The 72,089-nt window shown below is 31.6% G+C and overlaps 3 protein-coding genes and 1 long non-coding RNA gene across 11 annotated transcripts in view; 3 read left to right on the top strand and 1 right to left on the bottom strand.

Annotated features, from left to right (window-relative positions):
- Positions 1–2,257: 2,257 nt before the first annotated feature.
- Positions 2,258–7,420, bottom strand: LOC114184309. Of its 7 annotated transcripts, XR_003604579.1 has the most exons (9): positions 7,187–7,420; positions 6,513–6,597; positions 5,934–6,040; positions 5,643–5,825; positions 5,278–5,465; positions 4,819–4,888; positions 4,505–4,585; positions 2,552–2,618; positions 2,258–2,466 (listed from the first exon to the last, which is right to left on the bottom strand). It is a non-coding gene; the product is annotated as an uncharacterized LOC114184309 (long non-coding RNA). The 7 variants fall into 7 exon arrangements; XR_003604581.1 differs by lacking the exon at positions 2,552–2,618 and having other exon boundaries at positions 6,493–6,597; XR_003604583.1 differs by lacking the exon at positions 2,552–2,618 and having other exon boundaries at positions 5,643–5,852.
- Positions 7,421–23,574: 16,154 nt separating this feature from the next.
- On the top strand, positions 23,575–26,643 carry LOC114184648 (probable leucine-rich repeat receptor-like serine/threonine-protein kinase At3g14840). The gene is made up of 8 exons (XM_028071964.1): positions 23,575–23,766; positions 23,965–24,160; positions 24,266–24,385; positions 24,940–25,058; positions 25,177–25,387; positions 25,491–25,667; positions 25,852–26,036; positions 26,248–26,643. The coding sequence occupies exons 1-8, from the start codon at positions 23,590–23,592 to the stop codon at positions 26,641–26,643; spliced, it is 1,581 nt and encodes a 526-aa protein (XP_027927765.1). The 5' UTR covers positions 23,575–23,589.
- Positions 26,644–38,308: 11,665 nt separating this feature from the next.
- LOC114184306 (probable leucine-rich repeat receptor-like serine/threonine-protein kinase At3g14840) lies at positions 38,309–50,885 on the top strand. 2 transcript variants are annotated; one of them, XM_028071603.1, is made up of 24 exons: positions 38,310–38,682; positions 39,034–39,208; positions 41,004–41,075; positions 41,176–41,244; positions 41,643–41,714; positions 41,807–41,878; positions 43,701–43,772; positions 43,893–43,964; positions 44,043–44,114; positions 44,199–44,270; positions 44,398–44,469; positions 45,143–45,214; positions 46,130–46,192; positions 46,329–46,394; positions 46,482–46,520; positions 46,618–46,658; positions 47,733–48,106; positions 48,187–48,382; positions 48,476–48,622; positions 49,038–49,156; positions 49,244–49,454; positions 49,565–49,802; positions 49,968–50,118; positions 50,309–50,884. In XM_028071603.1, exons 1-24 carry the CDS (start codon positions 38,592–38,594, stop codon positions 50,699–50,701), a joined length of 3,021 nt encoding a protein of 1,006 aa, XP_027927404.1. In that variant the 5' UTR covers positions 38,310–38,591; the 3' UTR covers positions 50,702–50,884. The 2 variants fall into 2 exon arrangements, with proteins under 2 accessions (XP_027927403.1, XP_027927404.1); XM_028071602.1 differs by having other exon boundaries at positions 38,309–38,682; positions 43,893–44,114; positions 50,309–50,885.
- An 18,477-nt stretch (positions 50,886–69,362) lies between these two features.
- Positions 69,363–72,089, top strand: part of LOC114183654 (protein trichome birefringence-like 41) — a 4,642-nt gene continuing 1,915 nt past the window's right edge. Inside the window, exons 1-2 of the mRNA XM_028070742.1 lie at positions 69,363–69,783; positions 71,425–71,596. Of these exons, the coding sequence (XP_027926543.1) occupies positions 69,536–69,783; positions 71,425–71,596 (420 nt within the window). The 5' untranslated portion in view covers positions 69,363–69,535. The remainder of the gene's footprint in view (positions 69,784–71,424; positions 71,597–72,089) is intronic.

Raw genomic sequence — 72,089 nt, 5'->3', positions numbered from 1 at the left:
CCCATGTATCTCTTTCCGTATTTCTACGCTACTTTCTATGTTGTATTCGTATTCAGCTCTCCTTTGACATCGTGGTGTACCCGAGTTTGTCGGGGTTGTGTTAAACACCCCAGGACTACGCTACTGTACTTATATTGTGTGACGTTTTCCTTTAATTTCGCTTAATAATTAAATGGGACGTTACAGTGGTTTAAGTGGGCCAATTCCTTCTGAAATTTCATTTCTGCTCAACTTAAAGGATTTGTAAGTACAATGTCTCATAAAGTAATCATGATTTTAATAATGTCAAATCATTTTCTTATTTTCATCAAAATATTGAATGCAGGAGAATTACTGACTTGATTAATGGATCAGATTCTACTTTCCCACAAATTAATAATTTAAAAGTTTGAAGACACTGTGAGTTAATTAGTTCTCATTGCTTCTTCTTTTTTGTTTCCCAATGCCATATGAGATTGATTTAAATTAAGGTGTACACAATTTTTGTTAACCTATTTTTGCTGCAAACTTCACAAATTTGATATTCCTTTGTAGGATACTAAGAAACTGCAAAATTAATGACGAATTACCTTTAGATCTTTGGAACATGACGAGCATTGATAGTCTGAACACCTTGTGAGTGTTTATTCATTCAATCTATTTCCAATCTGAACTCTTCAATGTAGTTTTCTAGTATTGATTTATATGTTAAAATAGTAGCTATTTATTTGAAATAATCTGTCAAAGTAATGGAAACGAATAGTTGAGCTAAATAGCTCCGATATTTTATTATTTCTTTTGTTTAGCATTTTCTTAACTTGTTTTGGGTGATTTTCTTTCAGAGACCTAAGCTTTAACAAATTAAGCGGAGAGATTCCAGAGACATTTGAAAACCTATTAACAAAACCCACACACGTGTAAGTTATTTTTATTTGTTGTTTGGTGTGAAAAAATATATTTTTTATTTATTTTATGTGGTTATATATAATTTTTGTAATGATCATATTCTTCTGATGTTTCTTAATTATTTTATTGTTTTAAAACCTAATAAATATTTATATTATTTTTCCTAAAACACTATTCAAAAACTTTATTTTACTGTTTAAATCTAAGCAACTTTTGAGATTCAAAAACAAAATCAGAAAAACTATAATGAAATGTAATATCATAAGCAAATTTGAAATTTATTGGATGACAATACTTCAAATGTGTTTTGTTCATTGGTTTGGCATTTATGTTATTAGCCAGCATGTTTCATCTATATTTCAAAAGTCATCCCTCCAAATTTAGACATTTGTTTATGTGTGTGATACTATTCAATTAGTAAATTCAATATATAGATCAATTTAAAAATTAATTATTTTAGTAGATAAAATTTTGATAACTTTAGAGTTAAATTTAAAAATTAATTATATTTTTTTTCATAATAATGACTATTTTAGTAACCAATAATTTTAAATTTTATAAATTAGTATCAAAATTGATCACTATAATTTTTTAATCATAATAATAACTATTTCAGTAACCAATAATTTTAATTTTTATAAATTGGTATTTAAATTGATCACTATAATGACTATTTTTTTTTCACTAAAATTGATTACCATAAAAGATTTTTTTTATAGTGCACTACAAGAAAAAATATTTTTAACAGAGGTTTATTTTTACATTACCCAGGGTTAAAACCTCTACTAAGTTCTTTACCCGGGGTTTCGATTTCCCCCGCTAAACCATCCCTGAAGAATGTGTTAGCCGGAGTTTTTACAAACCTAAGGAAACACCAATCAATAACGGAGGTTTATTATCCTCTTGTATTTAACATAGGTTTTAAAACCTCAATTAAGTTTTGTGGGTTTAAAACCCCCAATTAATTACCATGAATTTTGAAACCTCCGTAAAATATTGTGAATTTTGAAACCTCCATAAAATACTATGGGTTTTAGAACCTCCATAAAATAACATAGGTTTCAAAACCCCCATAAAATACCATGGGTTTCAAAACCCCCTAAAATACCCTAGGCTTCAAAACCTCCGTAAAATACTATAGGTTTCAAAACCTCCGTAAAATACTATAGGTTTCAAAACCTCCGTAAAGTACCATAGATTTTTAAATTATTATTATTATATTTTTTTACTCATTTATTATTTATGTATTCATATATATTTTTTCAATCACAATTATTTACATTTATTCTATTTTTTTAATTTATATTTAATGAAATTATACCTAAATAGATATAAACTCATCAAATTGACAAATTATTTATAGATGACTAAATGTATATCAAAGTATAACAAATATACGAATTCAAATTCAAATTCAACTACAATATTAGTCAACAAAAACTATCATGAAGTACTGCAATGGTTCTCAAACATAAAATGATTCAATTAACTTCCACATTATATTATATTCTTCAACTATCACATATGATTTTGCTTATGTCCAGAACTTGTACTAGTTGGCACACTTCCTTGATCAGAAACCTACAATATAAATGTGAATCATAATTACAAATGTAAACTCTGAAAAATAAAAGAAGTTGTTGCCATAGTTGTTGTCTATACTCACTCCATTTTATGTTAAGTGATTTGAATATATATGTCACATGAGCATCAGATTCCACTAGAAACTTAGCCTTCAAAATTATTACACAAATAGTTTAACAACAATTGACATATAACAAGAATCAAAATATATAAAAGAAATTATATATATCACTTTGTTGATAAACTCCTTTTTGAAGGTGTTTTAATAGCTCTTTTTCAATAGACTAAATAATGTTGAAAAGCATAGCTCTTTCTCAATAGACTAAATAATGTTGAAAAGCACCAATGAGTATGTAGCATCTGGAGCATGAAAAAAAATAGTCAGATTCAAGTATATAAGGATTCTAGCTTTTTAGCACTTGCTTGATGCACAACACTGTCAAAGCACGAATACTCTTGAGTATTTTTGACAGCCAATTGTTATGCTAGCTCTTAGTAATGCACATAGAAAACTACTCAACAATAAACAAAGTAAAAGCTCTCATCTAAGATGATGAGGCAGATTGGTAAAGCAAAACAGCTCCTCACTTTAACAAAATGTATCCCTTATGTCCAAATTTCTATAACAAAATAATCACAAATTCAAAGTTGCTATTTTTTAAACTATAATAATTTCCTACATGCAAGCCCTATCCTAAAGAAGAAAAGCAAGGCTTCCATAGATGGTTCAGTAATGTCTTTAATTGAAAAGAAATGAAGGAACTCATTGCATTTCAACAAATTGGCACAAAAATAGCATTCACCCATGTTTACTTATCCATAGGAAGGCCTCCTCTTTGACCACTAATAACCAAATGAACCATTAAAAAATAGATTATAAAAGCTGATACAACTACACAAAAGTGTGTATTCTCATAATGTATAAAATATCAGCCAGAGAGGATCCGGTGAAACTAGCGACAATTCTAGTTCAGTGTATTTGGTTTTAAAACATCTTTTTCTTTTTGTGACTTGTTGATTATAATTTAAACTTGTAGCTTCTGTTAGTGGTTCTTAGTACTGCACGATATAAATGCATGCTATTATGTATATGATTCCTGTGGAACAAAGGTTTTAAGCACTTGTTCCATCAGAAGCTTTACCTCAGATCTTTCCTGGGATTAATAGAAAAAATAGCATATTGTAATTTTTGGCATGTAATACTCGTGGATATTAATATCAATCTAGCAAACAGTAAAAAAGAATTGGTGTATGGGTCTAGCACCTGCTAGATTATATTATTTGTTCTTGTAAGAAGCAAAAACTGCTTAACCTGCATACCTAAGGTTATTAGCAAAGTTTTAAGAATGGTTTTAGTTACTCTAACTAGACAAGGTGTGGGATCTTAGATGAATGACCAATCTTCTGGGTAACGCCTAGGACTCAGAAAGAAAAAAATGACAACTTAGTTCATCAAATATAGAATTAAGACTAGTGGTTAGAATATGGTGCATGCAACATATCTATTTCATTTCTCAAAAAGAAGCTCTAAAATAGGGAAAACAACCAAGTAATAACCCTAAATTATCTAATATAGAGCAAACAACCAAATCAATCTAGTGAGAAAAAGAGGCTAGTCCACATATGAAAGAAGAATTGATAGATGGATTTGAGCACTGAGAAAAAGCCAGTACAAAACTACTAATTTCTAAAATGATCATTCCAAAACCATAACTCTAAAGTTTAAGCAATATCCTAAGTCTTAAAACATGCACCCCTACCTTGGATATATCCTAAAGAATCTATATATATATATATATATATATATATATATATATATATATATATATATATATATATATATATATATATATATAAATTGTGGCCACAAAGGAATGTTATCCTGGATTCTGGAAATTTAAATTTTAGGAGATAGCACCACCAAATATGAATAATATTACTTACCAGTGATGAAACAAAAATGTTACCTAGATTTATAGGAACTGCTTGGATTTGAAAATAGTGTAAGAAAGTTAGTGTCAAAAGCAACACTTACATCACTTAAAGCAGGTTGAGGAGGTTGCTTGGTTGCCTGATATGAATCCCAACATGGGTCTCACATGGTTAGAAGAAAGACCTGAGGGGCACGCATTATGCAGCAAGATAAGTGATTAGCCTGTCAGTAGAAAATAACTATAACAAAGATATGTACAATTTTAAACTAAATCTAATTTTAAGAAGACCTGTTACAGAAATACATTGATTATAGATAACATTAATCAAAAGAAACTTTAAAACCAGAGGCAGAAGTCTTAATATCATTCTGCCTTTCGAGACAGACCAGGGGAGCTAAGGGAAAGGAAAAAGAACCTTGCACTTGTCATACAGTTGTTGGGAATATTCATGAGGTGGCTTCTGAGTGAACATATTGTATATGGTCCTGCAATATAAAGAAAAATAATTTCTAAAAGAAATTTTCCAAACAACTCTCAAGCAAGACAAATTTACTTACACACATAAAACACTCAGTGCAGTTTTTGAATTATCTTCTTTAAAGTAAAAAACTCCTAATGTAAAGAATCCTAACACAAATTTAAAAAACAAAATCAACTATTCTTTTCCAAAAACCAACTCCCAAACTCGTACATAGGACTGAACATGAAAACAAAAAAAGCATCACAGAAATAGATACGTGTAGAGCGTCGTATAGATAAAAGTTAATCTATTTATTATGCTTCAAGTCAGCAAGAATACATGCTATACTATGCTTCAAACAAGTAATAATATATGTAATGTAACAGATAAATGGATCGCAAAAGAAATTTACACCTGGTCACTGGCATTAGGACCATCTGTATTGAAGAGGATAGGCATGCAACGCTTATCATCATATCCTCATTCATCAAGCTTGAATTTTGGAAGTGGGCAATGAGTGTTGCTTTCCCTTGTATGCGAGCATATGCAAGTGATGCCACTTTCTGACTGTTGAATTTCTTCCACTGCTTTCCATTGAACACCTACCAGAGTTGCATCATATGATTTAGTCAATTGGTGCAGGGTGTGTGTGTGTGAATGTAATGTGATTATAAGTTTAACACCAGTTCATTTTCTTCTTAGTGAATTTGATAACAATTTAAATTCTTGGTATTAGAGAAGAAAAAAATTGATAAAGCTAATCTAAAAAAGAGAAATACCTCTTCTTCCCCAAAAGAATGTCTTCTGCAAGGACTAGGATGGTTAGAAAATCTATTTGAGTATGATGGTTTAGTGGAGACCAAAATTAACTTAGTCAAGCGTTGAATTCTTCCTAATAAAGCAACTTTAGCATCTTCTTCTTACTCCAATCTTGATTGCAACTTGAATTGACCCTCTTCTAGCTTTATACATCACACAAGAATTGGTAACTATTTAAATTCAGAATGTTGAATTTCGTAGAATAACAACGTAATCATATGAAGGAAGTTTAGTTCAAAATAAAGGCTTACAGATATACGTCCATGACCACTAAGAGAAGACTGAAGAAGTCTAGTCAATTTGGAGTCCCTGTAAGGTATATATGACTAGCTTTGCCTTCAATCAATTTTGAAATAACCTGCACAACAAAATTAATCACACTTCACAAAGCTATAAATAATTGCACATTTAGGAAAACCATATGTATGTACAGGTTTTCGATGACAAACATGTACTGAGTAAACATGTTGAAAGGATGAGTGACAAAACAAGCCATGGAGGTTGATATTGCTCTAGTATCATGTTGAAAAGAGAGAAACTAAGAAGGAATGTAATGAATTTTAAATTAAATTGTCACATTTTGGTGGATTCAATATTTAAACAGCTGGCGGATTTAACTTAAATTCTGGTATTTTTCTATCCCATTTCAGTACATTTTAGGCTAGTTCATGATTGACAATAATAAATGAATAACTAGACAGAAAAAAAATCCAACAACAAAGAACATTATGCAAAGTTTGGTGAAAAAACACATCTCAAATAAAACAAAGAGAATCTGATAGGACCAGCTAACATATTTTAAGATCTCACAGTTCTGAGAGTTAGAATACTTTTATTGATGTAAGATCCTTCTCTCCTTCTCATGCCAATTGTTTCAGTCCTTGAGCTCTCAGAACCTGCCAGATCGATGAGGTTCTGCATATATAAGTAAAATATATTTTTCAAAAGAAAAGTAAGTTACAATAGCAAATTGTAAAGCATGAATAATAAAAAAGTTAAATGTTGCAGTATAACATTTGTGCAATGAGAAGGAATTGGAAAATATTTTTTAAAACACAATTCAATAATTATCAATTGAGACAGTCCTACTATTTCTCCTTCACTATTTTCACTACATGGACTACTCTCTACAGACTGTCACACATGCAAAAGTTAAAACAGTAAAATTATCTCTTCATAAAAATAACTCTTAACATATGAAGGAAAAGAAAATGTCAAGAATAAGGAGCATTATAAAAAAGCCTTAGAATTCGGATGAAAGATGGTCATCAAGAGTTGCTACAATCTTCCCCCAACTTAAACCTAAACTGTTCTGACACAGGCAAATTCCAAAATCATCCACAGATTTTTCCAATTCTATTTCAGAAAACACAACAATCCATATTGAAAATCCGAATTCTGAAATCCGCGGATAATGAAGCGAATAAACAACGTGGTAGCGCCTAGGGAAAAAGAGAAGAAGGAAATCAAGGGAGTGAGGTTGAGAGAAGAAAAGACGTGTTACCGTAGAAAGACGAGAAACCGTGAAAGAGAAGCGAAATCCTAGAAACCGGAAGCGGCGAGCTACGGCGGTGAGGCGCCTTCATCAGCAACGACACTTCTCTCCTTCGTTGAGTGCTTTATTAGGGATTAGGAAGAAGAACAAGGAAAGGAAAAAACAACGAATGGGAGAGAAAGAACGAAAAAACATGCGGGAAAAATAGAGTACATTCTATATATTTGTTGGGGTTTTGAATAAACCTACGTTATTTTGATGGGGTTTTAAATAAACCCATGTTATCTGGATGAGGTTTTAAATAAACCTACATTATTTCATTGAGGTTTATAAATAAACCTTTAGAATTTAACAAAACGTTATTAAAACCTCCATTATTTAAAAGTTTTATCAAGGTTATATTAACTTCCATTAAATATCCTCCGTTAAACACAATATTTTTTGTAGTGGTGGAACCACCTTATAATTTATTAGAAGAAAACATTTTTGGATATAGCTCCACTTTGGCATTTTTAACAGCATCTTAGTAACATAATTTGCTTAATTTTCAAGAAAATATATTAATCGTGATTTTAACGAAAGGAAAAAATGGTCATGATGATTAGCTTAGCATTATTTCATATTTGACTACTACATAATTGATCTTTTTTAATTGTTTCTTAGATATCTCACTAAAAACCTACTGAATGGAACACTACCTACGTGGGTAGCTAATGGAGTTAAATCTAGCCAACAGAAATCTCTGTGAGTTCTATTTCAAACCCTAATTTATGCTTTCTTAATTTATGTACTTTGTTAATTAGATTGTGTATTGCATCTTACTATGTGCACACACCAATCAAAATATGTAAATGTCGCTTTTGGATATTTATTAGTTAGGAAAATGATATTTTAACCCACTTTTTTTGACCCACTTTTAACCTATTATTTTAATCACCATTAGATCATCTTTTTTTATTCTTTTTAGTGATGTGATGTGATGATCTAATGGTGATTGAAGTAGTGGGTTAAAAGTGGGTCAAAAAAAGTGGGTTAAAGTATCATTGTCCTTATTAGTTATTCAAACCCTCTGATCTTTAAATATAATTTTATTCCTTTGGTACCATTCAAACCACTTCCTTATGTATTCCAAATGTTCCTCCCATTTACCAATCCATCTTCCAACCTCCACAATTGTTATTTGAAATTTTAAATTGGCATAAATTCTTGCAAATATATGAATAAGAGGAAAATCGCCAACCATCTATCTTCACAAAATTTAATCTTAGTTCCTATCCAATTTTCCAATAAAATATTTTCATGAAACCAATTTCCCTCTTCTCCATTGCTATGTCTTTCTATCTTTCTATGAATCACATCTATCATCATTATTTCCCACCTTTGCAACTTTCAACATATTTTTTCTAGTTATATCAAACAATACACGAGTGCTTGAACAACTATAGAAAAAGTAGAAAGGAAAGTAATCAATTTCCTTGTCTTTGACATTTCATTGGTTTGAATTCCTTAATTGGTTTTTCATTAATAATAATAAAGATTGTTTATTAATAATCACTATTGTTGGTGAAAAACAAATTATACTAGGATTTTCCAAAATTTTCAATATAGAGCATAACTTCGATCCATTCTGAAACGACACATATTAAATTGTATTCAATCTTTAGAATTTAATTGGTAAAACTAAGATTTGGGAATTCAAAGACAATAAAAGTACATTGTAAAAGGATTCTGAATTCACAAGTGAAATTTCAAAAGATTAAAACCTATCAACCCGCATAAACAATCCAAAAATCATATTTCTCTAAGAACTAGATCTATGTTTGACCAAATTTATATGGATTAAATCTAATATAATTCAACCAAATTCATATTCACTTTATCAAATTCATATTCAATACTAATTTGAATTCTAATTTTAGAAATTAAAATTGATATCACCAAAAGAAAAATCTAAATAAAAGAAAAGAACAATCTCAAATAGATGAACAGTAAACACATCACTTGTTGTTTAATATTGATTATGTTAAAACACAACATAAGAATAATAGAACAATATAAAAAGAAAAAATTAGATGGAAAAATAGAAAAACTAAAACTTTGAAATTTATGCAATTGATTTACGTACATTTTTTTAGTAGAATTAGACCTCAAATAAGCTCTAACCTTAACTATAATTTTTCAAAACACTAAACAAAAAGTTTAATTTGAGCTCTAATTAGGTCAAAAAGCCCAATTAAAAAAATGTGCAAATTCAAAGGATTTTGTTTCCATAAAATTTGTCTCAACCTTTAAACATCAAACATCGTAAAAAATAACCTATGTGAGTCCAAATACAACAACCCATATGTTCATTTCAAAGCTTTGAAAATGGGGAATCCATATGTTGCAATAATTCCTTAATTGAAGGAGGGTCAGAATCATCAACATTGTATCGTGTCAGAGTGGAGGGATCCCTTCCATACACTGCCTTAAAGGGGATCATCCTAAAGATGCTATTGTACCAATATTTTGTATAAGCCAGCAATTTGAACCAGTTCTTTGGATTATGAAATGTGAAGCATATAAGATTTTAGAGTTGATAGAAAGGCATTTTTGACCGAGTTTTCTTCAAGAGAACTTATTAGTTGTTACTGACAATGTAGTCCAATCTTTTGTTTGTTCAATCGCAGTTGCAATTGCATCATATTTTTGGAGAAAAGAAATTAAAATTTTCTCAACAATTTTTTTGTCAAGAATATTTTCTCCATAGGCCCTCATCTGACTAACTATTTCCTTTATTCTAGAATAGTAGTCTTTAATGATCTCAAATTCTTTCGATCTTATTAATTCAAACTCACGTCTTAAAGAATAAAGTTTAACATTAAGTACCTCATCATTTCCTTGAAACTCTTCTTGTATTGTGTCCCAGGCTCGCTTTGCACTTGTGACTATAGTGACCAATAATTATTAGTGACTATAGTGACCAATAATTATTAGTGACTATAGTGACCATTTTAGATACCAATTTACAAAACTAAAAATTATTAGTTACTAAAATAGCCACTATTATAAATAAAAAAGTATAATTGGTCACTAAATTGGTCTTTAAAATTAGCTACCATGAAATTATTTGTAAGACTGCCCTTAGATGTTGTAAATGTGAATACCAACATATATCATCAAAGAAAACCAATACTATTTTCTCAGTTGTTGCTGAAATATCTTAATTTAATGGCATAACGACTCATAATGCCTTTGGTGTGTTCTAAGGCTGTTTTCTTCTTGTCTTTTGCCTTCATTCGAATTTGGTGATAGCCAAGTATTGAGCACCATATAATGCATCTAGTAATTCATCCACAATGGCATTGGAAAAAATATACTTAATCAGTGCAGAATCGCCACGTCCCATTTTTTTTTAACTAAAACAATTGGAGAAGAATGATCTCTTTCTCTATATGGTTTTTGTGACTATCACTACAAAAAAAAATGAAATTATCGACGGAATTTTACCGACGGATATATTTTTGTCGGTAAATTTGAATTACCGACGGATTCTTAAATTTTATTTACCGACGGAAAAATCTGTCGATAACACAAATTTTATTTACCTACAGAAAAATCCGTCGGTAAAATTCGTCCATAATTCAAATTTTTTTTACAGACAAATTTACCGACGGACTTTTCCGTCGGTAAAAGAAACGGGAAATGTCCCACCAAAATTTGAATTACCGACGAATTTACCGACGAAAAAATCTGTCAGTAAAAGAAGTGGAAATTTCCCGCCCAAATTTGAATTACCGACGGATTTATCCGTCAATACTTACATAACTCGAAATTCGTCGGTAAAATCCGTCGATAATTAAATTTTTTTTTTCGACGAATTTACCGACGGATAAAAGAAGTGGAAATTTTCCCGCCCAAATCTCACGTTATAAGAAGACGAGAAGAAGAAGAAAAGAAAAAGAAGGAGAAGAAGAAGAAGAAGAAGAAGAAGAGAAAAAGGAGAAAAAGAAGAAAAAGAAGGAGAAAGAGAAGAAGAAGGAGAAGAAAGAGAAGGAGAAGAAGAAGAAGACGAAGAAGAAGAAGAAGAGGAAGAAGGAGAAGAAGAAGAGGAAGAAGAAGAAGAAGAAGAAAGAGGAAAAAGAAGAAGACGACGGTGGCGACGGTAGCGGCGGTGGCAGCGGCGGTGGCAGCGGCGACGACGGTGGCAGCGACGGCGACGACGACCAAGAAAAATAAACGAAAAAAGATTGAAAAAGGGAGGAGGAAGAACATCATTTCTGTCGGCAAAATTTTACCGACAAGCATTTTACTGACGAATTTTTGACCGTCGATAATCCGTTGGTATTGTTGATTTAGCGACGAATTTTGACCATTACCGACGGATTTTGACCGTCGGTAATATCAGTTTTTCTTGTAGTATATGCGTGTACTTTTCTTCATAAATTTTGACTAGAGCCATTGCTTTGGAAACAAATTAAAGGCCTTGTGCATTGACGTTGTGCTTGATTTCGAGTTTTAACCCACTCAAAGAGGATAAGAAAGAAAGAGAAATTTGGAGGACCCAATTCAACAACACCGAATATCCCCTAATTACCTCTTGTAATCACCCCATTTCCCATTTTCTTTCAGGGACCCTTTTTGCCTCACTCTTTCAGGGACCCTTTTTGGCTCACTCTTACGTGTCTCCATTCTTCTCTACTCCTTTGTTAGGTGTCCCTTGCCTCCACCAGCGGACCTTAGTGTTGACAGAGGGGGCCATGCCCCCCCCCCCCCCCCCCCCTTTCTTTATATTTATATAATTTCATCTACATTTTTTAAAATTTAATATTTTAATATATATTATGTATTTATATTCTAATAAATTTTGATATATTAATATTTATAGATGAGGAAAAGTCTTTTTTCATATTTATTTTTCAATTTTATCTTTTATTTATTTTTTAAATAAAAACAATTATTTTATTAATATTATTTTTAAGTGATTATTTATTTAATTTAATCATTTTTATTTGATTATTTTCAAACTTAATCATTATAAATAAAAATTAATTATAGTAAAATAAAATTTATTTATATTTAATTTTATAATTATAATGATATCAATAATTATAATTTTATTATTCTTTATTATCATAAAAAAAGTAAATACAATGTTTTTACTAGTTTATATAAAAATTTTGGAATTACTCTTTTGGTTTCTATTTTCGTTCAAAAATAATAAGTTGGTCCTTGAGGTTTTTTTAGTCTCAATTTGGTCCGATTTTGGAAAAATGATGCAATTTTGTCATTTTTTCATTAAATTTCTTGAATCAAATTAAGGATTTTTCATCAAAATTGAAGTTGTGAATAAGGATGGTTAGTTTTGTTGGTATAATTGACATAATCCTAGTATAAATTTTGGTGAAAAAATTCTTGCTCTACTTTAAGAAATTTAGCGAAAAATATTAAATTATATTAATTTTTAAAAATTCAAAATCAAATTGAGACTAAAAAACATAGACAACCAACTTGATATTTTTAGAAGAAAAAATAAACCAAAAGAGTAATTCAACCAAAATTTGGACACCTTCAACGTATTGACTGAAAATCCGCCACTACTTGCCTCCAACCATCTCTTCCTCTTGGTTCTATACTCCTTCAATCATTTTTGCACTTAGGTCCCTTACACTTTAATACATTCTGAGGTTGCTCAAAAGAAAAAAAAAACATGTGAGATTATAGTTCTATAATAATATTCTAATTATTAATTCACTCAATCGTATCTTTACGCAATATATTTCTTACTTCAATAAGTCATAAAAATATTCACACTATAAATTTGTTTATACTAATTGATTTTGTCATGGATTTTTTAAATCTGTTGAATATATAAACATTGCTTGCTTTAGTTTGAATAAAGTGATATTTTATACCTAGATGCTTTCATCCTGGATTGAAACAATAATTTTTTTTCTCGGGACTCCGATTCGTTTTTTCTTAGTTTCTGAATTCCTTTTTACATGTATTGATAGAGATCTTTCATACAACAATTTTACCTATAAAAACTCCGAAGCATGCCAAGAGACCGAAGGGAAAATGTAAGAACTGAAATATTTTATTTATTTTATTTCTAAATTTATCAAGATATTCATATTAGTATTAATGATATCTTTTATGCTACAGGAACTTGTTTTGGAGCTTCCCAAAGAGCCAAGGGTAATATATAGGAATATATATATTATTCCCTTTTCTTTATGTGTAAAGCTTACTATTTGGGTGTTTAGAAACATTAAAGTTGGTTTGAGATTAAAATCCAGTTCATGTTTAGAAAAAAAAAATGGATTTCTTTTAATAAATCTATTTGAAAGTGGCTTAAGGTTTGTGGTTCAATGTTTCTACTAACCTGTTTTTGGTCTCCTTTTAATATTTCTACAGGGCACCTATTACTTGTCTGCCTGGAGGAAACTGTCCGAGAAGTAAGTATGAGTAATTCTTTCAAACTAAGTTGTTAAACATAGGCGAGAATCATCGCCCTCCAAGCATGTTTTATGGTTTTTTGTCGGCAACGAATATATAATTTATAAATAAATATATGACAATATATGCAAAACACTACACATTATCGAAAAAACATTATAAAGTCAAAGCTATTAATAATATTAGCATTTTAAAAACATTAGGTTCATGCTAACTTCTACAACATAGCCTTTAACAAAAATTAATGCAACTCTATCCTAAGTTACAATCCATAACTCCAACGCAAATTTGTAACTTTTACTAGGAGCTTAAGAGAAAACCATTTATAGCAGAAACATATAGCAATTTTGTTGTTGACAATCTTTGTGACAACGCATTGCAACCATGACCATATAATTCAGCTACTATGTTAGTTCCTCTACACAAAAAACATTCCCAGTCTAATGCTATAGCCATTAACAACATTTGAAACTTGGTTTAGGAGACATAGAGCACCATATGATATGCATTACCTCTACCTTGACTCCTTTCTCCTTTCACAAAAGCCTTTCATTTGAACATGTACATCAAACAACAAATACCATGCATACCACTCTTTTTGCTACTATGCCTAGTATCCCACACTGTGAACAACATGCAATCCTTGATATACTAGGTGACATTGCTTGGTAAACTTAAATGTGGGTTGTTATATTTAATAGTGTTGGTAGAATAAAATGTCTTAGGAAAGAGTAAAGGTCCGAGTGCATCTAGTAATGATTGTGACATGCAATAGAGTTCATTTATTGTGGTCTTGGTAGTAGTTATAGTCTATTGAATGTAGTTAAAGGACCATGTATAAGGGCCTATAAAAGGAACATGTATTGTTCATTGTAAATTACAGCAAGTTTTAATATACAAAAGTGTTTATCCATAAAAACTTGTTTGTCAACTAATTGGCATCAGAGCTTGAGAGCTTGAGTGTCTGATCGCTTTAGAGAGAGTGTTTGATTGTTAGAGAGTTTTGATTGAGATGACCAACTTAGCTAAAAGCATGCTCCTGCCTAAGTTATCAAAAGGTGTCAGCTATGACAACTGGAGTTTGTAGATGAAGACCCTACTTGATTTCAAGAAGTATCAGATGTGATCGAAAATGAGCACCAAGAACTAGAGGATATTGAAGAACAGACGTTTGACCATCTTTCTACGTTGAGAGCAATGCGGATAAAGGACAAAATGACTTTGTACGTGTTGTACTGAGATGTTGATGAGTCCGACATTGAGAAGATAGCAAATGTTAAATCTTCCAAAGAAGCATGAGATATAATGGGAAAGGCATACAAAAGGGGTAATCGTGTCAAGTAAGTCAAGCTTCAAACTCTTAGAAGCGAGCTTGAGAACATGAGGATGAAAGAGGCCAAAGGGGTTGGCGAGTACATCTCTCGTGTGAGATCGTGGTGAATCAACTCAAAAGGTATGAAGAGATGCTGAGCACTTCCCGAGTGGTGGAGAAAATCTTAAGGTCGTTAACTGACGCCTTTAAGAATATTGTTTGTGCAATCATGGAGTCTAAGGACTTGTCGGTGCTCTCGATGGAAGAGCTTGTCGAGTCATTTAAGGCGCATGAGCAACAGAGAAGTAAGAAGAAGGAGGAGTCTCTCGATCAAGCACTTCAAGCAAAGGCAACCATTAAGTAGAAGAAGGTTCCTTATACTCAAAACACTCAAGGTCATGGTGGTAGAGGTAGATGAGGATTTGAAAGAGGTAAAGAGCAAGTCGGTCAACAAAACTAGAATGGCCAAGGACAAGGTATTGGTCGTGGTAGAGGCTGAGGAGGTTGGTCAAGCATCTCAGGAGTTGAGTGCTTTAGATGTGGAAAGTATAGCCATTATGCAAAGGAGTGCAAATCAATGCTATAGTTGCGGTAAGGTCAGACATTTTGCAAAAGATTATCGATCACAAAATGAAAGAGAAGAGACAATCAATCTCGTCGAAGAAGTTGAAGATGAAGTGGTATTATTGATGATGGGATGCAGCTTAGGGGTCGAGCACAAGCAAGTGGAGAATTTGTGCAAAGTTCAAAAGTACATCTAGTAATGATTGTGGCATGCAATATAGTTCATTTATTGTGGTCTTGGTACTAGTCATAATTTATTGAATGTAGTTAAAAGGCCATGTCAAAGAACCTATAAAAGGACCATGTACTGCTCATTGTAAATTACAGTGTCTTAACATATAAAGTTTTTATCCATAAAGACTTGTTTGTTAATAAAGATATCTTTTTGTTTGGCTCATTATGATTCAAATGAGGGGTTAAATGTTCTAGTTCTAGATTGTACACATCCTATCCCTAAGATATTTAAATGGATTTTATGTAGACTATACGACAAAGCCACCCATCCCAACCGAGAAGGAAGCTTTTTGAACTTTATTGGTTACTCATGCCCACTTTTAGTTGTGTCAATCCAAAGATTCCATCCCTTCTTCCCTAGCTATAATCATCCCAGTTTCTACCAGATCTTATCAAGCTTCCCCCAAACACATGCTTTCACCCCTGTTAATCCTGGTCTCTAACTCTCTTGCACCACCCCCACCACTACATTGCATTTCCACTACATATATACCTTTCTGACACTCCACTAACACATCTTTCACTTCACCACCTCCTAGACCTTACCCACCATATATGCACACACTTCGTACATTTATACAACTATATCCTTCACATCGTCACACACTCATAGTGCACCTTAAACTTTTTGGCCCTCTAAATTGCAACTAGCTCTTTTTGATAACTCATAACCTATAGACTGGTATTTCCAAGCAAAAGCAACATTTTCCTTATACCAATTCCCTCCTCAATTACGCCTTTACACCTGTTCATTCTACATGAAAGGAGATGCTTTGAGTTGGTATAAATAGATGCATCACAACTCCCAATTCACAACATGGTAGTCATTCACCATAACTCTTGAGACTAGAGATGGAAAATAAAACCGTCCCCTTGGGTATTTTTCAACTTATCATAACTTTTATATAATTCTGTTAAAAAAATGTATGTCAATAAAAAAAAATTTATGTCTCACATTTGAATATTTTTATTATTTTTTAATATATTTATTTATTATATATTTTTCTTTCACATGAGAATGTTTAATACTTTCAATTTAAGTATTTAATAGCACAAACCTTTCGTTTACTAGGTAATATAAAAAAAATTCTTTACTTATTATTATTAGTTTTTGTTTCATTTGAAAAACTCTTTTGTTTCGCTAAAACAATTTTTGTTATTTCTCAACCATTGAGTATATATGTTAATATTTGAAAAGTTTTCTTACATCTCTGAGATATTTTTCAACTTATCATACCCTTAATTATACATTTGTTTTCCTTTGTGCGATTTCTTTCAATAGTCTCTCAAATTGTTTGTAAACATTTGTTAATTTTTTAATATTTTTATTTGTTGTTTATTTTCATTATGTAGAATACTATTTTGATATATTTTATCTAATTAATTTTTATTTTCTAACTCATTATCAATCATATTGTATTTTTTTCACTATAATTGTTTAAATAATTTTTATTTACTACAATATAAAAATTTAATGTAATTGTCATGAATATTTTTTTATCACTATCCAACATAATTGAAGTTCAAAAGATACAATATCAATGTTAAAATTTTATTATTATGATTATTATTTGTTCTTTGTATCATTTTGATTAAGTAATGTATTATAACTTTTAATAGTTCATAAAAAAGAGATTCATTAGAATTTAAAAGATTGAAATACCTGGGCTGATATTATTAACCGAGCTAACCTTGGTATGGAAGTAATGCATGAAGGCAATGCTCATAATTTCCCTCTAGATCTAGTTGTAATGGAAGCTCCATCTGTTAATGGATAAAATTTTGATCTTGTAAACAACTATTTAAAATATATTTTAATTTGAATATTTGTTTTCCTTTATATTTTTTAAAAAGTAGTTTTAAATTTTATCAACTAGGTTTCATTAATGTTTGCAAATTTAATAAATGTGTTGGTTCTCGTGAAATTTTATTTGGTATTATAATCTAAAATGTAAACAATTATAATTTATTTTAAACTTTTATTATGATTATTATTTGTTCTTTATATCATTTTGATCAAATGATGTATTATAACTTTTATTAGTGTATAAAAAAAAGATGCATTAGAATTTAAAAGATCGAAGTAAACAAACATTTAAAATATATTTTAATTTGAATATTTGTTTTCCTTTTATATTTTTTAAAAAAATATTTTTAAATTTTATCAGCTAGGTTTCATTAATGTTTGTAAATTTAATAAATGTGTTGGTTCTCATGAAATTTTATTTGGTATTATAATCTAAAATGTAAACAATTATAATTTTTTAAAACTTTTATTATGATTATTATTTGTTCTTTGTATCATTTTGATTGAATGATGTATTATAACTTTGGTTAATGTATAAAAAAGAGATTGATTAGAATTTAAAAGATTGAAGTAAACAAACATTTAAAATATATTTTAATTTGAATATTTTTTCCCTTTCATATTTTTAAAAAAAATTTTTTAAATTTTATCAACTATATTTCATTAATATTCGCAAATTTAATAATGGTTTTGGCTTTCATGAAATTTTAATTGGTATTATAATCTAAATTGTAAACAATTATAATTTATTTTAAAGTATTTGATATCGAAGAAACAACCATCCTTCTAATATTGAATATTTGATAATATTATGTTTCCTTTACCATAATTTTTTATTATTTTATAAAAATTAATTAAAATTAATATTGAAGTAGTAGGAAAATGGGTATGGGTATGTGTACGAGATTATACCCGTTATCCGGTGGGGATGGGGATGGGACAAAAGTTTGAAACCCGTTGGATTTGGGTATGAGGATGGGGATGAATTTTTTTTACGAGATGGGTATGGGATAACGAAACTCGTGCCTGCCCCGCCCCGTTGCCATCCCTACTTGAGACATGCTTTGGTCCATCTACCTATGAAATCACCAAGTTGAACTCTTCAAACTACACTAGTATGGATTTGTTGCTCATTATCAAGCAAATTTTAAGAAAATTTGTAATCGCATTTTGGGTTTACTACATGAGGTTATTCTTAATCACTTTCTCTAAAGATGGATCCTTGACATTCACTACAAGTTGGCCATTCACAAACCTATCTCTATCTCCCAAGCAATTGCATTTGCCAAAATTATTAAAGCAAGGCCCAAGGATACTAAAACATGTGTCCCATACTACCAAGCTAAACCAATGAATTTGTCCTACTCAAACACCACCACCCCTACCCCCACTCCAACACCACCACCCTTACCCTTTAGCCCCACATTATAGCCTCCTATACCTTATTCCCTACCACATTTCCTATTAAATGGTTGACAACCTCTTAGCTGCAAGCGTGTCATGCACACGAACTCTGCTACAATTGTGATGAAAAGTTTATCCTTAGCCATAATAAATCTCCTCATACAAAGTTTTTAGTTTTGACGACTGATGATGATTTCGTTGCTAAACCATCACAATCCACTTCGTTAGAACCTAACCCACCTCTCCATTTCCAATTATCCCCCCAAGCCCTCACAAGCCAACATTCCGCTCAAACCTTACGTTTTCAAGGCACCCTCCACAACAACCATTAATTTACTATCTTAATTGACACAAGTAGCTTCCATAACATTTTCAACCTCACCTAGCCTAAGACCAAACTTTCCTTGCCCTTCCTACCCCCATCCAATCTATTTTTAGCCTCCCATAACATAGTGTTTGCCAAACCTTGTGAGTTGCCACCCCCGAGCCCATGACCATCATATTAACCTTTTACCCAACACATCCCTCATAAATGTCCTCCAATCTCTTTCGTTATACATGAAATGCTCCAAAATGGGATAATAAACCTTAGCACCATCCCTTTCTCTTCCCCAATCTTAATCTTATAGTGAAGAAAAGATGGCACATGACTTTTTTGTGTTCATTATGAATCACTCAATTTTGTCATTGTCAAAGATAGATTCCCCATTCCCACCAGTGATAAACTACTAGATGACTTAAGCATAAATACTATTTTCTCAAAGATGGATCTACCATTTGCGCACCACCACACAAAGACAGACACAAAACTTCCTTTAGAACACTGGATGGTCACTATGAGTTCTTAGTCATGCCCTTTGGTCTAACCAACACTCCCTATGCAACCCTTATTTTGATTCTCATGTTCTATGCTTAGATTTCGTTTTAAACCTATTATCTTCTTACTAGTTATTTTTCCAATTTTTCTAGTGTGATGATGTTGTAGCTACAATTAATTACCTATAATGGTGGGAACCACATACTCTTAGGACTTTGAGGATTTCTTGGCCTTACCGCATTTTACAGACCTTTCTTGTTCAAAATTTCACCTTTCTCTCTTCTCACTTATCTATTGCGTTCTAATCACTTTTCGTTTTCTATAAAGGCAACCAAAGCTTTTACGACATTGCAATAACAAATGCCTAAACTTCATACTCTTTTACTAATTTTGACAAACCCTTCGTCTTAGAGACAAATGCTTATAGTGTTACCATTGGTACTCTTTTGAGTCGATATGGTATTCAACTTGTATTCTTCAAAGCTCTTCCCTCTTTGTTTGAGAAATATTTTCCATTGTCGATAAAGAAATAGAGACAATACTTACTAGGACATCAATTTCATATTTATACAAATCATAAGAGCTTGAAGTCACTCTTAACCCAAACTATTCAAGCACCAAAACAACATAAGTGGACAACCAAACTACAACAATTTCAATTTGATATTTTCTACTAAGCTAGATGATCTAACGTCATTGTAGACGCCCTCTCTGCAACTCCAAAGGCGTCATTTTTGTCTCCATCTCTTCATGAATTCCACAATTATTCAACACCCTTTGCCAATTTTATATTTCCACAATAGGGGGTAAAGACTTAGTCTCCAAGACAGAACAATAGAGTTACTTGCAATACCAATTGAAATTTTCTAATAGGTCGTTATATTTTAAGAGATGCCTATTCATATATGACCAAGCAGATGTTTGCTTGCTACTCTTGTTATCTAAGTTCCACTCAATCCTTACCGATGGTCACTTTGGGACTAACCCAATAGTCGTTTGTCTAGCTATCTCATTTTTTCGCCGGCTTATACTGTGACACCAAATGGTTTAAGCAATCTTATGCCATCTTGTGCCCAGTCCAAATAGGTCCTATGACACACTAGCCCACCAAACACAAGGTTTAAAAGCCTAATTGGATGAAGGATTTTTATTTTCATTAGAAATATTTCTTTGAACGTTTATCAACCACCTTTTAGGCTAAAATGTACTACCACTACAAGAAAATCGTGTTTATCGATGGCAGTAATATGTCCGTAATGACACAAATTTGTCGGTAAACTAGTATTATCGACGACCAGAAATCCTTCAGTTAACGCATCGTCGATAACAATTTACCGATGGATGCTTAAGATTCGTCGGTATTTACCGGCGGACTCGTCCTTCGCAAAAACCGTCGGTTATTACCGACAGATCAATCCTTCGGTAATTACCGATGGCCTAACCGTCGAAAACTACATTCTCTATAATGAAATTAGGATAAATGAATGAAGAAAGTTCTTTGATTTTTTTTTCTTCTCTTACTTAGCTCCACTTAGGGTAACAATAGACGTTGCCTAACAACTACATTGTTACATAGGTCTATATTGAACCCTCTAGTTCCAACATTGACGCCTTGCAAAACATTATTTCCCATACCTTGCCTAACTAATCCAATGAGTCTTTTTGCTACTATTAAGAATAGGAAAGACATTAATACAATCCCTTACCCTCAATGTTTATATGGTTTAAATTCTTCTATTGGGCTACAGTTGGCAAGGACTAAGATTGCTGAAGACTTTAAGCACCCTTTAATCAAAGATGTCCCTTTGTCATAAAATTTGAGTTTCTCCGTTATGTAGAGAAAGAACTCTCATCTCACAAAGTTGTATACTTTTTCATAATCAACCTTCAAGGTCATATAAGATCTTTTGTGATGGAGTTCATTCAAGGTCATGCAACTTCAACTAATGGCAATGGGAGTTGATGACGAAAGTTATGGTTGGAAGAAGGCTTTTTATGGAGTAGAAGTAGTGTCAAAGTTTCCAAGACGAGTTGTTCGACCAACATTCAATAAAGTCAAAGTAGAAAGACTATCCCAAAGAGCCAGAAGAACAAGTTTGGGATGCAATTACATGCTTGCTTATTTCTACTATGTTCACTTAGCCAAAATATAATTCCAAATATCCTATACAATTTGACCTAATTACTTTATTTCTACTATATTCAGTTTATTATACCCTAGAGTTGATCGATGTTGAGAGTAACCAATAGTTATTGAGATTAGTGAAGGCTCAGTTTTATTGAATCCTTTGAGCCATAATCCTAGTTGTTGGTCCCTTTGCCTGAGGTCTTTCTTTAGTTTTCTTCTTACTTCCTCCACCACTTTGTTTGCTACTAGTATGCTATCCAAAAATTCCCTCGTATGAAAGCAAATTGTGATATATCTATAACTTTATAGCGACCTTCTTCACTCTTTTTAAAAAAACTTTTGAAATAATATTGTACACCATATTAGCCATTTAACCTTTGATCATATTAGCATATAAATGAAGTGTGGCTACCTTTGGACCAAAATACATGAGAATGAAACTCTTTCATTGCATCCATAATGTTCCTTTTTAAAGTTTCCCGATAACACTTGATGATCTAGCCTTCAACTTTTACAACTTTCACAGTTCCACACTTGAAAATTCCTATTAACATGACATTCTGCTTGATGTTAAAAGATGGAAATGAAATACCCTCCAAATTAATTTTAAGATGTACTTTCCCTTCGAACTTTTTCATAAAGAAAAATATTGCTTTTACTTTAATATTGTAGGTTCTCATACGAAGTATCTTAAAATTCACCCTTTTATTCCGGTCTTAATCTTCCTCCAACTAATAATAGAATGAAAAATTTTGTATTTGAATCTCCTACAATGAACTATTTCATTCTAATAATATATATTCATAATAATAATAATAATAATAATAAAATGTTGTTTTTGAATAATTAATACATAAATACTGCTAAAATTCTTCAAAAAAAAATATTGACTTTGAATGTGTTTAAATGTGTATAATTAATAAAACGACAATTTTCAATTGCCCAGATAAAATTCTAGCATGGTTGATTTAAATCATAAAATTTAGGAATTCCTTACAAAATTTTAGATCATTTTATGTGAATATATTATACAACTCCGCAATCAATGCTAGGAGTTATGAAACTATATGAGAAAATTAAAAAAAGAAACTTTTAACATTTTTCACAAATAAATTTCATTTTTTCCAATTTTTATATTTTGTATCACAATCGTTTTTAATATTTATTATATTAAAATTATCAACAAAGTCGATTATAAGCTAACAAAAAATTTAGAAGATAATAAAATTGAATTAAATATAGAAAAAAGAAGAACAAATAAAACAATAAACGGATGTATAACTAAAAGTATAATTTAACCTATTTTTAGTATGTTGATTAGAATAAAAGAAACTTCTCTATTATCATGAAAATACAATTCACCCTTCTATAAACATAAACTAAGAAATAAGATCTCATTTTCCTAAACACAATCAACACTTTACAATATCATTTAAACTTCACAAATAAATAAAAATTAGTATTGCATTCCTATAAGTCTAACGTTTTTTTTTTCTCTTGTAACAGCCTTTAGCTATTTCCATATAAATTGTGGTGGTGAACAAGTGAATAGTGAAGGTATAGTGTATGATGCTGACTCGGATCCATCAGGGCCAGCAACATCTGAAAAGAACCATGAAAACTGGGCCTCTAGCAATACCGGACATTTCTTGGATGGTGGTAATAATGAAGAAGAATATATCCAGCGAAGTCAAAAAATACACTTTCTATGTCGGATTCTGCATTGTATCAGACTGCACGTGTATCCCCTATTTCTTTGACTTATTATGGAATGTGTCTGGAAAATGGAGACTACACGGTATTGCTGCATTTTGCAGAGATCATGTTCACTGATGATAACACATATCGCAGTCTGGGAAGACGAATATTTGATGTTTATATTCAGGTACTAAATGCTTAATTTAATTATGTTTTGATCATGGCCAACAAAGTAGAATTGGCTAAACCTACAAAAATGTCACAGAACATAAATAGAATTGGCTAGTAGTGCATTTGACTTCACTCATAGAATTATTCAAAGTTTAGACTGTATAAAAACTATAGACGTCAAAATCCATTAATGTTTGGATTCGAACTATTGTAGGGAAAGCTAGAATTGAAGGATTTCAATATTGCAAATGAAGCAGGAGGAGTTGGAAAGAATTTAAAAAGAAAATTTTCAACCACTGTTAGTAATAAGTCTTTAGAGATTCGTTTTTACTGGGCTGGAAAGGGAACAACTGCTATCCCAGAAAAATCAGTATATGGACCTCTTATATCAGCTATATCTGTGACTCGTGGTGAGTTACTTTGTCTTTATCACTTTGTTCTTTCAATTTTACATTTAAGGCATCAAATGGCTTGTATTGCTCTTCCGCAATTATAAGTAAACACTTCCACAACAGATTCAGGTGGCATGGCTATAGCGGTTATAATTGGGATAGCAATTTCTGCAATAGTATTTGTCATCCTTGTTGTATTTGGCTGGAGACTTCATATTCGGAAAAGAAATTCATTGGCAAAAGGTAATTCTCTAAAATAAAGTCACAAACTATAAATGGTCTATATGTTTGTTTTGATTTCAAAATAGATTTTTACATTTCATTTCTCTAAAAATATTTTACGTGGAAATAGTATATGCACAACCATATAAAATGCTTTTATATTGTAGTTATAAAAAAATATTGAATTGTAAGTTTGGTCATTTTGATGATAATTATTTTAAAATTCATAGTAAACATGATTTTCAATTATCTGACAATGTAACAAATATACACTACATAATCACAAAATCCAATCTTTACTGTGTCATTTAGTAGGATAACTTTTTTAATGGATAAAAGATGTTATTTCAATTTGGTATATTTTTTGGTAATTAAAACAAGAGAAAATAATTGTATACTAACAACATAAAATAGTTTTATATCTTCGAATCCCAACCTATTATGTATGACAAATGTATTGACTTTCATAATTATTACCTTAACAAGGGTTTAACAATGATCTATAATGTCAGAACAGTGTATCGTAATTAAACTTTTAAAATAAGAGGCATCTAATTTCAGTATTCTATGGACAGAGTTAAAGCATTTAAATTTGCAAGTGGGTTTGTTTACTATGCGTCAAATCAAAGTTGCAACAAATAACTTTGATATTGCTAACAAGATTGGAGAAGGAGGCTTTGGTCCGGTCTACAAGGTCAATATATTACATAACTTCTCATAACTATTTTGATTCATTTATTGAATTTTATAAATAATCTATTACATAATACAAAAAAGTCACGAAAATTGTGTATTCTTTTCTGTATTTATAGGGTACTTTATCGGATGACACAATAATTGCAGTTAAGATGCTTTCATCAAAGTCTAAGCAAGGGAACCGTGAGTTTATAAATGAAATAGGGTTGATTTCAGCTTTGCAACACCCTTGTCTTGTTAAACTTTACGGTTGTTGTGTTGAGGGAGATCAATTGTTGTTGGTATACGAATATCTGGAAAACAATAGCCTTGCACGCGCTTTATTTAGTAAGTATTTGTTTTCATAATCATCAAATCTACTTCCTTAATTTAATGTAACATATTTTCAATATTTATACGACTAAATGATTTTAATGTCTAATTTATGTAGGACAAGAAGAATCCAGTTTGCAATTGGATTGGCCAACCAGGTATAAGATTTGTGTTGGTATTGCTAGAGGCTTGGCTTTCCTACATGAAGAATCAAGATTAAAAGTTGTTCATAGAGACATAAAGGCTACTAATGTGTTGTTAGACAAAGACTTGAATCCAAAAATATCTGATTTTGGTCTTGCAAAGCTTGACGATGAGGACAATACTCACATAAGCACAAGAATTGCGGGGACTTAGTAAGTGGATTGAAGTTTCCAAATATTTTCTTTTATGTAAATGTCATTTAAGCATTATTTTCTTACATGGTATAATTATTATGATAATTCAAATTACAAGTTTTAAGCATTATTTGATTTAAGAAATTTGGTATGATTATGGATTTCAATTATGCAGTGGGTATATGGCTCCAGAATATGCCATGCATGGTTATTTAACTGATAAAGCAGATGTTTATAGTTTTGGAGTGGTTGCCTTGGAAATTGTAACTGGAAAGAGTAATACCATCTCTCGACCCAAGCAAGAAGCATTAAATCTTTTAGATTGGGTAACTTCTATTTTCTATGGTTGTTTGTGTGAATCCAATTATTTATTGCATAGTATATTTATGTTGTGTTACTTTTCGTGTCCTTCAACTTTTGAATATGATAACTTTACATGTGTTACATTCAACTTGTGACCTCTTATATTTTTTTGTACTTTATCTTTTCCTTTTATTTTATTTTCACATGCTTCGTATGTTGGCTTTTTTTCAATAGGCAAATTTATTGAAAGAGAAAGGGAATCTGATGGAGCTTGTTGACAGAAGGTTAGGTTCAAATTTCGATGAAAAAGAGGTTATGATGATGATAAGAGTGGGTCTTTTGTGCACAAATGCCACTTCAAATCTTAGGCCTACCATGTCATCAGTTCTTAGCATGCTTGAAGGAAAAATTGTGATTCCAGAATTTATTTCAGATCCATCTGAAATAATGGATGAAAAGAAGCTAGAGTCTATGAGACAATATTATTCTCAAATGGAAGAAAATGAGAGCAATGAAACACATACATATCATAGTTCATCAAAAGATGGGCCATGGACTGCTTCATCGTCATCAGCTGTACACCTATATCCTCTCCATATTGATTCTTCTTATTGGGAGAAAAGAAATTAGGAGGTTGTATTTTTGTTCTTTCACAATATTTTTACACCACATTTTTCCTGTTATTATGTGATATTATAAATTATCAGAAGGTTGATTACATTTACTATAATGATTAGTTAACATAATGTGTGATACTCTTTACTATTTATATGGTCATAATAAAAAGCACAACAATAATAACAAGAAAATGGATACATTAATTATCTTTTTTGAATAAGTCAAGAAATGTCTAAAACAAAATGTAAAGTCTAGTATAATAGCAATTTCTTGTACTTCAACATAAATATTATTTCACCTATGCCTACATAGCCAACTCACAATTGTTTGACTTGTGATGTTAAGGTTGCAGTAGATCATGTTAAGTCCAGACGATACAAAGAATTAAGACTAACAACTCTAAGTAGTCTTATTATGTTTGGACGATACAAAGCATCTCATTAAACAAATGCTCTATTTTAGTTTCGATAATAACAATACAATATAATATAATAATGACGATATATGTAGTAATTCAACTAACATTTTTAGTCTTACAAATATAAGACATCAAATTGAGAAACTATTGTTTATCAAATGATAACAAAGAATTAGATGAATACAATTATCTATCGTCTAACGATTATATCTAAAATGTCTTTTAATAGAATTGAGTTAGTTTTGGTTGCTCAAATATTTAAGGTTAAATTACTCTTTTGGTCCCTCTATTTGTCATGAAATTTCAGTTTGGTCCTCAAGTTTCTCGTTGTCTCAATTTGGTCCTCATTTTCTTAAAAATGACTCAATTTGGTCATCACCATTAACTTTGACCAGACTGTGTTAAAGTCAACGCCACGCGTCAATTTCTGGTTTTTTTTTTTTTTTTGAATTTTTTGAATTTTTTTGAATTTTTGAATTTTTTTGAATTTTTTTTAAATTTTTTTATTAGTTTTTACACGTGTCTCTTCACAGTTGTGCCACGTGTCAAAATGACTCAATTTGCTTCCTATATTTGTTTTTAGTTTCAATTTAGTCATAATTTTTGTAAAAATGAAGCAATATTGTCCCTCCTTAGACTGACACTCAATTTAATCTTTGTATACAACTTATGATGATATTCTTAATAAAATTGACGTTTTTATTAAATATTTGTAGAAATATTTTTAAATAAGTTTTTTTTTACTTTTATTATTAAACAAAGTTAAACCCCAAACTTAATTTAAAAAATTAACAATTTTGTCATCATATATAAAGGCATCAAGTGTATGATATTATACAAACTTTGTGAAGATTAAAAATCAAATAACTTGTCACACATAAGTTTAGGAACTAAATTTCAAGTTCAAAACAAAACCAAAGTCTAATGTTTTGTTTAGAATTTAAAGTTAATTTAAAATATTTATAGAAATATTTAATAAAAACGCTAATTTTAATAAGAATATCACCATAAAATTTATAAAAAAATAAATTTAGTGTCAATTTAAGGAAGGACAATACTGCTTCAGTTTTACAAAAATTGGGACTAAATTGAAACTAAAAACAAATATAGGAACTAAATTGAGTCACTTTGACACGTGGCACAACTATGAAGAGACACGTGTAAAAAATAAAAAAAAAATTCAAAAATTCAAAAAAATTCAAAAAAATTCAAAAAACTTCAAAAAATATTCAAAAAAACCAGAAATTGACACGTGGCGTTGACTTTAACACCGTCTAGTCAAACTAACGGTGAAGACCAAATTGAGTCATTTTTAAGAAAATGATGATCAAATTGAGACAACGAAAAACTTGAGGACCAAACTGAAATTTCATGACAAATAGAGAGACCAAAAGAGTAATTTAACCAATATTTAAATGTGGAAATAAAATATTTATGCCAAAATGTTTATACTCTAATGTATTAATTATCTATGATCAACTAATATGTGCTCATGAACCTACATGTTAAATTTTTACATGACTAGATGACTTTATTATTACATTGAGCAAATGATACAACTTGAAAGTCATTAGACAATAGGAGATAAGACAATACAAGGTCAATTCATTAGACGATATACATATAAGAAGAATTAGTACTTACACTGATCAAAAGATTCAATATGAAAAGCTCTAACGATACAGGTGTAATCTTATCAAACTATACAAAAGATAATTGATCAAAAGATGGATAAGACACTTCCATCAAACAACTACAAGACCTCGTCTAAGGCATTTTGTTAATTTTTTTATCGCTTTACTTGCTCTTATAATTTGTTTACTATACTTATTTGATTATATTAATAAGATATAATGACTAAAATAATTTTATAAAATGAAATCTAAATCAAAGGATTACGTAAAGCAAACTAAATATTGAAATTACTTTAAATGTTAAATTGTCATTTTAAGTTTATATACAAAAATTCTTTTATTCAGAATATGACTAAGATTACGATCAATCCTGATATATTCACGTTCTATATTTGAATTTATTATAACATAATGACATGCTATATTTTGTGAAGTTTCTATAAGTAGAGAATTTTGAAACATTTGAGAGAAGATAATATTAATACTTTCTATATGAAGTACTCTTTGAGTTTGACAAAAATACACAAGATCAAAGGCTTAAGCAAAGATGTCTCACAAACAAAAAATCTCAAAGAAGAGTTTTTGAAGATTATCTTAAAGATTACATCAATAAATTTCATTTAAACTGTTTAACTCGAAGATGATCATTCACCACATACCAACATCAAATATTTATTTGCTACAACGGTCATATTGTTAATATGTCTATACTCAAGAAAATTGAGGGCCTTGAAGTCAAACCAACGAGGATAACTTTACTACTCGTGGATCGATCAATCAAATGCCCAAATAGAGTTGTTGAGGATATACTTGTGCAAGTAGACAAGTTTACTTTTCTAGTGGATTTCGTCATACTCGTTATGGAGGAAAATATTGAGGTTCCTCTCATTCTTGGAAGACCATTCATGAAAACCACCAAAGTTATCATAGATGCTAATAGCGGCAAGCTCAAAATCAGAGACCAAGAGATGGAGGTAAAATTCAAAAATGTTTGAAGGAATTTGTAAGACTCGCAAAATTTAATTAATTAAATAAATAATTAATTAATAAATACAGGTAGTGGGAGCCTTTATGGCATTAAATTCTAACTTATATGACGTGGAAAAGTACTAGCTCAAGTGGTTGAGAGTACTTAATTGTGCCCAAGTCTTGTGTATGCCAATTGTGTGTTATTTATTTGTTATTATTTTTAAATATATGTTGATCATGTTGAATGGTTAGCATTTATTTGGCATTTGCGTGGTTGTGGGTTCAAACCTTGCTTAGAACAAATTAAACTTTATTTTTGCCAAACTTAGTTTTGGCTTGAATATGCAAGGGTGGTGTAAACCCTAGCAGACATAGTAGCCAAGAGGGGCTGGAAAATAGTCCTTAATGAGCAATTGAATGGTAATTATCATATACTTTAAGTCAATTTCGTTTTTCCACATTAAACTCACATTAATACAATAATTAGGGGACAATTAACGGAAAATGAGAGAGTTTTTGTGGCTGGTTTTACTGGATTGGTTAAGGGAGACAAAAATCAGAGTGTGGTGAGTGAACCATTAAGGCTGAGTTGAGGAGAATTAAGGGAGGCTATTGGAAACAAGGAAGAATCAAGAGTCGTTCAACCTTTTAAGCGAAAGGATCCAGGTTAGGGGAGTTTACGCGTAAATTTTATATATGAGCCTGAACTGTATAATGATTAATATGAATTATGTGCCTATATTTCGTTTCTGGTTGAAATTTTGGGTTTCTGGAAAATTTCCAGAAACCACCTGACAGGCTGTTCATAGCTGCCAGGCGGCACATGCACTTGGTCTATTTTCTAGGTTCTTGAAGAGGAACCGCCTGGCGGCACATTCCCGACCGCCAGGCGACACATGGCGTTTACCCAATTCTAGGCTATTAGAATGAAGGGCCTGGTGGTATTGGTTGAGCCGTCGGGCGACGCGCGTTGGTTTGATGCATTTTTACGTTTTTCTGGGTTCTGGGCTATCTTGTGAAACTGTGAGATAATTGGAGAGGGTCGATGATTTTGGGTACGTTACGAATTAGGGTTCGAATAATTGAAAAGTCTTGGATTTTTAGGAGTTAACTATAGTAAATTGGATTGACTTTGATTGGTTTTGTGATAAATTAATATTAGAGCCCATCTAATCTTGGTAAGCCTGAGTGAATTGGTCAAAGTGATGTGGAAGAAGGTATGGATGTTCATAGGTGCAGGGAGAAATTCTGATTTTTCTAGGATTTGGTTGCACCGCTTGGCGCCAGGCGCTGTCGCAGACATTGGAGATTGTGTGGTTGTAGGATGCAAGGTGGAGTCGGACTCTGTTCTAGTTTTGGCATAATGGAACGAGGGGTTTTGGTTGATATTTTGAACAGATCATAATAATGTCCAAGGCATGAATTCCAGTAATTGGTTAAGACTTAGATTTCATGGGTGCAGTGACAAAAGAAAGTGGAGGGAGGTATAAATTAGGTTAAGGAATCAGAATTGAGGTGGTATGAGTTACTATAAGACTTGGATTACATAGCATGCAGTAGAGTACAAATTCTGGGGTTTAGTCGAGCTATGTGAATAAGGTTCAAAAAATAGGACTTAATCTTTCCAACGGTTCCTACTCATGAGAGAAGTGTTAGTAGGCCTTAGGCAACTGTGAATGGAAAATTTAGAGACAAAGCTGGTACTTCTAATGAGTGAATTGTAGTATGGTAAGTATGAGCAAGGTTAACTCTAGAGAAGCCTATTTTTAGCATATTGGGGGTGTCGTACTTAAATGGAAGTGGGAGTTGGGATAGGGAGTTAATCACTTGAGGAGTGATGCACATAAGTTGTAAGGAATTAGCGAGAGCTTGGAAGTATGGAATGAAGGATAAAACAAGGTCTGACTAACTTTAAACCAGTACAGCACAGGTATTAGTATGGCGCCTAGCGGCAGAGTTAAATCCGCCAGGCGACAACTTTGATTTCAGGAGCTTTGTATGACGTGAGGCGCCTAGCGGTGAAGGATGTTCCGTCAGGCGATAGCTATAGGATCAATGGTCTATAGAGTGCGTGCGCCTAGCGGTGTGGGCTGTCCCGCCAAGCAGTAGCTGCAGTACTTGATGGTTCATAGGCGCTTGGCGCCTGGAGGTACACGTCCCCCGCCAAGTGGTCTGGAAGTCGGTATTGCCTAGCGGTACGTGTCCCCCGCTAGGCGATTTTGCTGCTGCAACCTTGGGTTGTTTGTTCTGTAGGCGTGATCTACAAGGCTTTTGGTGATGCTTCAAAAATGGGATTGCTGGTGTTCCTTGAGTTGAGCTCGGAATGTATCCCTTGAGTTGTGGCTCGGGATAGGGGTAAGCACATGGTATTCCTTGAGTTGTCGCTCGGAATAGCATCTCTTCAGTTGTGGCTCGGGATGGCGGATGAACAGGAGGAACTCTTGAGTTGTGGCTTAGGTTGGCGAGTGTTGTCGGTGTGAGTGTGCTGGTTGTGGCCAGTATGGATGGGTCCATATAGATTGCCCTCTTCAGTTGTTGACTGACGAGTTTGGTAGTCTTGAGACGTTACGAACTATGTTCGTATTTGGGAACTCCACCTGGCGTTACGTTACGGTGTGTGATTTGTAGCAATGATTTCCAGCACGTGCTCTATCGGTTGTGGCCGATAGGTATGGCAGCAAGTCATCTTGAAGTAATCACTAGAATATGTAGAACACAAATAACATGGTTGTGGCCATGTGATATGAAATCCAATAGGGGAATTCCTTTAGGGTGTTTGCATGATATATATGAAAATAAGTGTGTTTTATATATGTATGTAAATATTTATATGTATATTCTGTTAAGCTCACCCTATCTACGTGTGCTTGGCGATAATCGTGTACGCGGTACACGTGAGCAGATGATGCTGATGCAAGTTGTAAGATCCGGGAAAATTAAATAGTTATTTAATTAATTATTTAATTAGGACGGATAATGAGAATATTTAAAGCAATAAATGCGAGGAGCTATGACGTGGAAAGGTACTAGCTCAAGTGGTTGAGAGTACTTTAATTGGGTGTGAGGACTTGGGTTCGAGTCCTATGTGTGCCACTTGGATGTTATTTAAATTGTGTGTTTTTGTGTGTTTTATATTGAATGTGTGTTGTCATGGTAAATTCTTAAAATTGTAGGAATTATCATGAAACATGTGTTGGTTGAGTGGTTTGGCCTTGGTTTGGTATGTGCATGAGAGTGGGTTCAAACCTTGTTGAGAACTAAATTACTTTTCTTTTTGCCAAATTTTCTGGTGCATGAATGTGGAAGGGTTGGAAACCTAGCAGCCAAGAGGGGGGCAACTTAAGGGCTGGAAAACAGAGGGTGATTAAACAAACTGGTTAACCTTGTATCATTTTTAATTAAAAATTCGTATAAGCCACTAAATGAGTAATTAAGGGAGAGAGATAGTGAGAGCAAGGATTAAAAGAGAGGAAATAACACTTAGGGTTCGTGGTACTCATAAGCAGAGGCGTTGTCTGAGTTTTGGGACTGATTGAGAGAAGTGGTAGGGCTGAAATCATCAAGGCTTGGATTGGAAACAAAGACTAAGGAGGCTTAGGGAGAGGATAGACATACAATTCGAATTTGGACAAGGAATCCAGGTAAGGGGAGTTGTTTTTGCATGCTATTTATCGTGTACACCATTTCGTGCCTTGTATGATCATATGTGCATGAATTCTCTGCTTATTATGCGTTGTTTTCGCGTTTTCTGGGTTCTGCCCAGAAACCGCCTGGCGGGCATGCATGTGCCGCCAGGCGGTTCATCTATCTATGCATAGTTTTGGGTTTTGGTTGCTTAAACCGCCTAGCAGGGATGAATATCCGCCAGGCGGCGCATCAGTTTTGCGTTTTCTGTTGGCTTGCGTTTTGTGCAGGGTTATTGAGACTTCTGATTGTGATTTTATGTATTGATAGTATGAACTGGTTAGAATTGGGGTCTAATGGTGCTTGAGAATACCCTTTATACGTTAACATGGATGGAGTTGGATTGTTGGAATGGTAGAATCCGAATTGAGTTATTAGGGTTTATGGTGGGTACGAAATTGAGGATATTATGTTAAAGGAAATTGGGTCAGTAAATTAGGTGTGATTTATTGTGTGATATTGTCTGTGGAGTATGGATTGAATTCTGGTCAACTTGGCTTATTGCGGGTGCAGCAGCCTAGAGATTTTCTGGGTTCTGATGTGCCGCCTGGCGGCGCCTAGCTTGCCGCCAGGCGATGACGGGGGCAGTGGAGTAATGCGTGTTGTTTTCGAGTGGTCGTGAGAGGAGAGGCTAAGAGGGATATTGAAAATTAAGGGAGAACACAATAGGAAATAATATACTTAGATAAGAGAGCATGAAAATGGAAAGAGGTTGATGGTATGTCATGTGATGGGTTGTTGAAGAGTTGCGTATCTAAAGAAAGAAGTGGAATAACACTAGTTAATGGACCAAGATTTGGAAGCTTAGAATTCTGCATAATTGCTGTTAAATACCATTGATCGCTAATTGTGGAATTTATGGTTTTGGAGACTTGTAAGCTTAAATATAAGTCCTGAGATTATGCAATATTGTGTGTAACAAGATGCATGGCAGTATAGCGTAAGATAAGTATGATGAGAGGAGGTTTATAAGGTTTCGGAACTGTGAGATTTTGATAGAGAATGGAGTGTCTTGTTGCTGCAGTGTTGATTAACCGTGATAGGGAGTTTGGAATGGGAGTTATAGGTACATGTGTTTGTTTACATATGATATTCGTAGGCTCGCCTATGTGAGGGTTGAGATTGGGGGTTCTTATGCAATCTATGGAAGTGAGCTAAAAGGGTAAACTGGATTAACTGGAATGTCATAAACCAGAAAGGGGTTGTTCTGGTATGGCGCCTGGCAGTCTACTGATAGCCGCCAGGCGATAGCCTTAGCGTGAGAGGGTCTGCACTGAGCAGGCGCCTGGCGGCACGGTGTGCTCCGCCAGGCGGTGACGAGAAAACAGTGGGGTCTGGGAGAACGCTGGCGCCTGGCGGGAGGTGAATACCGCCAGGCGGTCTGGAGCAATTTCGCCTGGCGGCGTGTGGGCTGGGCCAGGCGGAAACGCTATTGTTCTGTGTATTTGGGTGTGCTGTCTTTAACTAAAACTGATGCTTTGCTTGGATCGGGAGATGCTGTGCCATGAGCGGGTAGGTTCATGGATGGTGTGACATGTGATGATATGAGCGGGGAGGTTCATATCAAGTTACTCTCACGTGGGGATACGAGCGGGGAGGTTCGTATGTTCCGTGCTCACGTTGAGAGATGCCACGTGCGGGGAGGTACGGGGGCTGGTGGATCACATGTGTTGGACTACGGGCGGGCAGGTCCGTAGAGCATGACTACGAGCGGGGAGGTTCGTAGAGGCAGGACCACGAGCGGGCAGGTTCGTGTGAGCATCAGATTTCCGAGTCCAAGGCTAACCAATTGTGTGACTTGAAGACTGTTAAGTCTTGGGGTTAGGGTCTTGGCCAAGATTTATAGATAATGATTAAGATGGGTAAATGATCTATCCTGTGATTATATGCTTATTATTTTATTTTCTCAGCTCACCCTTTCTGTTTGTGTGTGGCGATGATCGTGTAATTCGTTACACGGGAGCAGATGTTGATACAGGTGGTGCTGAGGATGCTCAGATGGCGGAGTGAGGGCTAGCATGGGAGTAGTGCTAGGGTTTTTGATAAAATTGTAATTCATGTTTTTAATACGAATTTTGATAGCTTGTAATCAGTTATGAATTCTGTTATGAGTTTTGGCGCGCTATCTTATTAAAATAAAATTTTCCCGCGTTGGGATTTTATCGAGATGGCTACTTAATGAAATAATCCATTTTAATATTTATTTTTAGGTAATATTCCCTAGGGATGTTACACAAGTGGTTCTGGTGGAGCTTAGCCACAGAGAGGTGATAGCTCGAGAGATTTTGTTATGTTATGTTTTTGAATCAGTTGTAAACATTTATGTTTTGGACTTTCATTTTATAATGGACGAGTACTTGATTTGAATTTTCATTATCGATATATGAAATAAAGTTTTAAATTTCCCGCGATTTGGAAAATGAGATATTATTAAATGTGGCGTAATTACTTTTTCCTTATTTTATTATTTAAATCTGTAATATCCGGTGGGGATGTTACAAAGTTCACAATCTTGAATCAAAGGATATTAATGGGGCTAAGGAAGTTTTGTTTGTGACGAGTAAGCCGGAACAATTAAACTAGCACTTATTGGGAGGCAACCCAACATTTTAAATTTTGCTTTTAATTTTAAGTTAAAAAAATAGCAACAACCCTATCTGCTAGGCGAACACACTCACCCAGCGAACACTTAGCCTTTATTTTATCATTCGCCCAACGAAGAAGCCTCGCCCAGCAAATCAAGGATTTTGCAAATCCATTCGTCCAACGAAAGACTCGTCTAGTGAACCGCTTCATCCAATGACCTGTTGCTCTAGTAAAGTCCATTCGCTAGGCGAATAAGCTCGCCCATCGAGCACTTGCTCCTTGTATTTTGTCTGTGCAGTGAATCAACTCGCCCAATGAGCAGGCTAGACTCACCTAGCAAAGAATAAGGAGTTTTCATGATTTGTATTGTTGCTTTGAGTAATTTTAATTATTGTCTTTTGTTTTTGCATTGTGTTTTTGTTTGCATGTGTATACCATTATCTTAAGCTTCATCTTAAGCTAACCATGTTCTCAATGTGCATTGTCAACTAATGTAATGATATATTAAAATGAAATAGACATGAGCATTGACCATTTTACATCTTGATTATGCATACTGATTGGGATATTTTCTGACATGCTTTGAGTGAAAGATAGTTCAATATAATGATATGATAGTCAGTCATTTTTCAAACATGAAAGTTAAACCAGACTTTTGAAGATTTTTTAGTATTATGAGCTTATGTGTAGAAAGCTTTAAGGGGAGCAGCTATTGCCATGAAATTGATTTTTTTCTTGATTTTTGTTAATAAAATCACATAAACTTGGTTAGAAAGGATAAAGGCTTTGTTTAGTATGTTAAGCCACTTAGCCAAATAGCCAACCTGAAAGTAATTGTCTGTTGTTACCCTCTTTGAGATTAACTGTTTCATTCTTTACCCTTAGCTTTTAAAGAAAATATATCTTATCCTACACCTTAGCACAAAGAACAAATACATTTTGATTGGAATAAACAAACCCTACTCCATGAAAGTGAATAAGTTTGGGGTAGGCTTTTGTAAACAAACCCTACCCCAAAAAAGTGAATAAGTTTGGGATAGGCTTTTGTAAAAACCCTATCACAGGAAACAAAAAAGAGGGAAGATAATAGTTTTATGTGATAGAAAAGGGTTGCTTGAAGTACATGAAAAAAAAAGTGGAGCATATTCATAAAAACATGCACATGTGTTTGTTCTCTTAGGCTTAATGGTGTTTTTGCATTCCTGGAAAAAATAATTTTTTTTCAAGCCAAGCCTCATCACAACCATATGAAAGACCTTATGATCTTACCAATGATGTGAATTTTATAATTTAGATGACGAGAAAAAGTTGATGAAGTGGTTTTATAACATGCTAAGTGTATTATTATTACTATGTACATGTCTGCTGAGTGAAACACTAAATTGTCGTGATTGTGCATCTAGACATAGAGTACATCATTAGTCATTTATAACATCTGACTTTTGATCATTAATGTGAACTCTTAATAAGGAAAGGTACGAGACATTAGGTTGACACGTGGCATTGATTTTATCACCGACTGGTCAAACTAACGTAAGGATTAAATTGAATCATTTTTAAGAAAATGAGGACCAAATTGAGACAACGAAAAATTTGAGGACCGAACTGATATTACTTGACAAATAGAGGAAAAAAAAGTAATTTAACCAAAAAACTATATATTATAAAAAAAAAATTAGTACACTTATTGAAATGTTACATTTTCATTAAATTTCCCTTCGATATTCTCTTTCTTTATTTCTTGTACACATATTATTTGTGCCCTTTACTTTCGCAGTACAGATTTTATTGTTTTTCTCTAGATCCCACCACCCTGTCTTCCCCTCTCATTGAAACATAATATCTCATAAAATCTTCACTATCTCCCTCTGCTTTCTTATAGCATTCTCCACCATCATCATGCGTTGGCCCCTCCTTCTCTTTACATCTTCCATCCAATTTTTTTCCCGACTCAGCCCATTACGTTACCCTTTGTACTCTCCTCTTTTCCTTCGCCACCCCCTCCTTTAACATTATATACCCCTTTCGCTTTATTAGTTGGGCGAAAGTCCATGATCACGAGTGGATAATGAAGCCAGTTTCGTGAGAAACATCTTTGTAACTTGTAGTGACTAATACATTCTATCATTAACCTTCTCTTTTATTTAATTTGTTTTCTTTCTTACTTCATTGACTTCGTTTACCAACAAAGTGGACTTTTATAGCTACAAACAACATAATTACTATCAAATTAGCAACTTGATGAAAAAATTATCACAAATTGAAACAAAATTCTGACTTAACACGCATTTCAAGGTTTACATGTGAAACCTCCTTCATTCTTCATCAACATTCATATATTTAACTCAAGTACTAGCAACTTAGCCTGAGTTTCAAGAAACCTTCAACTTTTCTATTCAACATTTTTCTATTTGCTCTTGGTTTAAACACAAGCTGGCAAATCAAGTTTTTCATATATTTAATATCTAATTGACTTGTATCAGCATTCAGTCATAAACTAGCAATAAGCTGTGGCTTCATTTTTCTCTTTCTGTGGGAATATATTTTTTTTTTTCAACACTGTCAACTTTATATATAATCCTCAAAGTTTTTCTATCTCTATTTGCTTCATTTCTTAAGCTCTTTTGTGAGCTTTGAAACTAGAGCTTCTTCTCTCCATCATCATCAACATGAGCTTCTATCTACTTTTCCATCTTTGGTTTCTTGCCTTTTCTTTTATCTCTTCTATGGCCTGGGGAGCTACTTTGCCCGAAGATGAAGGTACACAGTTCATTCTATCTATTAGGAATATATTTTCCATAAAACTTCTATAGAAAATAAAAAGAATAAATGAAACTGACTTCATTATAAATAAAAATTAATTTTTAAAAATTGTTTTTAATTTTTCTATTAATGTAAAAGCTTATATATGTGTAGAAGATCCCAGTTATATGACTTAGACTTCAAAGCTGATTATAATAGAAAAATGAATAAAGATATAAGATGCAAAATAGTATGTGATTGAATTCTTATCTTAATTCTGGGCTTGGTGAGAAGAATTGAATTTGAAATTGAAGAAAAGGACATAGTGGGGTTTATAGTATTAATTTGGTGTTTGGTTTTGAAACACAGTGGAAGTAATGAAAGAGATAGGTAAAAGAGTCGGGAAGAAGGATTGGGATTTCAATGTAGATCCATGCAGTGGACAAAGAAATTGGACTTCATCTATTCAAGTCAAGGGATTTGAAAATGCTGTCACTTGCAATTGCCTTTTTGCCAATGCTACTATCTGCCACGTCGTCAGCATGTAAGTCTTTCCGCAAATATCATTATTACAATATTATTTAATTTCGCTTTTATGGTCAATAAATGTAACATTTTCGACATCTTATTTCACACCAACAATTAAATATCTCAAACCTGAGATTAGGAGAAATTCGATAACGGACTTTAAATAACATCAATATTAAATAAATGAAATTTAAATTTAATTTCCCAAATCAACTTAGATAAAATATGTATTCATTTATATATATAATTTTATTTTATTTTTTGTCACTTTAAACATGTTTTATTTTTTTATCAATATTGAATAAATAAAAAAATATTTTGAATATATTTCTATCGTTTTACATAGAAGCCATATATTAATATTACAATAGCATTATTCCTTAGTCTAAGTATGCATTTTTTTTTATGTATGGTAAAAGCACTATTTTGATCCTTGTGTATGAGTTTTGTAATTGGTTTGTTTTTTTTTTCAGCAAAGAATTAATAAATTAAAAAAGAGTATTTATGGGTGCTCTAATCCTTTTATAAAAGGAACAATAACATGTACAAAAGTAATTGGTTTGTTTGTGTTTCTATGATTTTGGTTTTTCTTTTATATGTTAAAATAATATATATATATATATATATATATATATATATATATATATATATATATATATATATATATATATATATATATAATGCTTATTAGAACTAAATCACTTTGTTTTGTATGGACAAAGATAAGACAAAGAGATCAAGTTTTAAAGTAATTAACTTGAATAAAATACAAAAAAATTAAAATAAAACTTGAGGCAAAATGTTATTGTTAAATCGGAACTTGTATACTGAATAGGTACAAACCTGAATTTACCAAAACTTGAATAAATTTTACGAATACAGAACCAAATGGAATTTGTACATAGAGTTGAGGGTATTCATTTCACTTGAATTTGTTCATTCAGTAATATAAAATAAAAAATACATTTAAGAATATATAATTCGAAAAATATTTTTAGAAAAGAGAACATGAAGAGTGGAGTGAGAGGCTCATAGAGAAGAAGAAAGGACATTGACAGAGGTGGAGAAAGGGACTTCAACGGAGGTGGAGGAAGAAGAAGGGAGAGATGGAGGAGGAAGAAGGTAAGGATAAATGGATCATTTCATATCTTCGTGGGAGTGCAGATTGAAGTATATGGAGGTGCAGGAAGAAGCAGACTTCTTCATACTTATTACGGCCCATTAACTTTTGAGACTTTGTGGTGTTTAACCCAATGCAGACTAGTACAGTGATATTTAGAGGAAAAATTCGCATAAATGAATAAAATTCCTGGAAATAATAGGCTTAATTGTAATTTTTATTTTTTTCAATCTTTTCTTAATTTTTGATTCCATATAACTTTATTAAATTTTCATTTTTAATGATATATTAAATGAGAATTAAATTATATTTGGTAGTAACATTTCTAATCTCAACATATCATGCCCAAGAAAAAAATAAAACTGACTAATTCAACATAAAATCAAATAAATTATAAATAATTAAAAATTATAGGATTATATTTATATGAAAAAGAACCAAGAACTGAAATTACAAACAATTAAAATGAAGGGACTAAAATTACAAATTTTATTAAAATTATGATTAAGATAAATTAATAATAATAATAAAAGATCATATCTTACACAAGGTTATTGGATCTCTATATTTACACATTTAGTCCCTGAATTTTTATTTTTTTTCATATTCTAACTGTGCAAATTAGATTCTTAAATATTATAAAGGAGTTGATATTTGATTTTTAGATGAATATACGATGATTATGATGCAGTGTTCTGAAGTCACAAAATCTGTCGGGCACACTCCCAAGTGAACTAGTGAGATTGCCATACCTCCAAGAAATGTATGTAATTCTAAAGATTGATATCTCTTCGCCATAATCATTATTACTTTGCCACAAATCATGATTTACTTGTTTGATTTTGACTTGAAATGTGGCACAGTGACCTCACAAGAAACTACCTTAATGGTACAATACCTCCACAATGGGGCTCCACCAACCTTGTCAACATGTACTCTCTCCCTTCTCCTTTCCTTTCATTTCCTATTAGTGTGTTGTTATGACAAATGGTGAAATGGGTCTTGTTTTTATGTTCACTCCCACGATAATTGAAAAATGAATTTGGTTTATATTTATTTTTTAGTGTGAGAGAACTATAATTTTATGACTTAAATATTAGTGACTTAAAAGAACTGTTTTTATTTTTTTGTTAGTTAGGTAATGCTAACGCATGTATGGTCTTTTACACATAATAAATTTGGTGAAGCATTTTTTTTTTATCAAAGCTAACATTTACCTTTAAGAAGAATTGAAAACATCTTTATTTATTTATTTTTATGTTTTGTACAGAATTTCTTCTACTAATTTCTTAAACATTTAACCAGTATGCACGTGTCTTAATTATGACAGATCCATTCTTGGAAATAGGGTAACAGGTCCAATACCAAAAGAACTAGGAAACATCACCACACTGAAAAGTTTGTAAGTTTATGATCCAACCTTACAGTAATTTCTCCATTTCTTTATGAAAGTTTCAGGGAACTCATTGATTTAAACTTGAAATGCATATATAGGGTCCTGGAATTCAATCAATTATCTGGTGAGCTTCCTCCAGAGCTTGGGAATCTCCCTCAACTTGAAAGATTGTAAGCCATTTTCTGATTTTGCTTGGTTAATTAATTTTTACCACTGAAAAATTAAATAGAACTAGTAATAGTGTTAATTAATAAAATTTTGTTCACATATATTTTATTTGTCCAGGTCTACCGAGATAAGAATTCATTAGAAAGACACCGTACTAATGAGATCTAAGTTATATAAGAAATTGATACTATTTCTGATAAAAATCAAATCATTTTAAGATAATAAATTTATGAATTTTATACCTTAAAAAATTACAAAACTAGGTTATTTTGGACAATAAAATACAAATCTGAGTTAATTAATCGAAAAATTACACTACACTTTGCAACGACTTCTAAATGAAAGTTGTTAAGAGTAGCAACAAATTCTTTTAAAAAATTTAAAATCTAAAAAGCGTTATGATGCATAATTTTCATCGAGAAAAACGTTAGGTCTCCTAACAACTTCTACTTGATTTTTTTGAATTTATTTTTTTCATATGTTGATTTAATTTTTTTAATTGAGTTTATTTTTTTATATATACATGAAGATAATGTTATTTTTTAATTTAGTTTATGTTAATTTTTTATATGTTGTTTTTCTTTTATGTTGATTTATTTTTTTAATTGAGTTTATTGTTTTTTTATATACGTGAAGATAATGTAAAACTTTTTTATATTATTAATTTTGAGATATTTTTATCATTTTTTTATTAATTTTGAATTTTTTTAATAGAAAACGGGCGTTATATAAAAATAAAGGTTAATATAAAAAAATATAAAAGTAATGTTGTTAAGAACATAGACGGTTTTAGGTGGAAATCGTTCAGATTCACCACGACTTCTTTGTATGCAAGTCATTATCATTCCTATCTGTTTTCATATTTTTCAAATTTATGAAAGAAATCGGTGGAACACATAACGATTTCACTTTGTAATAAATTAGTGAACTGACCCAATTTTGTAATTTAAATTTATAAACGACCCCATTTTGTAAATTAGAAAACTAGTCTTATATAACTTAATTTTCTTATTTTTGTCTAATTTAAAATTATGACTCATATTTTAATTCCTAATAATATGTTCCTCAAGGGTGAGTATTCTATATTGGTACACTGTTCCTTAAGAAGAAAGTATTCTGAATCACAAGTCACTCTTTTATACTGTCATTTATCAATGAGACACGCTTATTTGAATCTTATGTCAAGAATACTTTTGATATAAGGACTTTTATATTCATATGAGTTGGCCACCAATACTAACCGTCAACTCTGATACTATTGGTGGGTCTATCGAGGAGAGAATTCATTGAGGAGATACAAAATTAATGAGACTTGAGTCTAACCCACATAAAACACTACTTCCAACCCAAAACCTTAAGGTTTTGAGTCGGAATTGAATCCCTTATGTAGGTTGAGCTCAAATCTTATTGTTATTATGTCTCTCTAGTGAATTATCTCCTTGAAAGATTATATGATTAGATAATCATGATGAGAAATCATTTCCAAATTCACTGACTTTCTTTTGTTTTATATAAAATAGCTTTGAAAATGCATTGTACTCTTTAAATATATTCTAATGTTCAATGTTGCTTAATCTTTGATGTGTATTTTGGAGCAGTAGAACAAGTTTGTGGCTACTCCTTTAGTCCCATGTGCATCTTCTTTAGGGTCTTTTTAATCTTTGATGGATTTCTAATTATTGACTGTCATGTCTTGAAAGGTTTTGATGTCAAGCTTTTGCATCTTTTAGTACATGTTATTGATCTTTTTGTAAAAGGGTTAGAGAACCGTGCTCTTCTTTAATTTATTTATTCTTTGTTGAAAAAAAAATGTTGCTTATATAGGCTTCTTACCTCCAACTATTTTACGGGAAATTTACCTGCAACATTTGCTAGGCTCACTACACTAAAGCAAATGTAAGTGTCATTCCTTTATTATTTTTATTATTCTCAATCTCAATTGCATTTAACTATGTTGTTTTTTTTTTACACTGGAAAAAATGAACATTTCTTTGAATCATAACTATTATTATGCAGTCGACTTGGTGACAATCAGTTCTCTGGAACTTTACCAGATTTCATTCAGAGATGGAGAAGTCTGGAGAGGCTGTATGAACTTATCTTGTTGTGCAATTTGAATATATTTGTTGATTGGTTTATTAGGTCAATTGTTTTTAACTTTAACAGGGTGATGCAAGGGAGTGGTTTCAGTGGGCCAATTCCTTCTGGAATTTCATTTTTGAACAACCTCACTGATTTGTAAGTATATATATATATATGTGTTGCAACCATGGCTTTAAAATTTAATTTTCTCTTCTATATCCTCACTATGATGTGATGCAGGAGAATTAGTGACTTGAAAGGACCAGATTCTACATTCCCCCAACTTAAAAACTTAACAAATTTGCAGACACTGTGAGTATACTTGTATTATGGTGTTTAAAAAATAAAATAAAAAGCTCTTATAATAAAAAATAATGAATAAAGGATTTTAATGTCTTTCTATTGTTACATATTTACATGGTGTTAAATGGTTTCCTAGAATACTGAGGAGTTGCAATCTTATAGGAATGGTTCCTGAATACCTCGGAGATTTTACGGGCTTACGATCATTGTAAGTGATGTTTAATTTATTTCCAATGCTTAATTAAATTTAAAGTTTTTCATAATTTTAAATATTTTTAATTATATTTTTTATTTATTAAGTATTTAAAATTTATTTTTCAATTGAGTTCCTGTAATTTAATTTTTATTAGATTAATATGTAAAAAGAAAAGATTAAAATTTATTTAATTTTTTTTACTATCATCGCGTGACTACTGTTTTGTTTCGCTATCTTACTTTTTTTTATATATTAAAAAAATATAAAATTTATTTGATTAATATATTAAAAAATTAAAGTAAAAATCATTTAACATTTTATGTTAATCATCATATTATTTTATATTAATCACAAAATTTTATATTATCTAATAAATAAAATTAAAAGATAACAACCAAGCTACATAATAAAAAAAAATTAAACTGTAAAAATTCAATTAAAAATATATATATTTTTAAGCAGTCAATAAAACCAAAATATTTAATAAATATTATACTAAAAGTATCAAAAAAATTCTATAAACTTTATTTTTAATGTTTAAACATTTCTAACTTATTTTCGAAACATATAAGTATTGCACTTTGTCTATTGTGTTTTTTCTATTGAATTGTAGGGCTAAACATTCCATGATGTCTGACACCATTATTTTCCTCTCATATAATTGTGAACATTATACCCTTTTCAGAGATCTCAGCTTTAACAAATTAACGGGACCGATTCCAAGAACCTTGGGTGGCCTAAACGATATAAATATATTGTAAGCGACAGTTTATAGCTTCAAATGATTTATTATTTCACCATAATGAATGCATTTATTTTGCAGATTGGGTGGTATCACTAAAATTTATCTATTTCCATTATGTGTGTCTTTGGGTGACGATAAGTTATTTATTTGAAGAATTTTTTTTTTTTAAGGAAAATAAATTGTGAAGAAATTAAAAAAAATTAAAATTGAGAGATTTTAAAAAGGTATTCAAATAATTAAAATAGTAAAATTTGAAATTTATTAAAAAAAGAAACAATTATTGAAACACGTGAAATTTATCATTGATTAGGAGAAAACACTTTTACAAGTCCAAAAGATTGAGTCGAGTCGGACATAAAGGCCGAGATGAGTCGGTTGGATTGAAGGTCAAGTCAAGTCGGGTCAGACCAAAGGTCGAACTAGACTGGCCTATGTCGAGCTGAAGATCAAGACAAGCCAAGCAGGGCCAAAGGTCGAGTCAAGTCAAGTCGGACTGGGACGAAAGGTCAAACTAGGTTAGTCCAAGTTAAGTCAAAGGTCAAATTGGATCGGCTTGGGTCATAGGTCAAATCGGGTCGGCCTGGGTCGAAGGTCGAACTGGATTAAGCCAAAAATCGAGTCGGACCGGATCAAAGGGTGAGTTAGGTTGAAGGTCAAGTCGGGTCGCACCACATTAAAGGTCAAGCTGAGCCAAAGGTCGAGTAGGGTTGGGTCGGGTCAAGTTGGGTTGGAAGTCGAGCCAAGTGAAGGTCGAGCCGAGCCAAGAATCGACTTGAACAAAAAATCAAGACAAGTCGTACCAAATTGAAAATCGAACTAAGTTAGTTAAATTCAAAAATAAAATTGAGTTCGCCGTAAAATTGAAATTAAATTGTTTTATCTAAACAAAATAATTAAAATTGATTTTTTTTAATTATTTTTACCTAGATATTTAACCGGAAACCGTTTCACTGGACCACTACCCAACTGGATAGATAGGCCAGACTACACGTAAGTAATTCGTGAAATGCATCTTACCATTTCTTACACTAAATTATTTCCTCTACGTTTTTTGTGCCACCAAGTGTTTGATACAATTATTAGTTTCATCTGTGGTTCTGAATTGATCACATGCATACTGAAACAGTGATCTCTCATACAACAATTTGAGCATCCAAAACCCAGAGCAATTGACCTGTCAACAGGGAAGTGTGTAAGAATCTTTTCCTTTGCGTAAATTTTCTATTTTTGTGAATTTTGAGATATTATCTGAGCCTTCTCCATTTACTATGTGCCTTAGGAACTTGTTTGCATCATCATTGAAGGGAAATAATGACTTGTAAGATTTGTATTACTGCTGCTAAATTAATCTCATAATTAGTATATCTTTTGCTTATCATGGGACAACACTGACTTAGCATGTATTATTTTCTCAGGGGAATCATTCCATGTCTAGGGAAGATTAACTGTCCTAAAAGTAAGTTCATATCTTCTAAGTTTCTAACATTATAGTATTTAGCTAATGCTTTATTATTTGAACTTGTTCAATTTTATAGTTATGTTATATGTTGATAATGATATTTCCTACGGATAATCACTTTCCAACGCATGTTTGTAGTTATTTGAATAATTCCACTCGTCATGATCATGGATGATATTTGTCAATGATTTCCCATATATATATTTTTTTTATCTTACAATAGATACAAACCTTGTATCAATTTTTATTGCACTTAATTTGTACTTTCTGTGCTTATCTTTGTTCTAAAAAAGTTTTCTTTCTTTTTCCAATATTTCCAACTTTTTGTTGTAGGCTAAACATTTACTTCCAGAATTAGTGATTCATATCATTTTCCTTTAAACAGAATGTTGATGTGCAAATGCACATCAAAACAAAGAAAGAAAGAAAAAACAAATGATGGGTCTCGACTTTTCTTGATTTCTTTTGTTTTTCCTCAACAAGTGCAATATTTTACTTTTTTTTTTTTTTATTTTGAATCACATAATCAATCATCTTCCCATTTAGATTTTTCATGAAAGTGATGTAATGATCAATACTCTTATATAAACTTTTGTGTGTCATAATTAATAAAAAAAAAATACTGATTTTGCAAGTTGAAACTTTCTAGAGTTAATTTAGTTTTTCTAAATAAATAAAAAATTTCTCAATAGTTAGTACAAAATAATTGAATAAATTATATAAAATTAAAAAATATATATAATTTTTTTATTAAAACTAAATTTAAGTTGACAATTGTACTTTAATTTCTTATACAATGTGATAAGACTCATGGTTATCGAATCTTCACGACCTTCCCCCAAACAAAAACGAGTTTTCGCTTAATACTTAATTAATATGAAACCAAAACTTGAGTTAGATATGTTAGTATAAAAAAAGTATCTATCATTTTTATAAAAAAAAAAGTACGAAAAAGTAAAATTTACCTTATATATGCAATAGTGCAATTCTATTACTTCTTTTAATATATTTGCTTTTTCTTATAAATAATATATGTTAACAATCTTCTTATTGTGCTTGATTCTTTCCCAGCCTGGTACTCTCTCCATGTAAATTGTGGAGGGAAGTTAATTTCTAATGGAAACATAAAGTATGATGATGACTCACAAGAAGCTGGACCAGCAAGGTTTCGTCAAACAGGATCAAATTGGGTATTCAGCAACACTGGTCATTTCTTTGATAGTGGTCGAGTAGATTACTATACTTGGTCTAACACAACAAAGCTTGATATGAACAATGGCGAATTATATATGGATGCACGTGTCTCTGCCCTTTCTCTCATATATTATGCCTTCTGCATGGGAAACGGAAGCTACACAATAAGCCTTCATTTTGCAGAAATAATGTTCACTCATGATCAAACCTATAGCAGCCTTGGAAGGCGCATATTTGACATATATGTTCAGGTGCATACATCATTGAAGAACTTTCTTTTGATCTTCACAAACCATTGTGAACCATTTTTGTTTGGATTGAAGTATTGCAGAGAAAGTTGGTGCTGAAGGATTTCAATATTGCAAAAGAAGCAGGAGGAGTTGGTAAAGCAATCATTAAAAAGTTCACTACTTTTGTGAATAGTAGTACCTTAGAGATTCGGTTGCAGTGGGCTGGGAAAGGAACAACTGGTATACCGTTTGGATCAGTTCATGGTCCTCTTATATCAGCTATATCAGTTGATCCTGGTTAGTGCTAATTAATTACTGTTTTTCTTCTGCTGTCATCATTCATCTGATGTAATATATCTACTAATCCATTATTTTTTCGTAATGAAACAGATTTTACACCACAAGAGGAAGATAAAGATGGTGTACCTAAGCATTATGTTGTTGGAATTGTAGTTACTGGAGCACTTGTAATCATCATAATATTTGGCGTAGCTTGGTGGAGAGGATGTTTCAGGAGAAAGGTGTCTTTAGAAAAAGGTAAGGACTAGTTAGTTAATTAATAAGAAGATTGTGTTTACCTTGTACCCAAAATATAAATTATCGAATGACATTAGTTATTAAGGTTTAAACACCATGATCATTTTAAAACTCGAATTAGTTCTTAGCCCATTTAAACTAGTAAGCTTATCTATTATGATATGAATTCCACTTTTTTGGCAACATTTTTTCCAATTCATTTATGTTTGTTTTTTATTTTTATAAAATTTGCGTTAGACATCGCTTTTATAATATCTCAGTTGTCATTTATGCATTTACTTGCATAACTTATATCTTACAAATTCCTATGGATAGGATATGAATTTTGGTACTATATAACATAATTTCCATATGAAATCATAATATTGTAGAAAGATACAGAAAAAATATTTATGTTTTTCTTCCGTCTCAACAGAACTAATGGGTGTAGATTTCCAAACTAGCTTATTTAGCTTACGACAAATCAAAGCTGCAACTAAAAACTTTGATATTAACTTCAAGATTGGAGAAGGAGGTTTTGGACCTGTTTACAAGGTATTATGAGTTTTACAACATTTGGTACTTTATTTATAACTTCCCAAAACATAAAGCAACACTTTAATATCAAACCTGAATATGCAGGGTGTTCTCTCAGATGGCACGATAATAGCAGTTAAACAACTTTCTTCTAAATCGAGACAAGGAAATCGTGAGTTTATAAACGAGATTGGTATGATTTCTGCTTTGAAACATCCTTCTCTAGTTAAACTTTATGGTTGTTGCATGGAGGGAGATCAGTTGATGCTGATATATGAATACATGGAAAACAACAGTCTTGCTCGTGCTTTATTTGGTAATTTTCTTCTATTTGTGTTCAGTTTGGTAACTCTATCAATAATATACAATCATGTACAATTTACAATAGGTTATGTGTTTTACATTTTGTGATAAATGCAAATGCAGCACCAGAAAAATCTCAGTTGAAGTTGGATTGGTCAACAAGGCAAAGGATATGTGTTGGTATTGCTAGAGGTTTGGCTTATCTTCATGGAGAGTCAAGGCTAAAGATAGTTCATAGAGACATCAAGGCCACTAATGTGTTATTAGACAAAGATCTCAACCCAAAGATTTCTGATTTTGGTTTGGCTAAACTTGATGAAGAGGGCTCCACACACATAACTACCAGAGTAGCTGGCACCTAGTGAGTGATTATATATTATTATGTTTTTATGAATTCTTTTAATTTAAGATTACATGCACTATGATTTAAAATATGTGAGATGAGTCATCAATTTCTTTTGGACAACTTACTTTCACTTTAAAATTGTATTTTTGACTGTTCATGTTTGCATTTTCAACACTGCAGTGGATATATGGCTCCAGAATATGCCATGCATGGTTATTTAACTGATAAAGCAGATGTGTATAGTTTTGGCATTGTTGCACTAGAAATTATTAGTGGAAAAAGTAACACCATGAACTGGCCAAAGGAAGGATGTTTCTCTCTCGTTGATTTCGTAAGTTTTACTCTCATGATCTCCAAATTGTATTCTACAATATCTGATAAAATTTTTGTTTCATAAACTCTGCTAAAGAGTATTAATGTTGTGCAACATTTGAAGAACAGAAAAACCTTAAGTTTATATGTTGTACAAATTCAATTTGAAATTATATTAGAGCTAAGTTGTTTCTGTTTTGTTTTTCTAGGTGCATCTCTTGAGAGAACAAGGTGATCTAATGAACCTAGTTGATGAGAGGTTGGGTAATGATTTCAAAAGAGAAGAAGTAGTGATAATGATTAATGTGGGTCTATTATGCACACAAGTTTCTCCAATTCATAGACCCACAATGGCTTCAGTTGTATGCATGCTTGAAGGAAAAAGTGATGTTGAAGAGGTGGTGTTAGATACAAGTGAAGTATTAGATGGAAAGAAGTTGGAGATGAAACAATATTACAATATGAGAGAGAAAAACAAGACTCGTGAAATACCAGAAGAGAGCATCTCAATGGGTGAAACTTCAGCATTTATGTCTGATACAGATCTACACTCTATCAACATGGATTCTTCTTTCCTAAAGAAAAAGTTAATAGATATATAATAATCATCACCTACTAGATGATACATAGATTATACTTAGGTATATCCTTGTTTTGTATTTATATTATTGAAAAGCAAAACGTATTTGCACAATACAATACTTTTAGGGTCATCTTGTTATGGATGCCAATGTCGTAAGTTAACTGATCCGAATACGGTGGTAAAAAGATGTCTTTTGTCATTGTACAAAGTTTATATCATCTATGTTTCTTAAAAGAAAGAAAATATAATTAATTTTTAAACATATGAAACAAAAAATTGGAAAGGAAAAATTAAATAATGTTTCTAATAATTTTTTTAAGATTAACAATTAAGATATTACTATGGAATCCAGAAATCTAATATAAAGATGATATTCCAAAATCATCAATTATGTGTTATATGCTAAAATATTATTATAAGAAAATAATAAAAGATAACAACTATAATAAGAAAAATCAACCAAAACTCACAATAAATAAACCTAACTTTTGTAGATAAAATTCACTCAAAGAATTTAATCTTAATACGATTAGAGAAGGAATTATAATCCACTTAAAAGTAATTCTTTCTTCTAAATAAAGATTTGTATGTTTATCCACTCATTGATTACCTTCACGAAAATTATAAAAAATTTAAAATTCATAAATGAATATTTAATCATATACACTCTCCATATTATTCAATTTTTTTCTAAAAGAGGGAGATCATGTAAAATTTGAATGAATAATATCAAATCACATTCCAACCAAAATCAAAGTATATTCCAACTGGGTACTGTATACATCCAAGTCATTCCTTGGTCATAATAGTATGAAACCTACTCCTGGTCCAATACATGTCGACCTACTAAGTTGAAGTTGAAATCTACCTGACCCATTTTTATTTGACCAGGACGGTACCATGCCAACTACTTATTAGTCATAATAATCCAGAATTAACTAGGATAAATTAAGATTAATAGGTAATTGGACCATGTGGCCTAGGCTCATCCATGTAAGGACCTATAACAGTAGTATAAATAACATGATAAGTGTTTAGTATTAGTTAAATTGCATATCATTTAGACACTTATCTTGCATTAATTCAATATAAAAATCATTAAAATAGCCCCTTCTCCATATAAATACAGAATTAGGAGAGTATAAGTCATAAGAAGTGGAATTAACATATTTGTGCTGATTTTGCAAGGAAAAATGAAGAAAATTGAAAAGTTGATGCTAAGCGCAAAAGTTGATACTCAACCAGGAAGATAAACTATGAAAATTCAAATTATTAGCTTGCAACTGGGTAACTATATTGGCACTCAACCACATTTTAGGAAACCTTCATTGTAAGGAAACCTAGAGCTCCAAAATGACAACTAAGTGTCTAGAGAAAACCCCCCATGGAACGGAAAACTCCATTACTGATCACCAAGGTAAATACCCAAGCTTGGGAGCAAACCCACGCATGAAGGAAACCTCAATGGCTAATCTTTATGGATGGAAGCTAAAGTAGCACTTAGAAATTCTATAAATACAGGGCATCTCTCTATTATTTAGTTTGTTGATTTTGTAAATCATTTTAGAGAGAGAAACTTCATAGTTAGGTTTAGTTCTTTTTGTATATCTTTATAAAGTTATGGAGAAGGAGGAAGGTTACTCCATGTTCTCTAGTTAGGATTGGATGTAACTTCTAAACTCTATGTATTGCACTTGTTTATATATTTATTATGTTCTTGTTTTATGTATTGGTTGTAAGACCCGAGAAATTTAAATAATTAAATAAATAATTATTTAATAAATGTGAGTAGTGAGAACCTTTATGGCATTTAATGCTTGGATTTATGATGTGGAAAAGTACTAGCTCAAGTGGTTGAGGGTACTTGATTGTGTTGAGAGGACTTGGATTTGAGTCCTTTGTTTGTTAATTTAATTGTTTTATTGTTTTGCATGTATGCTTCAGACTAGAGTAGTAAGATAAATTGGTAATTGGAAGGTTGTGGGTTCAAACCTTGGCTACTGGGAGAAGGTCTTTCAAATTTTAGCGGGATTTTCAAGTAAGGGGAGGTGAACCTTTGTGTTATTTTGTTTGCTTCTGAGTGATCAATGCATGTATTTGGTAGTGGTCTTTCACGTGTTAATAATATTGTGTTTGAGGTTACCTTGTTGTTGATGTTCCATGGGGAATGATGTTGTCATTCTTGCTTGCATAATATGTTGTTGTTTTGAGTTTTGCGTGAGGTTTGATCAGGAAAGAAATTATGCTAAACTCAAGAAAACCAAGCAATTCGATCTTTGGTGTGATTTAATGCGTTTTTATGTAATCTGAGACTTTACACTTGTTATAAATATTGATTGGAACAAGTCTTGTATGTAAAAGATTGTTGTTTGAGTTGAATTTACGAATTCTGCATTCTACATAAATCTTCAGTATTTTAGCCGACTGATTTGTCTTTTTAATCGACTGTTTCATAGCTACAAGAACAAATTAGTCTGTTGTTTTATATTTTAATCAACTGAAAGTGTACTGGTCTACTGCATTACTTTCCAATTTATTTGATTCAATTAACAAGAGGTTTAAGCTTTCGAAAAAGTTTTATAAAGTCAATTCAACCCCTCCTCCCCCTCCCCCCCTCTTGGCTAAAATCACCATTTCAAAACTAACAATTTTGTCCTTTGTTTTCTCTCTCCTTTCCTTCCGCTGTTTGCATGTTCACAATTATAAAGCCAATTGAACCCCCCCCCCCCACCCTTCATTCACCATTTGTTGTGTGACTACATTATTTCGATGTTTTTCCATAGTGTCCACCATTGTTGGACTAAGTTCTTCTTGTTCAAGCACTATACTCTCAGGTTTGCATTCCTTTCTTCACCCTAAACTCTAAAAATTATATGATGATATATTTCATTTATTTTTTGTTATATTTATTATGATAATTTTAGAGGATGACAATCTGTAAACCCTAAACCCTAACTATGGTATACAAGTACGAGAAATATAAAATGTAAGAGCATGAAAAATATGTATTTAATGTTAGAAAATGTCAGAAAAAAAATTTAGAATTTTATGAATAATATAGGTAAGTGAAATATATCTTTGAAATGTTGAAAAATGGAAGAAAAATACTTTAAAAAAAGAGAGATAGTAAATGGTGGAATTTTGAAAATGTTGGGAGTTAGTCATTGGCTGGAAAACATAATTTTCAACAACTTTACAATTCAACACATTTTCATCATAGGTCCCTAGGTTGTTATAATCATTTTAAGTTTTTTCTCCACAAAACATAACTCGTGACAAATATGTACAATGTACACACTCTACAAATAAATATACAATAATAGAAGTTAGCATAAAAACATTTAACTTAAAAATCAATTTCTACATATTACTAGTGGTGAAAACTAAATTTTTATGTTGTTTGTTTCTAGTTCAACAATGTCATCTGATGTTGTTAAATCTTGGTTTAAATTTGTAGGTTGTTTGATAGAGTGTATGAGTTACTAAAATGAAAATGTTTTTTCTCTTAAAAAAATATCTATGATAGACTACGGTTTTTTCATGAATTGTAACTCATAGTCATGAATACACTACGATTTTTTCATAAACTCTAGCGTATTACGTATCATAGTCTACGGTTTTCAACCATAGTTTATAATCCATATTTTTTACTCCGCCTGGATATACTATAATTCATCAATTGTAGTTTATCATAAAAAATAATCGTAATCATATTCTTTGTTTGCACCAGTGTAACAAGTTTGTTAGGAGGCTTCCTCACACTGGCATTTATTTTGGGATGTTAGGAGGCCCAAGAATCAGCTGCTGACCCACGAAGAAGGATGCACTAACTGTTAATGGGTGTATTGGGTCGCATTCTTATGGCCCAAAGATGGATTATGGGCAGTACAATTTGGATTGAATCTAAACCTAATACTTATAAGAAATTATATGTCTCTCATTGTTATTCATTGATGATATATATATATACATTATTGTGATTAGACTATAATTAAAGTAGTAGTTGTGCTATATTATTTTTTTCATTTTAATAATAAAAGACTATGTTTATGTACATTTTTTGACTGAGTTTTATCTATGAATTTTCTAGCAAATAGTTAATAGATAATACATTTTTATTGTTACTCAACTCTTTACATTACACAAAAATATCTAGCAAGTAATTTTAATTACCCACAAAACTTTAACTGTGGGAAAAACATTATCAATAAATAAAAAAATTATTGGAAGCACAATATACACAAGTTGATCACTTTTTTATTGCGATATGAATTTACTAATTAGAGGTTAGAACTTATTTATCTAATGTCATTAACTTCTTAACATAGGTACATATCTTGTAATTGTATAAAGCTAATAATAATATCAAACTAAAAATTACTTACATAATTGAAACACTTTTATTAGCTATTATGCATCAAATGTTTATGGTCATTGTGTTATGCTTAATGAAAATATATTTAAGTGACTAAACTTCATTCTTTGTTGAACTCACACTGGATGAACTTAAACTCTTCAACAAGTTTTGGTTAACAAGAATACCTCTCATAATATTCTATTTCTCACTATCATATCATCCCTTTTTATTTAGTAAAGTTATTTCATCTTACTAATGAGAGACTGAACAAAATATCATGATTTGAAATTTTATTAAATAATTTATGAACAAAATATCATGATTTGAAATTTTATGAACTAATTTATGAGAGTTTCTTACCCTCACACCAAACACCCTTTATGGCTTTTACTACGCTACCAAATAAATTAAGATTATAACAAATAATATATCAATTACCGTTAGAAAATTAACATACTCTTTTCCAAACCACAAAATACCAAAAAAATGAGATAAAGTCCAATTACAAACACACAACTAGTTTATCAATCATGGTAGAAACTAAGGTGTGAGACTTCATTGTAAGAAAACATCTTGATTTGTTAGAGAAATAATAAAACAAATAATTTCTACTTTTTCAAACAAATAACTTTATATATATATATATATATATATATATATATATATATATATGTATATATATATATATACATATATATATATATATACGTATATATATATATATATATATATATATATACATATATATATATATATATGTATATATATATATATATACATATATATATATATATATATGTATATATATATATATATATATATATATATATATATATATATAGACCAGTTTTTTATAGTTAAGAAATTAAGAAACATAAAAAGGCTAGAAATCAACAAATAGTAAGCTGAAAATGATGTGGCATAGAAATATTGGGTTTTAGGGTTCATCAGCGATTTATATATAAGTTGGGGAATAAATAAAGGATTTGCATATATGCAGCAAACCATTGTACGTAAGCTCATAAAGTGGCAATGCAATTGCAACTTGCAAGTATAAAATTCTAATCAATACATAAAAGTTGATTATGACCTATGTGATATATATACATGGAAACCTTCGTACATATCCATTTTCCATACACGATAGTTTCAATTAATGTTGCTTTTTCTTCTTCTTTTTCATTATTATTTTTTCTGTTGAAACGCTTTTACACTAATTTAGAACAAATTTATTATATATATATATATATATATATATATATATTTAAAATAAATATCACGTTCTATTCAGTGTTAATTAATTTTACGAAGAAAAACTATGAATTATGTAAATTTTTTGAAATGCACGTATATATAAACGCGCGTTAAGACTTTATATACACTGTTAAATACGAAATACTTAACCTAGTTAGGATAATGTCAATGTCTTTTTTTCTAATCTATCCATGTCCAATTACTTTGAACATTGGTCAAAGACGGAGCAGTTAATTAATTACTTTCAAACTTGGACCATAGTGATTGGTTCTAACTAGAAAATAAAGTATTTTTATTTAATGAATGTGAAGCATATTAATTCCACATATAATAATTAGATATTAATTTCTTTCAAAAGAGAAAAGGTCTTTATGAGTTGCGTCCTTCAATATAGTTTCTTTTTCATTACATATAATGTGAAATTAAACATATTTATTAGCAGGGCTAACAGAGTTAGCCATTCTACATATTGAATTTATTTATTTGGATGAATTATACTCTTTATTTTATGAAATATTTGTTTAAAAGTTACTCTTCATTACATTATAATTTCTTTAAAATAAAGGCAATAGGCATAACTGTAAGTCTTTTTATGTTGTTTTAGATATCATATATATTATTACTTTTGGCCTTTTAAAGGATCAAATGTGTGTGTGTGTTTTTTTTTTTTGAGGAAATACTTCTAACAATTATTTTCGATCATAAAAATTTAATATTAAAATCAAAATATCAGAGATCAAAAGAAAGTAGAAATTCGTGTGTAAATTTTCTTTTTTCTATACAAAATCCCTTATATTGTGGGTTTGAAAACAAAAAAAACAAACTACCATTTTTTAATACACAAATATTACCCAATGATACATCATTTCCAAATAATTTAAAGGTTATATTTCTCATACACGATTCCTTTTATTTCTTTAATAATTACAATATTTTCATATCACATTAATGATGAATCCTTTTTGAGTTGACATTTTGATAGGAAAAACATTGGGTGATGAATCTTCTTACAAACATAATTTGATGATAGGATAAGAATGGTGAATCATTCGTAAAGAGATAAGAATGATGCATGTTCATTTTGCAGAAACGTTTTCTTACCTTTATTAAATGATGCAATTTAATAATATTTGGAATTATTGGTATTTTCTCAGTTCTTAAGATAATAAAAATTATATTGATTCATAAAATTGTTTAAAAAAGAGAAAAAGTAATATTTTGCATTATTATCAGACAATCTCTTTACTCTCCAAACTTACGAAGAAAATAATTAAAATGACCCCAAATTTTTTTAGATTAATAAAATATAGAAAACATATGTAGATTAAAATAATTTAATTTAAAAGCTACTCAAATAAATTTTAAGATTTTAAGAAAATATCTATATATAAAAGAAAAAATTATCATTACCAAAAACAATTTAATTTTATCAAAATACTATGCAAAATTAATAAAGACCACATGTGGATCTAAATATCAATGATATTCAATAAGCTGATGTCAATTGATATCTTCTAGATAATTCATATTAAGTATGTTCTACTAGAAATTAACATATGATCAAACACACAAGACTTAGATTAATAAGCAAACTTAAGAGAGTGGAGTATAAGTTCATTAGAATCTAAATTACACATTTACACATGTCAATTGATAGGGAAGTAACGCCCCTCTTAACTTCTCATCACCTAATATCTTAGTCTATAAAATTTAGATTTTTAGGAAAGTAAGAGAACCTCTATTACTATTGGACTAATGAAAATAATATGTCTAGAAAAGTCTGACATCGCCTAGGATATTGCCTAGGGAGTCGATGTTAGTGACTATATAATGGATTCTAAATCCATGATGTTCCTTGCCTCAAAGTCAAAGACACTTTGAGCTAGTGTTTGAATTTTCTTATACTCTTGTAGTAGGGTATTGTGAGGTGTAGTTAAATTCTTGCTCTGGTTAGGGTCAAAGGATTGAGAGCGTTTTTTGTGGGTTGTACAAATTTGCACATAATGGTTATTCTTTGGTTGTCATTGGATGACAACCGTGGTTTTTCCCCGTATTGGGAGTTTCCATGTTATATTCTTGTGTTCTTTATGTTAATCTTATTTCTTCGTTAATAGGGTAACTCTTAGGGGTAAAGACGGTAATATTCTTCATTGGTGATGCCTTTTTTTCCAACAAGTGGTATCAAGTGTTATGGTTTGGTAGAATTTTTTCTTAGTATGCTCTATGGTTGCAACTTAGTCTGATCTTCCACATAAGAAAAGATTAATTCCTTGCTATTAGAGAATCATCCTTGTTTGTTGAAGTTGCAATGAGAAATTTATGGAAGGATCACTATCAACGTCTTGTTGGTGAATCTATAGTTAGATTCGTGGAAGTGCAAGAATTGTGAGTCGTGTTGATCTATATTAGAGTTCGTGCTTTCTAGTGAGTATGCTCTTGGATCCGTAGAAGAGGTTATCGTTAGTGCTCGCGTGGCTCAGCAAGTGGTGCACAAAGGAGATTTGATCTATGTGAGTCACGGTTTGTGGCATGTACATGGAGGAAGTGCTCTATGTCTTGTTTGTTCAATGCAGCTTGTTGATATTGGCTTGCATGGAGTGTGCTTGGAGGTTCGAAGGTTGCTGTTGTGGTGAGCACGATATGGTCTATCGAGTAGTGCAATGGCTCATGCGTGGTGTAGTGAAGGATCGATGCAGCGATGACATTTCATGGCCTGCGCATGCAACGATGTTATGTGGCTGGTGAGTGTTACATTTTGGTGCTATGGTGGTACGGTGGTGACTGGTTCTCCAGCGAAGGCATCTAGTGCAGGGTTCGATGTTGTTCTTACAGTGGTTATGTAGTGAAGAATGTTAGTTGTGTTGCAAATTTGGTTGAGAAAGAAAATGATGATGTGGCAACTCTTGGTTAGTTAGATATGAGAGTGGAGCATTGTGACATGTGTCATCTCCTGGTTGGTCAAATTTGAAAATGGAGGATTGTGACACATGACAGTTCTTGGTTGGGCTGACTATGAGTGCTAGGATGAATTTTTCTAGCAATAATTTTATAATTTGGCATTGGCTATAATATTGATGCAAGGTGCATAGGGATTATGTGTGGGCATTGGTTAGCATTGATGCAAGGTGTATGGTATTTATATGCGATCATCAGCTAATATTTATGCAAGGTGCATGGGTATTATGTGTGGTCATTGGTTAGCATTGATGCAATGTGTATTGTATGTATACGTGGGCATTAGCTAATATTTATGCAAGGTGTGTGATGATTATACATAGACATTAGTTAGCATTGATGCAAGATGCATGGAAATTCTTGGGATTGTTTGATTCTAAGTGGAAATTCTTGGGATAGTTTGAATCCAAGTTAGGACAATTTGATTCCAAGTGAGTATAACCTTTATGGTGGAGTATGATTGTAACATCCTAGTTGAATATTACGAATTTAAATAAATAAAATTAAAATTAAAATTAAACATCATTTATTATACTGGCTTTTCCCGAAACGCAGGAAAATTAAAACATATATTTCATCGAAACATGGTCCAAAATCCATAATGTATAAAACTCGAATCAATATATCAAAGTCTGTAACATAAATGTTTACAAAATTATTCAAAACCATAAACAATAAAAACTCTGATAAAGTTTTTTTCTCAGTTTAGCCTCGCTTAACTCTATGTTTCACCAGTACCACATGCAACATCATCTGCTCCCATGTAATGCAATACACGATCATCATCAAACACAAGCAGATAGGGTGAGCTAACAATAACATATAATAATTCAAAATTTGCGCAAACATACATTCATCAAAGGAGTTCTATCCTTTGATCAAAAAGCCACATGGCCACCACCATGTTATCCATGTTCTACGTCTTTAGATGATAACCTCAAGATACCTTTTGTTTCCTCCACCTACAAGCCATAACTTGTAGAACACGTGTGGAAAACCTGCTATGGACCACACTCTGTAATGTCAAGTGGAGTTCCCAATGTGAACCATAGGTCGTATCTGTCCCAATGTGAACCATAAGTACTCCCAATGTGAACCAATAAAATCTTTCTAGATCCATCTGTACGAGCCACAACACGCACACTCACACCAGCAACAGTCGCCAATCTAAGCCACAACTCAAGGATTGCTCGTGTCTATCCGTCATCCCGAGTCACAACTCAAAGGATGTCATTCTGAGTCACAACTCAAGGAATGCCACGTATTTACCCAATATTCCGAGCCACAACTCAAGGGATACCATTTCGAGCCACAACTTAAGGAATGTTACAGCAAAGTTCGTCCTTAAGGTTTCACCCAAAGCCTCGTAGGCCACGCACATCCAAATCACGGAGCAATTACTTGACCATGGACCCAGGATATGTCATGCTTCCACGAACCTACTCGTTCGTGGTTCTGCCTCTACGAATCTCCCCGCTCGTAGTCCAACTCTACGTACCTCTCCGCCTGTAGTCCAACACATGTGATCCAACAACTACGAACATCCCTGCTCGCAGCCCCTCAAGTGTGAGCACGGAACATACGAACCTCCCCGCTCGTATCCCCACATAATGCATCATAATATGAACCTCCCGCTGATATTATCATGTGTTCACCACCACCCATGAACCTACCTACCCACTCATGACACCAACAAGCATTTCCTGGTCCAAGTCCCACATTACAAACATGCAAAACACAAACCAAAAGAGCACACTGCTCTTTGTTCTATTGCTTGGCGCTGCCTAAGCGCCGCCAAGCAAAATCACAACGCAGACCGCTTGTCGTCAGGCACAAAAAAAAAACAGAGCCATTGTGTGACAATAGTTGCCTGGCAGAACCACCCTTGCCGTCAAGCATCGCACGATCCTAGTGGCCTCTATTTGGCCATTATCGCCTAGGGACTCGCCCCGTGTCGCCAGGCGTCATACTAGTAGAGTTAAGGCTACTGGTTTTGGCACTTCGTACAGGTTCTCAATGAACCCAAAAATCCACAGGCAATCTAAAACATCAACCACACTTATCCAGTCATATTAGCATGATTGAATCACAATTGAACACATTCATATACCCAATAAGTTCACATTTGAGATCATGTCATTACTCAATTATTAATAGAATTCACCACATATTGCATGCATCAATCCCTATATATTCATAAATAAATAAATATATATATATATATATATATATATATATATATATATATATATATATATATACTCCATCATTTAAATCCATGCTAGCATTTAATTTCAACCTATGAATAACGCATGCTCAAATCAAATATAAAGCAAAAACCCTCTAACAAATTAAGCACATGATTTTATGCCTTAATGCAAATTAATATAGCACTTCACACATCTTATGCAACAATTTAATTTATATTGATACACATGCATTCTACAATAAACCAATTCTCAACATGTGACTAACCCAAGGGAACATTCAAATTCATAGATACTTACAACATAACCCAATCATGCTTCCAACTCATGCCACATTAGTAGTTATTTGAAATTATCAAGAGTTTATTCATTCATTTTAAAGACTTCCAAACCAGCAATCATGAGTAACATATATCTCTAGCTACTGACCTCCAAATCAAATCTCCACAATTCAAAGTGAAGAACAACATGTTATGGACCACTTGTCAAAATTTCACCTAAATCGGACGGTTAATGAACCGGAAAATGCAATTTTACAGAAAATACGCAGACTAGATAAATGGTGGCGCCTACTCCCCAAAAACACAAAAAATAGCATTTTTCGTGAATTGAACATCACACGCATCGCCTGGCGGCAACTCTTCACCGCCAGGCGATTCTTAATAGAAACCCAGAAATTGGGTTGTTTTAACATGAGTCGCTTGGCGGCTTTGAAGGCTCGCCAAGCGGTTTCTGGAAAATTTCCAGAAACTTATCACAGTCTAGAAAATCACGCACACAATACATTCATGCTTATCATAGAATTCAAAATTATGAATTTAAAATCAAGAAACACGATGAACAGCTCCCCTAACCTGGTAATCCTTGCCAAAATTTGAAATTGTTTGAGTTCTCCTTGCTCACGATCGTTGCAACCCTTGTCTCCTCTTCAAGTTCTCTCTAAGCTCTTGATAATCTCTCTACTTAGCCCAAAACACATTCTCCATGCTGCCAAAAATAGTCCCTCACTTGCTCTCTCTCTTCCTCTCCTTTTTTCCACCTTAAACTCACTTACCTATGCTTAATTGTTCATAAAAACGAAAATGGCATTAAGAGACTCGTTAATGGACATCAAATTCCATTTAACAGCGACCCTTCTCATCCATGCCAAAAATGATTTTAGCAAAAAGGAAGCTTAATTCATGTCAACCATGGTTCGAACACATAACAAATCAATCTCAAAACAATTGTACAACCAATTCAACCAATTCATGTTTCATAATAATTCCTATAAGTCTAAGATTATATTATCACTCATCATGATTAAGCACATTATTAATAAAAAAACAATAATCAATTAAATTACACACATATGGCATACACAAGATTTGAACCCGAATCCTTTCATAACAACTAAGTACTCTCAACCACTTGAGCTAGCATTAATTGTCATATAGACTCCCACTACCCTCATTAATTAATTAATTAAATTCTTCGGGTCTTACAATGATTGCTAGTATACGCAATGAAGATGTGTTTATTTTAGTCAGGGTGGAAAATGTTGGGCTGATGAAAATAATATGTCTTGAAAAGTCCCACATTGCCTAGGATAAGTTAGGGAGTGGGTGTTAGTGACTATATAATAAGCTTTAAGTCCATGATGTTCCTTGTCCCAAGTCAAAGACACTTTAAGCTAGTGTTTGACTTTTTTTATACTCTTGTAGTAGGGTGTTGTGAGGTGTAGTTAAATTCTTTCTCTGGATAGTATGGGTGTACTTAGGGTCAAAGGGTTGAGAGTGTTTTTAGTGTGTTGTACAAATTTGCTCATAGTGATTATTCTTTGGTTGCCATTGGATAATGATCGTGGTTTTTCTCCATATTAGGAGTTTCCACGTTATATTCTTGTGTTTTTGTGTTAATTTTATTTCTCTGTTAATAGGGTAATTCTTGGAGGTAAAAATGGTAATATTATTCATTGATGGTACATTTTTTCCAACAATTACAACATAGGCGTTAATAGTTAATATACAAATCAAATAATAATTCACATAATATCTTGTGTATCTGACCACAAATTGATACATGTCTTATCATCCTCAATAATCATTCTATATAACATAATTCACTTAATAAAATCACAAATATATATACAAACTAATTTTATATTTATAATATATATTCTTCCATGGCGATTTCAGTTGCAATAGTAATAAAGCTATCAAGAAAAGGAACACAAATATTACAAAGTCAATGGCTTTGAAGATAGCAATTACATACAAGCATATGTAGGGTTTATTTAAAAAGCAATACAAGAGAATTTATCATTACGCACATGAGTTGTTGAGATCAAATCTTGAGTCAACATTGAAAGTAAAAGTTGAAGACAATTATGGTATGGCAATATTCAAGAGATTTTACGTATGTTTGAATGCATTCAAAGATAATTTTATTGTATGTCGGCCCATCATTGGTTTAGATGGTTGTTTTCTAAAAGGCTACTATGGAGGTAAAATTTTATTTGTAGTGGGGAGGGATAGTAATGAATAAATGTTTCTAGTAGCTTATCCTTTAGTTGAAGTAGAAAATAAGGAATCATGGTCTTGGTTCTTGAAACTATTAAATGACAAGAGTGTTGAGTCTATACCTCATGTAAAACCTTGTTTTTGTAAAGAACTCAAACTAACCTCTATAAAAGAAAAAGTGCATACTTCTCAAAGCAGTTTTCAGTGTAAAGCTTTTCTTCTCAAAACATTTTTTCTCCTAAAAAGTTCAATTTTCTCTCCTCAATATCTCACCCTAATTTAATATTCTCCTTGATTAAAGGATATCTTTGGAATGATTGAAGAGGAAGGTACTAATCCCACCGATCAAACCCTTGAGTAGTGTAAGTTTCTCTCCCTCTTTGTTCTAGTGAACCTCAATCTATTTTTCTTGTTTTTTCTCAAATCTTCTAGTTTGAATGTGGGTTTTTGTTGCTCCTATGAATTCTCTGAGTGCTAATGAACATAATAACCATGGCTCTAGATCGTAAAGAGTTATCAAGTTGTTGAGGAAACCTAAGGGTACCCTTTTGAGGTAAGGGAAGCAAGCCTTTTCATGTAGTTAAAGTGTTTTTGAGTGAGTTGAAATAGGAGATTATGTGATTGATGGCATGAATTTACAATGTTTGAAAGTTTGTTTTTAAATTGGAGTTGATTGAGATAATTGTGGATGTCTTAAATGATTGAAATGGTTGAGAAAATATGTAACTTGATGTCTTGTGAATTCTCTGCATTTTTATGCTCAAAGGGGTTTCGTATAAATGGAGTGATTTTAACTAGAAGTTGGTGTTTTAGTATAAAAAGTGTGGAAGCAATTAGACAAATCAATTTGAGCATCTTCATGTAGAAAAATCATATTTTGTCCTTGTCCTTGTAAAATTGAGTTTTGTTCTTAATAAGAAATGTTCTATGGGACCTTTGATTGACCAAATTTAGTACTCTCAAGAGTGATATATGAGGTATATGAATGAATAGTAATGATGTAGATTGTTGAATGTGATGCTGTGACGAAGGAAATGGTGATGTATAATGCTTTCCCAGGGAGGACATTTTATCATATGTGATTCACTAGGGTGTGCCTTAAAGTAATGACTGTTTCATTTTTGTGAAACTATCCTGAACTCTACTAACCCATTCATACTCACGTAAAGGAGAATGCTTAGGTGGTGAAAGTGACATGAGGTCCTGTCATAAGAACGATTATAGGGTTCTTATGACTGTTACATAATTCACCTTGTATGTGGCAGATCGGTAGGGCAACTCAATAGAGAAATGTAAATCATCACAAAAGTGTGGCTTCTCAAATTTGACTCAAGTGCACGTATCCAGATAAATTGAGCCTACAAATTTTGAATTATTTTTGTTAACTGATTTAATGGTTGAAATTTCTATCCAATGTACAAATTGAAAGAATTCTAGTATGATGTGTTATTTATAACTCTTTCTTAGCTAACTTACCATGTTTTGGTGCTTTGTTTTTTGCTATGTTTGTTTTCTCTTCTTGCAATGATCACCTTGTGGTGTGAGCAAAGGATGATATATGTGTTGATGTAGGTGTTGATGAATCTCTAGATGTGGAGGAGACTTTTGTTTGATTTCATAGGACAACTTATATTTTTTGTGTTCCTTTTTGTTGTTGGGGAAAATTATAGACTTTATAGTTTCCGTGCATATAGTGTGTTTTTTAGTTATACTCCTTTTGAAAAACTGTACCAATATATCATACTTGGTGAGAATTATCTGTTATGGCTTATTAAATGTAGTTTTTTTAAATAGTTTTTCACTATTAAATGGAATTCTACGCCTCATGCAAAATGATGTACAACATTTTGGTGTATTCTGTATAGAATGATATGATTCTATAATTATTTGTTGCATCTAATATGTTCACCGTGAATATTTTGAAAGTGTTTTCGGTGAAAACTTTATATTTGAGACAAAAAATTCATTTTTATAAAAGATCTTTATTTATTTTACAAAAATACATATACATTTTAATCAGATATAATTACATTAGAATTGTATAAAAATTTAATTATAATTATATAATAATATTTATGTAACATCTCAATTTCAGCAGCTTAAAGCTAATAAAAATAGGAAGTTTTATCATAGTTCCAAAAACAGATAATTCAGTGTACACAATATATTAATACAGTCTTACAAAAGATATGACTATAATAATATATCACTTATACACTTAAACTAAACTAATAAACTCTATACTTAAACTGACTACTGCTAAAGCTCCCACTAGAAACCTCCTCCTCAACCCTAAAACGATGGCTCTTCATCCTCTAGAAGTGCCTTTGACACTGCAACCACATCTGCTCCCACCGAATAGGTGATCATCGCAAAAGGAAACATACAACACAATACAGGAACACAAAAAGCAAGGTTAAGCTAATCTGATTAAGGAATCATGCAGTTCAATTATAAACAGAAACCATGCAATCTTTCTCATTATCACCAGAATCATATAGACCATCACAACACATATACATGACTCTAGACTCAATATCCAGATTATGTATGCGACATCGGATCTCTTGGTGGCTTGCACCTGTGACGGTTCCCAAACTCTGCAGAGTTTGGAGACAAGGGGTTATCACCCAACCACTCCCAAGGTAAGTCCCCTTCACGTCTATGACTGAATCGGGTCTACAGACTAGGACCTCCTGCTACTCCTCCTAACATAATCCATTATGCTCTACATGAGCCTTAATGGTTATAGGAGCGTCAGGATACCAACCAAAACTGAGTCCTTATGTCCTTACATACACTAAAACGTTCCTCTTAGAATTTCCCTTGAAATCCTAGTTCAACCACTTCTTCTCATATTCCAACTTCATGCAATTTCACCACACATATTATCAGTCATAACAATTCATGCATATCGTAACTAAGTTCATATTTTAATATTTAAACATAGCTTCATCCATTAGAAATAGAGAAATAACACTTAGTTGTAGAGGTTCTTGCCCAAGCCGGAAGGTCTCGCCCAGGCGAAAGGGCTCTCTCGCTCAGGCGAGTCATTCTCGCCTAAGCGAGGCTCAAAACAGAGAACAACCCAAACTTTGGGCGAATTCTCGCTCAGGCTAAGCTGTCTCGCTTAGACGAGAGTGACTCTTGCTCAAGCGAGACTGGCTCGCCTAGGCGAGATCTCGCGCAGAAACAGGGGATGAGTTTCTGGTGTTTTCGCTCAAGCTAGAGCTGCTCGCTTAGGCGAAAATACCAGATTCCCAATCTATTCTCACATGCAACATTAAAGAAATCTAGCACAATCCAAGCATACATTCAATTACACAGTTCAAGCACTCATACAACAATCAATCATGCAATTCAAAGTCACCAGAATGATTTCTATACGAAATTCAAGTAAAACAGTTAGCTTCCCTTACCTGTTATCTTGTTTAAACAGGTTTATAAACGTCAACACCTTAAAAACGTCAACACCTCTAACTCCACAGGATGCTCTATCTACACATAAAAACATCACAAGAACGATCAGGACATACCGTTATGATTACTGATCAGCAGAGACTCATACTGATGATTAAAACGTCGCATGCAAGCAGAAAAGGGCTTGCATGCAACAAAAAACAAAAAAGACTAAAAAGAGAGCGAAAACTCAACTTACACGAACGGAGGAACTGATCGGTCCAATTTGAAAAGCTCGCTGAGAGGATCAATCCTACGGTCTCGGTTCTTCAATCAGACGACCAGAGAGACAGACCCTCTAGAGAGAAGTCAGAGAACTCTAGAAAAGTGGTTTCTAGAGAGATGGTGCGTTTTAAAAATAATGAAACTCGTTTATAACAATTCTATTTATACTAAAACCTTTTAATATTAAAATAATCGAGTCTCACTATTTTTAAACCACTATCACTTTTAAAACACCATTTTCTAGGGTCTTACAATTTACAATAATTAAATTAAATATGAAAGTTTAATATAACATTATCTATCTATTAGAATTATTAATGTATGTAATCTTTATTTAACTTGTTAGTAATCTAACTATTAGCACTTTAAAATATTAATAAGTTTTTTTTTATAGATAATTATATAATAATTGATAAAACATATATTTATATAACCCTTTTACTTAATTATTTTACAAGTATAAAAATATTTTACATAAAAAAATTGAATTAAAATATTATATTTATTAATTACTAAAAATATTAATAAAAATAAAAATACCTTATATTTTCTATTAAAGTAAATGAAAAATTAAAACACATTCCTGTTATAATTTTAATGCTATAAAAATTATAAATTCTTTTATATTTTGACGAAAATTATATTTTAAATAAATATTGAACTATATTTATATTATTTAGAAGATATCTTGAATAGAAATTTAAATTATACTCTTAAAATTTAATGTTATAAATATATTTTTTATTATTTATTATTTATTATATAACTATCTAAAATAATTAATTAATATCTTAAAGAACTAAAATTTATATTTTTAACAAAATTAAATTTCAGAAATATTATTAAATGTTAAAAAATTTAATAATTTTAATAGATTCATAATAATATTACATTTTTATATTTAATCATTATAATTAGTATCATGTTAGTATAATATTATTATAATTAAGTTTTAAAATACTTATAATATAATTACATCTAAATAATACATACATACACACACATATATATATATATATATATATATATATATATATATATATATATATATATATATATATATATAATATTAATAATAATAATAATAATAATAATAATAAAGAAATAATTTTTATAGAGAAAATCCGTGTGGAGAATAAGATATTATTGCAATGCGTTTTTTTTTAAATCATTATTAAAAATATATTAATAACTTTTTAATAAAGAATTAAATATACATATTATCTAATTGATTTAAATAATAAATTTATGATAAAATAAAAGGATAATATTAAAAGTAAGTTTTCCATTTCATTTTAGAGTAAGTTTTCCATTTCATTTTATGATACACAGCACGCTTTAAATGTCTGACTGGATTTAAACCCAAACAGTAAAGATGATTCAGAAAATATAATTTTTAATATATAACTAAAAAGGAAAAATTTAATGACCATGGCTGTATTCATAGAAATAATCAATACGAAATAAATTATTTTTAAATATTTTTAAATATGACATCATTTAACTCTTAATGAAGAATGTAATGCATCATGAAAATCCAGTTTCACCTCCACAAGTAGAACACAATCCCATAAGCTTCCCCAATTCCCTTTCATCGCTCTATTATTTGTTAGTAACAACCAATTTCTGAATTTCTTTCTAAAAAAACATAAAACAAAAAAATAAAATAAATCTCTCTCTCTCTATGTCTCTCTCTTCACAGTGTGGTATAAACACATGCAGCCACAATTGTATAAATCCACAGAGAGAGCTCAGTCCAAAGAACAACACAGATTCGTAAAAGAGAGAGAGAGGCAGAAAGAGAAACCTCTCCTTATTCATTCCGCATTACCACCTTTGTGTCTGGTTTTCTCTCTCCTCGTATCGTTTTCGATACAGAGAGAAGAGAGTGAGAAATGAGGGAGCGTGGTTTCTTCTTTTTGTTCTTCTCCCTGCTTCTTCTTGCGTTGAAGGTGAGAGGTTCAGGTTATGCTGAGAATGGTGATTTTTTCACGGGCACATGGGTGCTAGATGAATCGTACCCGCTCTATCAGCCGTCCACGTGTCCCTTCATCGAGCGCGAGTTCAGGTGCGAAGGGAATGGACGGCCTGATCTGATTTACACCCATTATCGATGGCACCCACTTGCCAGCAAATTTCTCAGGTTGGTACCCTCTTATCATTTCTCTCTCTTTTTCTCTCAGACACTTTTCAGAATAATAACTAACCCTAATTATTCATTTATTACCACTCTTTTCTTTTCAAATAAAATTGCTTCCCCATTTCTGACACAAACGCAGACCTTTTTCTTTACTCTTTATTTTATATTTAGACCACCATATTTAAATATTTTTAGATAATCTAGTTTAATTCCTTGTTATAGATTACAATAACTTTCACCAGGTTTTCCTTTTGGTTCTCTCTACTTTAATTTCACAAAATTTGTCTTCTTTCCTTTTGGATTTCATAAGTATTATATTAGTTCTTTTATTTTGGACTGGTTGACTTCAAATTTTATGTTTAACCAAAATACGTGTTATAACAGTTACACGTAATTTTACGTTGAAATTGAAGAGTTATGTGTGTGGTGGACCCTAAAAAATTCTTGGTAACTGATTTATTTTTGTGAGCATTGAGATCAAAATAAGTTTTATGCTGTACGACAACTAAAGATTCTTTAAAGACTAATAAATGTTTTCTCGTTTATTTCAAAACGCATTTTAAGTTTTCTTTTATTTTATTCTTTTTATTTCTGCGTCACATCGTATATTTAAAGCATAAATAGCAAAAAGTTATTTAAAATTTTCAGAAATATAACACTGAAAATTGAGGGGGAGAAGTATGTATTAATTAGTACTTTCGGTCAAGGTTTTGCACATTTATTATTATAAAACCGACAAATATTGAGTACTTATATTTCGAAACGTATGAAAGTAATGACTCTCAATTCATATATATATATATATATATATATATATATGGTCCTCGATTTTATGACTTGTTTATTTTGACTCGATTAATGACACAAAAACTTAAAGCATTAAATATTTTTAAAATTGTTAGTTTTATAATAATTAATGATATCGTATTATTCTGAAATAGACCAATGGTAAAGTTAATAACTTCCAACATTTCTTATTTGTACCAATTTTGTGCTTGAAAATTTTTGCCTAATAGCATATCATGTGACCTTTTGGGAAAGATCCCAGCATCCAGCCTGTAAAATGCTACTAATGGGAATTATTTTCTTAAGAAAAACGAGAAAGAAATTAGCGAGGAAACGGAGGTTCCGAATGTTTGTTTGGCTCGGGTTGGAAAACGCGGTTTCACGTGCACCCACAACAGTTTGCACTTGCTAAGCAAAAATGCTTTGCAACATGTCAGTTACAAACCAACAACCCAACATTTCACTAGATTTCCATTTTCCTTTTCCCGTTTTTAACGTGGAAACTAAAACATCTGCGCCCATAAAAAAACAGTGTCAGTTAATTCACTCAGGTTCTCGTCCCTGGTCGGAAACTCTTGCTTTTGTTTTAACACTTTCCATTTGCCGCCTTCCACATTTCATCTAATTCCCTACGTGTCCCTTTTCCTTTTATACCAATTTCTTTCTTTGGATAACAACTTGAACTGGAAAGTGAAGTCAGCGGCAGATTGTAACAGTGGTTGACGTTTCGTATGTAGTTGTTTTATTAACTTTTTTCTGAAAAGTGAAGCCAGTGTATTCAATTGTGTCGTTGTTTTTTTTCTTTCTTTTTTTGTTTCTATTTTTCTGAAAATTTGAAATTGTAATGTTTGAGTACAGATTTGATGGGCGAGATTTTCTGGAAAAGATGAGAGGGAAGAGCATCATGTTCGTCGGAGATTCGCTGAGCAGGAATCAATGGCAGTCTTTGACTTGTTTGCTTCATTCAGCAGTTCCCAATTCAAATTATACTTTGGATAGAGTCGGAGATGTTTCAATTTTCACATTAACGGTATGATTTTCTAATTTTCATTATGTTATATATTTTTTTATATACAATGGATTTTGATATTTTAAACCTATGTAAAAAAAAAAAGAAAAGAGAACAGTTATCTTAAGATTGTAATTGTATAATTTTATTGGACTAATTTATATTTTTATTTAAGACCAATTTAGATGCAACTGTTAACTACTTTTATGTTATTATTGCAAAATTATAATTAAAAATTCATTTTTTTTAATATTCATGTTAGTTTTTAATACAGAAGTTTATTTTTGATATCAATATTAAAATTTTGGCTAAATTATATTTTTTATTTTTTTTATTTTATCTGCATTTTTTTGTGATTTAGTTTCTATTATTCTTTTAAATAAATATACGTGATTTCAATTCATTCATCAATTTTTCATCTTTTATTTTTTAACATATTTAAATTCCTTAGATCAGTTTTCTTTATTTTATTTAATTATGTTATATTTAAGATTTAATTGAATGAAAATATATA

The sequence above is a fragment of the Vigna unguiculata genome, chromosome 5 (assembly GCF_004118075.2).
Source record: "Vigna unguiculata cultivar IT97K-499-35 chromosome 5, ASM411807v1, whole genome shotgun sequence".
NCBI classification, from domain to species: Eukaryota; Viridiplantae; Streptophyta; class Magnoliopsida; order Fabales; family Fabaceae; genus Vigna; species Vigna unguiculata.
The sequence above is the reverse complement of the archived record's forward strand: the minus strand, read 5'-3'. Positions and strand labels throughout refer to the sequence as shown.

Excerpts from the sequence above, each read along its gene's own strand:
- LOC114184648 (XM_028071964.1), top strand. The coding sequence starts at position 23,590 with ATGTCGGATTCTGCATTGTATCAGACTGCACGTGTATCCCCTATTTCT. Across the intron at positions 25,059-25,176 it reads GCTTTGGTCCGGTCTACAAG|GGTACTTTATCGGATGACAC; the intron begins GTCAATATATTA and ends CTGTATTTATAG. Across the intron at positions 25,388-25,490 it reads CCTTGCACGCGCTTTATTTA|GACAAGAAGAATCCAGTTTG; the intron begins GTAAGTATTTGT and ends TAATTTATGTAG.
- LOC114184306 (XM_028071602.1), top strand. The coding sequence starts at position 38,592 with ATGAGCTTCTATCTACTTTTCCATCTTTGGTTTCTTGCCTTTTCTTTT. Across the intron at positions 41,245-41,642 it reads TCCACCAACCTTGTCAACAT|ATCCATTCTTGGAAATAGGG; the intron begins GTACTCTCTCCC and ends TAATTATGACAG. Across the intron at positions 48,383-48,475 it reads AGCTATATCAGTTGATCCTG|ATTTTACACCACAAGAGGAA; the intron begins GTTAGTGCTAAT and ends GTAATGAAACAG.